The following is a 72,089-nucleotide window of genomic DNA, read 5'->3' as shown; positions in this document are numbered from 1 at the left end:
AGGTGAAAGGGATACGAACGGTGTTTGGAAAATCAGAAAAAACTGTGGTCTCAGCTGCTCTGTTTAAGAAAGAATCAATCTTTTGGAAGCTTCCGTGCTGGAGAGAACATGACGTTAGGCATTGTCTTGATTTGATGCATATAGAGAAGAATGTGTGTGATGCTCTTTTGGGGACGCTTATGAATATCCCAGGCAAAATAAAGGACGGAAAGGGTGCACGGTTAAATTTGAAAGAGATGGGGATTCGTCCAGAATTGTGGCCTCAAGAAAAGGTTAGAAAGGGGAAGGAGCCGAGAATAGAAGATGAAAATGTTTCGAAAAAAGGGAACGAGAAGAGCAAGGGAAAGGGAAAGGCCAAAGATGCGTCAAAGAAGAAAGTTAAGGGTAAAGGGAAGGATGAAAAGAATTATTTACCCCCGGCTTGCTATACATTGTCAAGGGTAGAGAAACGTATGTTTTGTGCATGTCTGTACGGCATTAAGGTTCCATCAGGGTACTCATCTAACATGAAAAGATTTGTAACCTTAAATGGAGAATTGAAGCTGACAAGTATGAAATCCCATGATTGTCACATTATGATGCAAGTATTCCTACCGATTGCAATCCGTGGTATTCTACCGAAACACGTGAGGGAAGCGATTACAAGCCTTTGTTCGTTTTTCAATACAATTTGTAGCAAAGTTCTTGATCCTTGTACACTAGATGCTTTGCAAGCAGATGTGGTTGTGACTTTGTGCAAATTTGAGATGTATTTCCCACCCTCATTTTTTGACATAATGGTTCATCTGGTTCTTCATTTGGTGCGTGAGATTAAGTTGTGCGGTCCAGTGTTCATGAGGTGGTGCTACCCTTTTAAAAGACACATGACTTGGGTGAGCCAGAGGATCAGGCTCAAGATGAGTTCGAGCGTAGGCTTGACGATTTTGAAATTTCAGCTGAACGTGCACCGGCCATTGTAAATACAGCATGTGAGATTGTTGGTGAGAACCCGACTCTTGAAAGTCAAGGCCAAGGACAAGATGAAAACAACACAGGTGGTGGAGGGGGGGAAAAGGCACCAGCTCAAAGAAAAAGAAGGGCTCCGACGAGAAGCTTTAAGAAACCGGACGATCCCATGGTCTTGGAGTATGACAACAAAGGCCAACCCGGGCCCAAATGGCGTCGAAAATATGCTAATCAAGTTGGCATATATTCGCGGAAAATCCCCATTACACTTGTAATGCGGCAAGTACATCCGGGTTTAATTCAAGCATTTTGGGATGATACAAGGGTAAGTGTGTTTTTGGCACATTTAGACAATTTAAGATACCTTAACCTTATGGTTGTTACTAAATAGAAACTAATAATCTGTTTTAATTTGTGCTTGCAGAGGCTGTTTTCTATTCCTAATGATCCCGAGAAGAGAAGGGTGTTTGAATCTTTATTAGCGGAAAGATTCAGAGGCTTTAAGACCAAGTTGACTAATCGGTGGATCTACAAGAAGAAGAAGGTGCAAACAAAGAAGAAGAATGCTGAAGAGGATGACCGTCTCCCGTGGAAAATATGGTCGACCGTGTCAAAAGATGATTGGGAAGAGTTCGTTATAATGAAGACTCAAAAGAAAGCCATTGTAAGTTTGTGTAAACCTGATCTCAATTGAATAATAGCTTGACACTTTTTGTAGCAATGAGACTAACATTTTTTGTTTTGTAGGAACTTCGAGAGAAAAATAAAGCGAATGCAGAAAAGAAGGAATACGTCCATCGTATGGGTCCTAAGACTTTTGGTGAAAAGAGACCTGAGTGGGTCGGTTCGGGTTTATACCCTAAAGAGCTTCTAGTGGCATCGAAGGAACCCTCTAGTTCCACTATCACTACATTGGTGAGTCGTGCCGGTGATTTCTTTTGTTCTCTCCATACGTTTGATAAGGAAATCGGAAAATGGGTCATCAAGGGTCCGGAAGCCAAAAAACTGGCGGATAAGCTTGTAAGTTACCTATGAATTGTTGAAATTAAGTCACTTTTGCATCTAAATCACTGTACAAACCATTAACTGTTTTACTGACCTCATTTTTCCTTATGCTATAGCTTGAGCACACTAAAGAGATGGTGCAGGCAAATTTGAACCAAGTGTGGAGAATGACCCTTTCACCATGGCTTTGGGAAGGCCATACCATCCAAGACGAGTAGTAGGTTCGGGAGGGTCATTGCTTGGATGGAATAAGGTGATGGGTACCGAATACACAAAATTGGGTAGATCTCGAGCCAGTGTTAACTCACCGGGGGAGTTGGATGCCAAGGTGGCATCAATTAAGGAACAAGTATGCAACGAGTTAGTTGGTGAATTGAATGCTTGGGCGAAGCTGATGAACTTACCGACTTTGTCGTTCCTCACGAGTACCCCGGTCGACTCATGTTCTGAACCAAAAGGACAAGGAGAAGGTTATAGACATGGAGGAGATGAGATACGTGGTGAAGATGTGCCACCTGAGGTAAAATCAATTGGGTTATTAAAAGTTTTAAAATACTGAGTTAATTGAGATTTGAGGTGTAATGATTGATGTACTGTTGCAGGTTCCTACTCCTACACATGCGGACTCGAGGGAGCTTGAAAATCCAACACTGCATGAATTTCCAGAGTTACAGGTGATTTGTAACCCTCTACCTTAATGAAATTTGTTATATTATCTATGCTGTTGTAAAAGTCTTATTTAACTATCTTCTTTTTAAATATATACTTGTGTAGGAAGACACCCGGTGTGCACTTCTAGCCCCGGGGCATGCAAATAGTACGGTGTTGAGTTGGGTGGCGTATGGTAGTGCCCAACCGACGACGGGTGCTACGGCGGGGCCACATCATTACTCGGTTGGGATCGATTCAGTGGTTGCGGGGTTCGAAGACATCCCACTACCCGTACCAATAGAGGAGGTTGAGATAACAACGCTTTGGCAAGCTGTAGGTAGCTTCATTGATTGGCCACGTGCATGGGTGAAGTTGATTAATAAGGAGGTAAATTATTTAGTTCTCAATTTTTGTAAGTGTTAAACCGTTAGACACTCTTAAAATAAAACCGCCAAATATTTTTTTTTTTTTTTTTACAATATGCAAGGTCCGCCAAGTTGATTTAAAATGGCTCAAAATTTATTTTTTTTTTTAAAAAATGCAAGTTCCGCCGCCCCGGGACACCCGAAGGAACCGCCCCCGCTACCGGAACAGCGAAGGCAGCCCGCGCCGAGGCCACAACAGCCCCGACAGGTGGCTGCCAGACTGCTGCAGCCTTGGCAACCACCTACCAGGGCTGCTGTGGCCTCGGCGCGGGCTGCCTTCGCTGTTCCGGCAGCGGGGGCGACTCCTTCGGGTGTCCCGGTGCGGCGGAAGTTGCATATTTTTAAAAAATAAAAAAATTTAAGCAATTTTCTTCATTTCATCAAAAGCTAGGTCATTTGAGCCAAAATGGCTACTCACTTGCCTATTTTCTTCATTTCTCAACTAATAAACTTATACATTCTAAAACCATATCATAATTACATATGTATAAGTGATTGTGAGTTGAAATTTCATAAAAGAAGCAAAGTTCTAATTTTTTTGGTGCATTTTATCAAAATAAAGCCACTTCGAGCCAAAATGGCTACTCACTTGCCTATTTTCTTCATTTATCAACTTATAAACTCCTTGCATCTCAAAACAACTCATAATCACATATTTATAAGTGTTTGTCATTTTAAATTACATAAAAATCGCCAAGTTCTAAGTTTTTGGGTCCAATTCATCAAAATAAAGCCATTTTGAGCCGAAATGGCTACCCACTTGCCTATTTTCTTCATTTCTCAACTAATAAACTTATACATTCTCAAACCATATCATAATTACATATGTATAAGTGATTGTGAGTTGAAATTTTATAAAAGAAGCAAAGTTCTAATTTTTTTGCCGCATTTCATCAAAATAAAGCCACTTCGAGCCAAAATGGCTACTCATTTGCCTATTTTCTTCATTTATCAACTTGTAAACTCCTTGCATCTCAAAACAACTCATAATCACATATTTATAAGTGTTTGTCATTTTAAATTACATAAAAATCGCCAAGTTCTAAGTTTTTGGGTCCAATTCATCAAAATAAAGCCATTTTGAGCCGAAATGGCTACTCACTTGCCTATTTTCTTCATTTCTTAACTAATAAACTTATACATTCTCAAACCATATAATAATTACATATGTATAAGTGATTGTGAGTTGAAACTTATTATTTCTCAAACTATTTCAGATTTCGAATGGAAGCAAAACTTCAAAGAGAAAGAGGGTGGAGAAGCCTAAAAGAATTGATCAACCTAAGAAGAAGCTAAGTGAACAACGGTCCAAGAGTGAACAAGCGTCGAAGTTTCACTCTTCGATAGGTTCACCCATGCCACCTACTCCACTTGTTGAAGACATTGTTCTTCAATCGCTCTCTGCTGACATGACCTTTCTTCACAACTGTGCTTGTCATTTGGTCGATCCCATGGAAGTTGCACTTCCTAAGGCAATGTTCCACTATGATGAGGATGCAATTGCATGGATCAGCAAAGAAGATGTGAAGGAATTTCTACGTGGTGCAAAGCTTAACATTTCCCTCATTCAAACATTCATGAGGTACTTCAATGCCCACATAATCTATACTTTTTTCAAGTTATTCAAATTGATGGTGATTATCCTACATCTGATAAATTATTCAATGTTCATGCACGCAGAGCACTACAGGAGCACTTAACTGACACTGATTCTCCTTGTAAAGTTGGGTGGTTATTCCCCGAGCAGTTATCCACTACTAGAATCATAGGCAACCCCCATGACGTGTTGTACTATGTTGAACAGAGTATTAGGGAATCAGCGCGTGCGGGAGACAAGTTCATATTCGCACCATGTTATAGAGAGTAAGTCTAACCATGTCAAATTCAATCGATTTGGCCTCATTATATGTTGACTCCTAAATATTAATTACCTTTTCTATTGTGAACTTATGTAGGGAGCATTGGAGCCTCATGGTGATTTGTAATTCCACTAACACAATTTATCACCTTGATTCAGCTCGATCATCGAAGAAGTGGCTCGTGAAGTCTATATTGCAAAAGTAAATATATATAGCAACCTAGTGATGATTATTGCTAATAATAACTAATTTAGTAATCATACGACTAATCAAATTTGAATGTACTTTTTTTACTACAGTGTTATGAAGAAGCTACATTGTCGTGCTCCAAAGGGTCCAACATGGAAGTCACCGTTGGTAATTTACATGATATTGTGATTATCTTGAAAATCTATGTTAGTAAATATTTGCTCATTTCCTTTTCATGTTTCACTGATGTGATTTGTTTGTCATATGCTAGTGCGCACAACAAGAGAATGGACTTGATTGTGCTTTGTATGTGATGAGATTCATGCTTGACATTGTGACTCATTGTACGGACACTCAACAGCTTGATGAGGTAAGTCCTAAAACTTATTGAAATGCTATATTGATGTGATTTCTAGCCTTAGACATCTAATATTACCCAACAATGGCATGTTATGAGAAACAAAAAGGCTATTTCACAAGAAAGGTAGAAAATGGGCTGAATAGAAGTCATATGGGCTATATTAGGGCCATTTTGTGTTAATATGCTCTTTTGATGTGATTTCTTTCCTTATACACCTATAACTAGTTAATATTGACATGTTATGAGATAAATAAAGTTCATTTAATAAGAAATGTAGGATATGGGCAAACTAAAGTCATATAGGCCATATTCGGGCCATTTTGAGTAAAAAGCGTCATAAACCTTAATAAAATGCCCTCCTATACAATTTTAGGGCTTATACACATACAACTACCCAACATTGACATGATATGAGAAAGAAATAGTTCATTTGATAAGTAATGTAGGAAATGGGCTACGTAGAAGTCATATAGGTAATATTTGATAAAATACATATTGTTTTGCCTAATTAATTAATTTTAACATAATGTTTTTGTATTTCAAGTTTTGCAAGGTCGAAAAGGATGGTCCGTTGACAATCAAGGAGTTTAATGAAGTTCGTGACATGTTGCCGTCTTTTATCATCTTCCACATGTAAATAATGGCATTGTAATTGTAAATTATTTATGTTAACTTTTGAATTATATAACTTATTATTCATTATATATGTACTTACTATTATTTGTATATGTAAGCAACTTTTTTTTTGTATTGCGTTTGGGAATATTTATATCTATATATATAACTGCATTCTTGTTTTTAGTATTATTTTTGTATCTAATTAATAATAATAATATTATTATTAGTTATTATAATAATAATATTATTAATTATTATATTTAATATAATTGCTGGAATTACAGGTTATTATTATTGCTGGAAATAGGTTTTTTTTAAAAATATTATTGCACAAAAATTGGAAAAAAAAATAAATAAAAAATAAAAAATTGGTGAATAGGCACCGGTTAGGCAGCAACCGGTGCCTAAAATAGCTACCACCAAAAACAAAATTGGCGGGAGAGCAGTTTAAGGCACCGGTTAACCGGTGCCTAAGTGGGCATATAGCACCGGTTAACCGTTGCCTATTTCACCCTATGGCACCGGTTTTGAACCGGTGCTAAATATATGGTTTTTGGTACCCCTCACATAGGCAGCGGTTCAAACCGGTGCCTTAGACCGGGTTTGAACCGCTGCCAAAGGCCTTTTTTCACCTAGTGCTTGTAACGGGAAAAAGGGTTTGAGTGTTTTGGATTTTGGGGTGAGATTGTGAATTCTCTTAAATTCACATTTGAGTGTATGAGTTTGAAATCTCTAAAATTCAAGTGGTAGATGTGAGTGCACAGAGAGTGAAAGGAACATGAGAGGTGTCTTGGGTCAAGTGAAAGGAACCTGAGAGGTGTCTTGGGTCACCTAGGAAGTGTCCTGGGTAAAGGGAGAAAAGGGTCCTAGGAAGTGTCTTAGGTCTGGTAGGAGGTGTCCTATCACATAGTCAAGTGTCCGTGGTGGAACTTGCGAAGCAAAGGTCTGTGTAATAGGTTGTACTAGGAGAGTTGCCTATTATAATGGAATTTGTTTATAAGACCCAATAGGGCCGAGGTTTTACTTCCAGCTAGGCACTGGATGGTTCCTCGTAAAACTTGTTGTGTTCTTTAAGTTCCTTTTATGTTTTGTTTTTAATTTCCGCATAAGTTTCACGATTGGAACATACTACTATTCACCCCCCCTCTCGTATTAGTTCATCTAAACTAACACTAGCTTATCAAGCTATCAGTACAATAATCTTCAATTGGAAAATTAAATAAAACTTGTTAATAATTTTGGATAATGAATTTTAAATTTCGAAAATTATTTTGGTGTTTAGGTGTATTATTTCTTGAGTTAAAAAGAAAAAACAAAATCAAATTTGATGAGATTATGGTGACGTAATATATATATATATATATATATATATATATATATATATATATATATATATATATATATATATATATATATATATATTTATTTATTGTGGTCTAATTTTCAGCTTCATGGTTAATATAATTAAATATAAACCATCATCTTCATGCCTTGTACTGATCCACGTGTGGCTGCTGACAAAAAAGAAGAGAAATTATGACATGATCAATTGCATCTTAATTACTCCGTAATAGTTATATTTGTTGGTGCTGGCTTTAATTTGTAATAATAATTGAATTTTCATTTTTTTTTTAATTTGAGGGCAATTTTCATGTTAATTAATATATTTATCTATTTAATATTTGGAAGCAGCTGCCAAGAAAATGATTGTTTTTCATTTATAAAAAATGGAAAAAAAAAAATGATTGTCTTGGTTTTTTCTAATAGAACAAATTAAACATATCTTAAGGTTATTATCGTATAAACCTTATCTAAATCTACTTTTGATTTCATGACTTGTGCAAACTTTAAAAATAACAAAAATAGATCAAAGAAAAGACAAAACCAGGGAGTATAATTTGCGTATAAAATTCATGGACCAATCAGGACAAATATATTGATTATTCTCGATGAAATCTAGTTTTATATTAAACTTACTGTTATACACCTTACATTATTGTCTTTTCTCTCCCCTTATATATTAATACTACCTCTTTTAATTTTTATGTGTTATTTTAGGGTATTGTTTGTGAGATATAAAATATTTCAAAGTTGCACATAAAAATTAACGGAGGTAGTATAAGTTTCAACAAAAAGAATTTAAGTTTAATAAAAATGTAAACTTTAGTGTTATCACAAATTAAAATGAAAAAACAAATGTTATCTTAAGTAAATTAAATTCATAAAAAACATTGAAGTGAAAAAAAAAAACCCCTTAATCATTCCCAAATTACATGATACGGAGATATATAGAGATACACGTTTAATGTGGAAAATGAATTTGGCACACCATAAGTTGATTTTGGCACACCCTATGTGAGAGCACAGTTTTTACACTCTCCTCACATGAAGGTGTGACAATATCTATTAAGGGTGTGTCAAAATCAATTCCCGTTTAATGTTTATGGGCTCAAGTGCTTTAAAATTATTAGAATATGATTTGATTATACGCGTACAAGACCCCCCCCCCCCCACACACACACAGCACATACACACAAAATTAGTACTACGAATTAAGTTAAAGTGGTCCCTCCTTTCAACTAGATTCACACGAGCACACCATAATAATCCTTTATTATTGATAAAGAATGATTTCTACCATAGGAACGAATTCATGAGTGGTGCAATTATGGTGTATATAATCTAATTATGATTATTTTATATGGTACGGGCTTGTTCTCTTCAGCTTAATTTCAGTTCAGTTTAATTCTGTTCAGCTCCAATCAGTTTAATTCAGCTCCAATCATTTCAGTTAGCTCATACTTTCCTTTTCTTGTAAACAATTCAGTCCAATTCAACTCAGTAGATCAGGACAAGCCCTACGTATTGTCTAATTGGAGTAGTCTGTTGTTAACACTAAATTTATTGATATTTTTTAGCTGATTATGTCTGAACCTTTTTTTTTCGGAAAATATGGATTTATCTAGACCCAAGTGAATTGGTTTCGAAAGTATTTGGCCATTTCTTGGCCACTTTCACTTTCCTATATAACTTGTCCACTGATGGAAACCTCTTGGTGCAATGGCACAAGAGGTTGTCTCGTATCCTCAAGGTTGTTCGATCCTCATTAGCAACAAATCCCACCTCCAATTAATCTAGGACACTGCTAGCTAGGCTTTCTATGATAGAAGCCTTTAGCTCGGGCTCAATTGACCTTACCGTGTTAATAAATAAAAAATATATACAAAGTATATATACCTTATCCATTGATCGACAATTCATCTTCAAGCATTTAAACCGTGATTGCACTCAGGACCAATTCTCTGCCACTCAATTTCAGTCTAGTTCCTAATTTCCTTCTCTAAATTCAATTCACCTCAGTTCCATTCATTTCAGCTCAATTCCGTATTTCCTTCTCTCATAAACAATTTAGTTCAGCTTACTTCTATTTAGTTCGTTCAGTTCAGCTCAATAAATCAGAATAGACCCTCACAATGCCCAGGCTTTTGTGATTTCCAAGTGAGCTTATTTTTGTTAGCTGTTATGGTTGTATCGACTTGCATTTGTTTGAGCAATCAATTTGGATACTATACCACTCGTGCTTGGCAAGTTGGTATAGTGTCTCATCCAAAATGCTAATATACTGAACACCTTGAAAAGAAACTCGAGTGAACTCAAATGACACGCAATTCGAGATGTTTTATGACAAGCAAAACGAGTCATTTACGTTATATTTTTTTTCTTTTTTTGAGCTCAATTACCACTCTTAAGAGCCAAAATGACTCCTAAACCCTATCGGCACATTTTCAGCATGTATAATGAAAAATAAAAATTTAATTATATTAAAAAAATGGAAGGTTTGTTGGCTTCGCCCGAGAATGGTTTGCCGGAAAGTTCACAAAAGTCATGCTTTGGACCCAAATCATTAGTTTGTTGTATTTGGCTACTATATAATTAAAGTACATGATGCTGAGTGAACCTAAGCCATAGTTCAAAATGCATTATTTTATTTAAGTGGAAGAGAACATGTCTTAAGCTTGGGTATACTCAATTGAATGTCTAAGCACTTTAATTTCAAAAGTATTATAAGAATATGTAACTATATATTTAGATATAAAGATCAAATTGGTAATTAAGAAATGTGGGTTAATTCATAAACTTGGAAGAAAATCACATTCATATTTAATTAGATCATGAGAGATTTACAAGAAATAAGTAACTATCTAGATACAAAGACCAAATTGGTAATTAAGAAATCAATTCTGATTTAAATTATTGATCCTCACTTGTTAAAGATCCAAAATGATATTGCATATTTAATTAGATAATGAGAGACATACTAGTATCTAGTAAGTAGTATAAGTAGCCAATAGCTTAAACAATTTGCTCACAACTCCATCTATCATTTGATAAATAAATTCTCCATCTTCTCAATTTCTAATTATAATTATAAAAAAGTATCCAAACAATGGCCGGAAAGATATCATTTATCCCTCTCATGTTAATGTTACTAGTCATTCTGTTTTGTGGTAAGTGTTTTATTCTTTCTTAACGTAAGAATATCATTTGTAATCACTCAAAATTTCAAGTCTATTACATGTAAATTTAATATTTTTTTTTAAAAAAAAAAACAATTTACATTTTTCTTTATTTGCATGTAAACATAAATGCACACTCTTATAGTGCAGAATTTATTACTTATTTATATGTTAATTAAATAATTTCGTGCTGTATTTGATTACAAATAATCAGTACTTTTACCTGCAGGAATTAGTGTAAGTGCTAGTGCTAGTGCTATTGCTGAAAGCCCAAGTGATGATCCTCAGCATATTGGAGCAAAATGCCTACTATTGGAAGGTTGTACCCATGTTAAATGTTCGTCAAAGTGTGGGGGAATCATCTCACATTGCTTTGTCCATTCACTTTGTTGCTGTATATAATATACTTTATACTATACCTTTGTTGTACCAAACACATACCCCGTACTACATTTGAATAAAGAACTAGTATTTGGCTGGGTTCGGGAATTGTCCCGAGTCATTACATTTGACATATAACTCAATCTTCTTATAACTTTTTTTTTTTTAATTACTTTCTATGTTTGTTTTAGATGACACAATCAATTTAGGCACAAACTTAAAGGAGAGAAAAAAATTTGCTAAAACAAGCAGATAGACCATGTGTTTAGCATATTTAATGAAGTTTGTAGTCAAGTCAATTTAAAATAAACTTTTCAAAAAGGAATACGTCAACAATAAAAATAGGTAGTATCATTCATCACATACTTAAAAAAAAAAAGGATTTGATAACCTTTCAACAATTGGATTTACTCAAGGGAGAAAAGCAGCAAAACGAAGAAAAAGGCCCAACTTGATCGCCCTAGAACAGCCCATTCATTGAAAATATCAACTTGGGCCCATATAATTCAATTCAAAGTTTCAACCCTATTTACTTACAAATTATTTCATACACACTATTTGCACCCCCCCAACCCTCCACACGTGTCCTGCCCCCCCCCCCCAACCCTCCGCGCTTGTCCTGCCCCCACCCCCCAACCCTCCGCGCGTGTCCTGCCCCCACCCCTTTTCATTAATGAATTTCCTGCAAATTTTTATAACTTCATTTTTGTATTGGTAAATGTTCATTTATGTATCATTTAGATGTTCATTTTTATGACAAGGTATTTTTGTTCAAATTAATATATTTTCTGAATGAATTTTAAGAATTTTCTATAAATAAAAATGAGAGAAAAATTATTTATAAGAATTATTGTATTCAAATTATTTTTATTATAAGAAGTATTGCATCATCTAATGTTCATTTTTAACAACCGAGAGTAAATCAGAATTGCAAATGTCCCTCGCCTAGGGTTTCGTGGTCCCTCGTATAGGGATAGTGGTTTTTTTTTTTCTCTTGTAGTATTGCTTTTTCGATCGAATTTCCTGTTAATTAGATTGCTCTGTGTGCTCATAAGACATTAAAGACACCATGAAAGCAGATTTGATTAGAGACTGGGAAAAATTTAAACTGACAGATGATGAGAATGCTGTTATTGGGGGAACCGGAGAAATCGAAGAGGAGGAGGCATCGAAGGATCAACTCCGACTGGTGTTAGTAGGTAAATTATGGACTGTTCGAACCTTCAATGTTGAAGCCATGAAACGGACCTTGACGAATGTATGGCGCCTTAATGACAATATTGCAATTCGAATGGTGGAGACAAATTTGTTTGTCTTTCAATTCTTTAATGACGCTGACAAGGAAAGAATATTGGAGGGGAGTCCATGGTTCTTTGATGGCAAATTGCTTGTGCTAAAGGCGGTTCAAGGTGAGGAGCAGCCTTCGGAGGTAGTTTTTGATAAATCACCAATTTGGATTCGATTATTTGACGTGCCTTTTAATAGAAGAAATCACTCGACAATGTTTAACATTGGCGAAGCTCTTGGTGGTTTTATCGATTTTGATGACTCGGATCCGCTTGGATGGGGCGAATTCATGAGACTGAAGATTATGATTGATATCAGGAAGCCTTTGAGAAGGGGTGTTTTCATTGCTACGGGAGGGTCGACATCAAAATGGGTGGATATTAAATATGAAAGGCTTGGGGACTTTTGCTTTTACTGTGAAGGATCGATCATACGGACAAGGAGTGTGAAACCAAGGAGCTGGAGAGGGAGGCTACGAGCACAGTTGTGTATCAGTATGGCTCTTGGATGAGGGCTTCTCCACTCAAGTAAACTGAGAAGAATTATGCAGCTCGTGAAAAAGAAAGAGTTTGGGGGGAGAAGTTGGATGTGATTCGAAGGGGTGGCTGCATTGCACCTGCTAAGCAAACTGTGAGGCTTGGTCCGGTGAGTGTGGCTCGTAAGCTTCACTTTTCTAAACATAATGATAGCAGCCCTGTTACTCAACCTAAAAGGCGAGAGGCTAGCCTGGCATTGGTTCTTGATGTTCAGAAAAACAAACAGGTCTTGCGACCACAAAAATATGTGAATGATGCTGATGAAGGAGTTGAGCAGGAGGGGGTGTGTTGCATGTTGGGGACAGTGTAGTAGGTGAGGGTAAGAGGAATGGGGAGGGAGGGGATATGGGAAGTGCTGTACAGGGGGGGAGTGAAGAGGTGCTAGGAGGTGGGGAACTCATGGGGTGGGAGGGTCGAGATAAGGGGATGGGGGTGGTGAAGGAGGGAGTAAATGTAAAGGGGAAGGCATCTAAGGGGTGGAAAAGAATAGAAAGAATGGAAGAAGGGTATGCAGGGGAGGGTAGTGGGATAGGTGGGATGTTGGCAGGGGAGGGGGGATCAAAAAAGAGGGCCTCATCTATTATGGAGAATGAAGGGAGTGGAAAGTCAATGATGGTGGACGAAAAAAAGAGGAAAAAAAATGTTCTAGCTCAAACTAGGGACAGTGTTATCCAAGTAGAGGGTTTTGGTCATAACCAGACCCTCGAACAGAATTGAAAATCTTGAGTTGGAACGTCTATGGGATTGGCAACCCATGGACGCGCGGAAAGGACTCTCCGAGATTTATGTTGGAGAGAGAGGCCGAATGTAGTCTTTCTAATGGAGACTATAATAGATAGTAGTGTTATGGAGAGAATTAAAAGACGATGTGGTTTTGAGAATGGGATTTGTCTTAGTAGTACGGGTCGGTCGGGTGGTATGTGTTTTTGGTGGAGGGAGTTGAATGTCACCATGTTATCTTTCTCCACTAACCATTTTGCAGCCAATGTGTGTAGTAGTGATGGTATTCCGCTGTGGTGTGCTATGGGTATTTACGGTTGGCCTAAGGCGGAAAATAAACATAAGACTTGGGATTTAATGCGAAACCTCAAAAATTCGGGGAATATCCCTCTTGTTATGTTCGGTGATTTTAATGAGATAGTTAGTATGTCGGAAAAAGATGGAGGTGCAATCCGCAGAGAGAGTTTGATGGATAGTTTTCGCAATGCAATTGATGATTGTGGTCTACGAGATCTTGGCTATAAGGGGTGCATCTTCACATGACAACGTGGGAAGTATCTTGATACGGTGGTAAGAGAACGCTTGGATAGGTTTTTGGGTAATGATGGGTGGTGTAATCTTTTTCCGGATTTTTCAGTGCAACACTTGGCAAGAGTAGCTTCGGACCACACTCCCATTTTGCTTGACACTATCAATTATTATGAGAGGGGGAGAAAAAGGAGATTATTCCGTTTCGAGGCTATGTGGCTATCAAAAGAAGAGTGCACGGAAACTGTCTCGAAGGCGTGGAAAGAGGGGGAGGGGTGTGCGCCACATCAACGTATTGCTTTGTGTGCTAAGCAGCTAACTAAGTGGGCTACAAAATCTTTCGGAGAGTTAAAGAAAAAAATCAGCAAGTGTGAGGCTGCTCTACAGGAGGCTCAAGGTGCTCAAATTGACGCAAGGATGCTGGATACTTGTGAAAAATTGGCGGAGGAAATTAATGAGCTTCGAAGAATGGAGGAGTCATACTGGTACACAAGGTCTCGGGCAAACGAAATGCGGGATGGAGATAAAAATACGGCTTATTTTCACAGGAAAGCAAGTCAACGGAAAAAGAAAAACCGCATAGATGGTTTGTTCGATTTGAGTGGGGAGTGGCGCACTGATGAGGGGCAGATTAGGAGCATTATCTCAGAGTACTTTGGGTCGCTCTTTTCTACAGACAACCCTACTGATTTTGCAACAGCTCTGGAGGGCGTGGAACGGGTCGTATCTGATGATATGAACAATGTGATGTGTTCGGTGCCAAGTTCGGAGGAAATAAAAAATGCTCTTTTTCAAATGCACCCTAACAAAGCCCCAGGAACAGATGGTATGCATGCTCTATTTTTTCAAAAATTTTGGCATATTATAGGCCCCGATATTGTTACTTTGGTGAAAAATTGGTGGAAGGGTTTAGTTGATATTTCAGATATTAATAAGACTTGCATTGTGTTAATTCCTAAATGTAATGACCCGAAGTATATGACTGAATTTAGACCGATTAGCTGATGTAATGTGATATATAAGATAATACCAAAGACTTTGGCCAACAAACTTAAGCCATTTCTTAATGATATTATTTCTGTGAACCAAAGTGCTTTTATTCCGAGAAGGTTGATAACTGACAATGCCATGATTGTTTTTGAGATTTTTCACTCAATGAAGCGGGGAGGTGAAGGGAGAGATGGAACTGTGGCCCTAAAATTGGACATGAGCAAGGCGTACGATAGAGTGGAGTGGAGTTTTCTAAAGATGGTTATGTGTAAGATGGGTTTTTCGGAGTTGTGGATCCGTCGGGTTATGGAGTGTATTTCCAGTGTGTCTTTCCCTTTTAAGGTGAATGATGAGATTTTTGGTTCGGTGGCTCCATCTCGAGGTCTTCGACAAGGGGATCCGATTTCTCCTTATTTATTTCTATTATGTGCGGATGCTTTTTCTTGTCTACTTTCAAAGGCCGCTCATGAGAAGAAATTGAGAGGGGCGAGAATATGCAAAGCTGCTCCTAGGGTGTCTCACTTGTTTTTCGCCGATGATAGTATTTTGTTTGCAAAAGCTACTCTGCAGGAATGCTCGAAAATTGCTGATATAACCAGGGTGTATGAAAGAGCATCTGGCCAGAAAGTCAATTTAGACAAAACAGAAGTTGCTTTTAGTAAGTGTGTTTCCATCGAAAGAAGACAAGAGATTGTTGATACTTTAGGGGTTCGCGAAGTAGACAGACATGAGAAGTACTTGGGGTTGCCGACGATCATAGGGAAGTCCAAAAAGGCCATCTTTGCTTTCTTGAAAGAGAGGAATTGGAAGAAATTAAGCAGTTGGAAGGAAAAATTGTTGTCAAGACAGGGTAAGGAGGTGTTGATCAAAGCGGTAGCTCAAGCAATTCCGACTTACATTATGAGTATGTTCAAGATCCCGGAGGGCCTTATTGATGAAATTCACAAGTTATTGTGTAGATTTTGGTGGGGGTCGACGGTGGACCAGAGGAAAATGCATTGGAAAAGTTGGGAGAGATTATGCTTACCGAAGGCAAAAGGGGGATTGGGATTTCGGGATCTAAAATGTTTCAATCAAGCTTTGTTAGCTAAACAGGTTTGGAGACTACACTCGAATCAAAATTCTCTAATTTTTAAAATACTTAAGGCTAGGTATTTTAAAAATTCATCGGTGATGGATGCCTTGAGGGGTCATGACCCAAGTTATTCGTAGAGAAGCATTTGGGGTGCTAAGGGTCTGCTAAGGGATGACATGGTGTGGAGGGTGGGTAACGGAATAGACATTAAAGTTTGGTCGGATGCATGGCTAGTTAAGGATGGGCGACCTTCTGTTCTACTTCGACCTGCTGGGGTTGATGATGGTATGCTGGTTAGGGATCTTATGGTTGATGGGGCTTTATGTTGGGATGCTGCTAAGGTGCGTGAACTGCTTGATGATGAGAGTGCAGCTGCTGTTCTTTCTACCCCATTACCCCAGCATAATAAGGCAAACTGTAGGTACTGGAGCTACACAAAGAATGGGATTTTCTCGGTAAAGACAACATATTGGTTAGCAAGGAGTGTGGGCAATGAGGTTGTTGTTAGCAGCCACGCAGAGGAGCTATGGTCTTCAGTGTGGAAAATGAGCGGGCCACCAAAGCTTAAGCACTTTATATGGAGTGCTGTGAAGGGTAACTTAGCAGTTATGGACAGGTTGGTGGGGCGTCACGTGCGCGAGGATGCCTCCTGCCAGGTCTGTGGTGATCAGAGGGAAACAATAATCCATTCCCTTTTTCATTGCACTGCTGCGTCGGAAATTTGGTCTCACAGTGGCTTGGCTGATCAACTCGTGGATGCTCCAACTGATTCTTTCTTGGCACGTTGGAGCTGGCTGCAGGGTAAGGTGGATGGGCAGGCTTTGAAATGCATGGCAACCCTCATGTGGGCAGCATGGAGGTGTAGGAACCTGATCGTTTTCGAGAATGAAACACCTAATTTTGTTCTTCTAGCTGCTGGGTTTTGCAAGTTGGTGAGTGATTATGATGAATATGCAAAGAAAGTGTTCTTGCCTATACCTCAGCCAAGTGTTGGTAGCAGCATGAGATGGTTATGCCCCCCCCCCCCCCCCCCCCACAAGGCTGCATCAAGGCAAATATTGATGCCCATGTACCTGCCAGTGGCTATGCTGGTCTTGGAGTAGTGTTCCGAGATGAAAATGGTGGCCTCCTTTTGACAACAACAAAAAGAACTGAACTCTCTTCCCCGGAATGCATTGAAGCTCAGGCTGTGAGGTATGCTCTTACCCTTGCTCGAAGGTTTGGTCACAGAAATGTATGGGTGGAATCTGATGCAATAAATGTGATCAAGGCAATTGTTTCAAGAGCTTCGGGATTTTCCCCAATACACATCGTCTATGATGATATTATGTTAGATAGAGCTTGGTTTAATGTTTGTTTGTTTTCTCATGCGAAGAGAAGTTGTAATACCGTAGCCCACTTGGTTGCAAGGGGTGATACGGGTGACAGTTTGGAGGTTGTTCGTTTTAGTGCTTTTCCCCAAAGCATTATTACTCTGGCGGAATTGGACCTCTCTTCGTAATTAATATATGCTCTATCTTTCTTTCAAAAAAAAAAATCTAATGTTCATTTTTGTGTATTCGTGTTTCAACAAATATTCATTTTTGTATTGTCAAATGTTCATTTCAAGAGCTATATGTAAGTATCATAGTAAAATGTATGCAAATACATACATCTTAGAATTCTACTTATTTAAATAAAACGTTGTTAAAAAATAATTTTCAATATAAAATAAATTTAATTTGATTACAATAATAACGCATTTCTATATAACTATACTATTACATGTAATAATTGTTTCATAAACATGAAAGTGAACCAAATGTACATATGTGTCTTGTTAAATGAACATTATTTGTTACATTTGGTATAATAAAGTGTATATATGTATATCCTCCTTGTTGCACCTCTAATATATATATATGTGTGTGTGTGTGTGTGTGTGTTTTCCATGAAATATATAATATGAGCACAAGATATTTGTCGCCATCAACTTCTTTACTTGATTATCCTATATAGTAAGAGATCGATCAAGTTTTTTTAAAAAAAAATTATATCAACACATTCCAAACAAAAGTACATTAAATCTAAGGATTCAAAATTGAACATTTGCGCATTAATAATAATTACAAATTCAGAAATGCACAAACTATAAATATATTAAAATATTTCAATATGAAAATGAAAACGTATAAAATTTAAATGAAAATTTATTGAATGATAAATGAACATGTATTAACTTTTAAATGAACATTAATTAATATGAAAAAGAAAATACATAAAAAAAAATCAAATGAATATCTATAAATGTAAATGACCATTAATAATAATAATTCAATATGTCAAAATACCATAAGATTAAATTATATTTTAAAATAGAATCATCAGAGGTTTATGATGAATGAATAATATGTGATTTATTTTTGAACATCTTTTAACATGTGAATGAACATACATTAATATATGTGTGAATATACACATATCCAAATGAACATCTATATATCAAGTTCGAATAAACATCTATCGATATTAGAGTTAAAATGTATGTAATATAATATTCAAATGACGCTCATGAGCATATAATAATATGAAGTTAAGCATGTATTATTATAGTCTATGTGCATATTTTCAATACGAGATTGAACATGTACGCATTTACATTCAAATAAATATTTGTTTAAATACCAGTAAACATTCATCAATATGTAAAGATCATAAACAAAACTTTGGTAATCTTTTCTTAATTAAGAATGAGCCATAGTAGATCTAAAGTAAGAATGTAAATGAACATATACTAAAATCATAATGAACATTTACCGAAAAGTCATTTTCAAAATGAAATAATTTAAATCTTATTAGTAATTCTACGAAACTCAACTAATTCAGAAAATTAACATAATTATACTCTATAATCATTTTCAATGGCAAACAATTTCATAATTCCTTATGATTTTTACATATGTAACGCAAAATTTGTAAACTAAAAATTGAAAATTTGGAATATAGCACAAAATATAGTAGCTTTTATCTGTTTTTGCATAAAAATAAGTGTAATCATAGCAGCTTATGTTTAAGAACATATAATCGCAAATTAAAATTGAAAAACTAGGGTTTATATATACACAAAAATTGTTACTTTTCTCAAAATATTGTTGTAATTGAAAATTTTCTTCACGAATGTTAGACATTTGTAGTATTTTGGAGTAAGGGCCTATTCTCATTGACTGAACTCAGCTGAACTGAACTCAACTGACTGAACTGAAATGAATATTTTATAAGAGAAGGAAATTAGGAGCTGAACTGAACTGAATTTCAACGTATGAAAACAGGCCCTAAATTCAGAGTGATATTGTTCAAATTTTTTTGGTTTTGATGAGAGATAAAATCTAGAGAAATTAATGAAGAAGGTTGTAGAGAGAGAAAAAATTTTAAATGTTTTTTTTTAAAAAAAATGTACTGTGCAATTAGTGGGGAGGGGTTGTAGTGTGTCTTTTAGTGGGGAGGGTAAGGGCTATATAGTAATTTAGTGAGGGGGGTTTAGGTAGTTTTACCTAGAGGGGGGTGTAGTCATTAGCAACTACTATTTACTAGTATTTACTTAAATATATCATCTACTACCTCCGTTAAATATTAGTTACAACTTTGGAATAGTTAATATCCAAAGTTCAAATAATGCCCTAAAATTGCAACTAATATTTAACGGAAGTAGTACAAGAATTTCTGAACACGTCTTAATAAGGTTAATCCAATTTTTGTTTGTAGTGTAGTATTGCCATTTTAACTGAACTTTAGTAAAGAACAAAAAGTGAACAATTTTTCTAATCATGAATTAGGAAATAAATAAATCAAGTAAAAGTAGTACATAATACTCATATAGTCATATTCACTTAATCAGGTTAACAGTGTCTTGATTGCAGCAAATAAAATTAGTGTTTCAAACTCTCAGATTTCAATACTTCACATTTTCTAGCCATTTATTTATTTTCAGGACAACTAGAATATACATTCTTGTATAAAAGACAATCACTGATCATTGTATATAGTCATGACCTTTTAAGATGATTTCTTATGTTTCTTCTCTTGCCATTCTTTAATTTCAGCATCCACCATAACTTTCACCTCATCAAAAAATCCTGGATATGGTTCATACCCGAAGAAATGATGAAGGGCCTGTGAAATAAATATAATATTCTTAGTTCTCTGTATGCAGATCTTTTACAAGGTAAATCAACTTATCCACTAGTGCTACAAAGAAAATCCACATCATGTGAGCTAAAAGTTGGTTCACAGTTAATGGAGGCGAGGAAGTGAGAGGATAAAGTAACGTAAGGAGAAAGGAGGTAAGGGGAGGGGAGGGGAGTTAATGGAGGTTAGGAAAAGTGACGCAGGGAGAAAGGAGGTAAGGGGAGGGGAGGGGAGTTAATGGAGGTTAGGAAAAGTGACGCAAGGAGAAAGGAGCGGATGAGCTATCGTTTTCTTTCCTAATTAATATTTCGAAACACAAATTAAAAGGGATTTTATGAATGCTCACCTCAAGTAACACAAAGAAAGGAGCCATCAAGAAGGCTTGTACGAGATTATCCAGAAGAGCAGGTGCTCGTTTCTGTCAAAAATGAAAACACGATTGTTAAGTAGCAATAGTTTGATCAGAATCTAATCAGGATATCCGAGATGATCACCTCAAAGACTCCATGACCAAGGAACTGTGCAGTCCAACAAACCAATTGAGCTACCAAAACAACCTGCCAAGGTGAACAAAGGACGCTAAAATGCTAAATCCCGAGCAAGAAACATTAATTTAAGCTAACCCCTTTTAATGAAAATGGTTTTAGATGGGAATCAGAACATGGACATTGTTTGTGCTATCAAAATAAAAGAAACACCGGTGCTCAGGTCATGTGTAACAGTATTTTCAGTGTACCTGCGACACTAACAATGTACAGAAAAACTTATAAGGAAGCATAGGTCTGTTGACGCTTGACATACTTCAAAAAAATACAGTACATACAAAGTGACAATGCAGCTATGCAGATGGATGCAAAGGAGTAAAAGATACATCAGCGGCAAGGAAAAATATGTGTTATACAATAGTGCAATTCCAGAAGACGACGTGCAAGTTTGGTGTAAATAGGATCACGGCCATTTAGAGTATAGACGTACATCAAACGTCTATGACTCTAATCTTGCCTTAATATATTCATTTGAGGAGAAAAAATTAAGATAAGTTCAAACGAGTTTAAACAAGTTTCGCGAAGTTGAGATAAGCTCAAATAAGTTCCAATATAGGCTACTCAAATCCTATTCACTAGTCACTACTACAAAATGCTCAGGTTAGTTCCAATAAGTTCAGAAGAGTGAACTTAGGTGGCAAGAACACACCCTAACAATAGGAAGATAATTTGTGATGGCAGTGATGGCACAACTAGGTCAATATGCAACTTCACTGGTATGTGGTTATACATTGATCTCTTTCATACAAATCAAAATAAGTCACAAAATGTTGAGATTAGTTCCATTTAGAACAGATAAGTGAAATTAGAAATAATAAAACCCCCTAATAATAACAAGAAAACATGTGACAGCACAAGTTGTAGGTCAATATAAAGCTATTCATTGATCATAGGAAGAGTAAGATTAACGAAAGTTACAATATTCAAAGTTGTATGCCACCAAAAGTTCAAAGGTCATCTTACTAGCATTCTAAAATTATGTTATATATTCATTAAGATATTCAAAACTAGCGGCATTAACTTGAATACTATCATCAAATAGAAACAAAAAAATAATTTGTTTGCTGACTCTGCTCCCTTACACTGAAAACTTTTTTTTCCCCCTGCATTTTTGGGTCTACACTAATAATTCACAAGTCGATGACAAACAATCAAGAAGCCAGGAATGCCACTAGGCAAAGTAAAAATGTCCATAGGAACAAACTTATTCCACTCTGCAAGACTACAACCATCACATGAGATATCCTCTGTTTTGCAACTATCACAATTCACAAAGGGATTATAATTTATGCAAAGGAAAAGAAAATTGGTAATAAAAAACAAAAAAACATTAATACTGTTTAGTCAAAACACGTCTGTGTTGCCTAAGAAAGCTTTAACACATGGGATGCTTTATATAACCTACCTCGAGTACTAAATAGGACAAATAGTAAGGGATGTGCACCATCAAACAAACCCAACCAAGATTACAAAAATATCTAAAAGATTGTATCTTTATAATTTTGGCATTGAGGGTTACTAGAACTATGTAAAATAATGGATGGGACCTATAAATTTGTTTTTCTCCAACATGGATCAATCACATAAATTTACTGATGTGATGCAATACATGAAAGACATTGCCCTTTTCATAGAGTTGAGGACTTCAAGGATCTACGTTAAGAAATAAGCTGGTTCTTTCAGATTAGGTGTTCAGTGGTTGAATAGCTCATTCATTTGCATCTACTTCTACAAGATTCTTTGTTGTTCCCAAGTTATATGTCTTTTGATATATACAATTGCTTTTCAACTCTCAGGGAAAAAACAATAATCAGGATTCATGCAAAAGCTACTACAACCACAATGGTGCTTTTTGTCCCAATAAAAAGATGAGGATGGAGGTTATGTTTTATGGATTTGGTATTCAGTGTGGGTTAATGGCTAATTATTTCTCCAAAAGCTCAGTGTATAACACATTAAGTTCTCCATAATGATTCAATATTTTCAGCATTACAAGTTTCAATAATGTTGGGAATGCAACTATGTACGTGAACCCCCTCAAATTAGCCTACAGAAGACATGCCAAAAATGCAAGGAAATAATAACTTGGGGATGTTGATCCTTAACCAAATAGATAAGCATGAGATTGACACATCTAAAGAAGAGAAAACCACCCTTAATTATAGTGTGTTTCAATTGAAGAAAATGGAGAGAAAGGGAGTGAAGAGAAATAGAGAAATGGGGTATCTTTCATTCGGATAACAAATGAGGAAGAAAGGGAATTGAAGAGGAGAGAAATGGAGGGATTAAATTGTAATGAAAGTGATCCCTCCAACAATGAAGAGGTTTGGAAGGAAAACTCATCATTCTTCTCTCCCCTCTCTTTCCCTTCCCTCCTCTTCTCCTCCCTCCCCTTTTTTCCTTCCCCTTTCTTTATCTAAACACATTGTTAGTGTGCTTTTGCATTAATAAGAAGAGTTCTAATTATCTATAAACCTTTTCAAGACATTGCCCTCAAAATGGATCCTTCCATTCCCCCCCCCCCCCTTCCCTCCTTGCATTAGATATCCAAACAAAGGATGATACATCTCTCCTTTTCTCTTCTCTTCCTTTGCCTCCATTTCTCTCTATCCAAAGTTCCAAACATAGTGCTACAGAGCCTAGTCCCGTCAATAGAATACACAAGTAGCCTACAAACCATAGTTACAGATTTGAGAGGTCAAAATATGCACAAACCTATTCCCACCAATAGAAAACACTAGTCTTAAAACCATAGTATATCAATGAAACCCTAATTTGATTTCAGCCTTAAACCACAATAAACATAAAACCCTAGGTTCACAATCCAAAGGCGATAGATCATTACAGTACCAGCACTAACAATCTATGTTATAGAAGTACTCATGTCAGATTCTCGACACTCATGAGTCATGATATGGGTATACATATTTCACATTTCATTTAGGGCCAAACCTAGGGAAAATATTCACAAAATAAATGTACCCATGTTTGACACGAGTACCCAAGTCGGAGTAGCTTACAGTAACAGAAGCCCATCAACAATCATCATTTACCAGAAAAACACAGAAAAATCAACCCAATGTAAACCATCATGTCCATCAATTAGCAATAATAACTCACAAATCACTACCTAAACCAAGATTACTGTGAATAGCCTCAACAAATTCAACCAACATTAATAAAAAGAAGAATTAATCTGAAAGATTACCTTCCAAGTCAAAGAAAACCCTAGCTGAGTAGAACAAGCAGAAGCTCCAATCCAACAGAGGAAACAGAGAATAGCAGCCAAAAACCCTGCTTTTTTTTTCCATACCCACATAAAATACAGCATATATTATAGTGAAAAATAGTGCAAAATTAGGGAAAAACAACATGGGTACAAAGTATAGTAGCATAAGCCCAGTACAAAAAATTGGCCAAACAAATAGCATATGAATAAAGATATTAACTGGGTTGCTATGATATGCAGCATAAAATGCAAAGTTCTTTTCTAAATCAAATAAATCCATTTTCTTTGCAACAATTTTCTTCAAAAATGGAAACTTTCACTTCAAAAATCGAAGCTTTGGATTAAAAATCGAAACTATTTCTTCAAATATTGAAGCTTTATAATGAAATATTGAAAGGAATGGAGTTTATTAGAAAAAATTGGTTTTACAGGAAAATTAAATTACTAAATTAGGTGAATTTTGGTAGTTGGAAATTCTTTGTGATGGCGTGAACTTTGCGGTTAACGGAACCATTACAATTTACAAGTCTTCTGCTAAAATACGCCACTATTTCTGGGAAACTTGGTTTTTTTCTTTTTTTTTTTTTTTTTAATTGCCAAAAATATCAAAAATTTTGGCCCATGCAGGGATCGAACCTGCGACCTTCGCGTTATTAGCACGACGCTCTAACCAGCTGAGCTAATGGGCCATTTGTTAATATCACTGTGTTTTTTATTTTTATTACAATCTTTAAGTTTCTCAAAAAATATATCCTGCTTTCTTGTTTCTAATTTTGGGGGAAGTTGTATTAGTAATGTTGGAGCCAATTTTCCAAAACATCCTTTTGCCCAAAAAAAAAAAAAAAAAAAAAAAGTAACCTTAAAATCCCTTCATACTTCGTACTCCCTATAAATTATTGCAAATGCTCTTAGAATCATGTATCGTGTATAAACTAAATAGCCTTGTATGTTGATTTAATGGTTAGTGGAATTCATTGACTTTTATAACTAGCTAACCTTATTATCCCATTAAAGAATAAAGAGAGAAAACGTTGTAAATCTGATACACATTATGACCATTTATTAATTTGTCTTGTAAACGTGTCTTTCATAAGAGTCAACCAAACATGTACATAGAAAATGATGAACATTTAAATGTACATGTATATTACATGCCTTGACATTTTCTACTCATCTTCCCATTTAAGGGCAAAAAAATAGTCTTACTTTTAGTATAACTAAAATTATATAATTTCTTATGTGAAAAATAATTTGGATCGTTTAGGATGAATTAGGGTATGTTCTCTTCAGATTATTTTCAGTTCAGTTAAGCTCCAATAAGTTCATCAGTTCAGTTCAATTCAGTTCAGTTCTTAATTTTCTTCTTTCATAAAATATTTAGTTCATTTCACTTCAGCTCTAATAAGTTCAGTTCAGTTCAGCTCAATTTAATCAATAAGAACAAACCCTTAAGATCATTAGAGAAAATTCATATAAATAAAATAAAAAATTAAAAATAAAAATATTTTTTTTTTAAAAAAAAGCTAGGGTCTTAACATAATCTTTTATTTTAACTTAAATTACCCTCCAAGAAGAAGAGAGACAATGAAACATGAGTGGAAGAGGTTGCCTTATCCAATTCCATCCCATGAAAAAAAAAAAAAAAAGTGTTACACATTTCAACACCAAAGTAATAAACATCTTAATTATTTCTGAAAAAAATGGTAGAGGCTGTCATGAGTTTCACCTTATCCAAGCCCATATCTCTTAACTGTTCTTCACCCCACCCACTAAATTCAAACACAATTAACAATAATTCTTCTAGATTGCTGGTAATTTAATCATATCATCACCCTCTTTGTAAAATAACTCTTAATTACCATCATTAACACCTATTTATGTTTAATTTGCAGCTTAAACAATGTTCAATCTCCAAATTTGGCAATGGGCTATGTCACCAGGTAATTATAGATATCAATTTATGTATAGTTGTATAAAGATTTGAACTTTAATTTTATATTTTGATAATAAATTAATCTAATTATTTGCATATTAATTAAATGTCAATTTGAATTAATAAGGTTGAAAAAAGTGGAAGAGGCTATGTTGGTAAAGTAAATGCTTTGCCAGACTTGCCTTTAATGGCAGTTTTAGTTCAGCATGCTGAAGGACAAAGAGAACTCATAACTCACAAATCAATTTGGCACTTAAGTGATAATGCCATTAAAAATGTTTGTAAGTAATTTAGGTTATATTAATTCACTTGCTCGTTTTTTATTTATTTTTTTGATATTCTCAAATAATCTAATTTTTCTAATTTCTAAACATAATGTTTGAATTTTGTTTTGGATGCTAGACACTTTTTATGTCATGTTCACTTGTTGGGGATGTTGTTTCTTTGGAGCTACTAAAGTAAGTACTTTCTATATTTCTTTATTCCATAGGCAATTTTACTTTAATGGTTAGGACTTAGGAGTTATTATGATACTAAATAATATCAAGGGTAGATATATTACGGGAAATGATTTTGGCACACCTCTATGTGAGACCACGATTTTCTATGCTCTTCTCAGATAAAGGAGTGTTAAAATCAATTTCCATATATTAATCGTAACATTTAAAGCTTAGGACATATTCTATTCCACATGTGAAAATGGGGATCGATCTAGCATAGACACGTATTTACACCACTTATTGTTTGTCAATAATGATCATATGGAATTGTGGACTGACGTGTTGTGCAGGATCCATACTATGATTCAGAGCAATACAGGGGTGATGGAGGCGATGGAACGGGGCATTGGGTCTATGAGAAGGTAACATAGTATATTCTCATTTTGATTTTTTAAAAATTATTATTATCCATTACCATGTTTTAGCTAGGTTCTTGGAATAACTTAGTAATTGACTATACAGTACAGCATACACATTGAAAGAATAACTTAGAACGGAGTACTTCATTAGTCTGATTTATTTTCTCAGGCTAACTGGCTTTCTATTTAAGGGGCGGCTCATACTTCTAATCTTCTAATCCTTCGGAGCTTCGTAGGATTCTTAGCGAGGATGCTCAAGGTGTTGCTTTTCCACGCCTTGTGCCTCTTTGATAGGCTAGTTGAGTTTATTTTTAAAATCAGTAAGGGTCTGTTCTCATTGACTGAACTGAACTGAACTGAATTGAACTGAACTTATTAGAGCTGAGCTGAGCTGAACTGAACTGAACTGAACTAAAGTGAAATGAATATTTTATAAGAAAAGGAAATTAGAAGCTGAACTTAATTGAACTGAACTAATTAGAGCCGAACTGAACTGAACTGAACTTATTAGAGTTGAACTTAACTGAAAATAATCGTATGAGAACAGGCCCTAAGTCTTGTATGTGGTTAGCTACACGGTGTGGCCGCATTGGCTTATAAAAAATAATTTTTATTTATATACTACCTCCGTTTCTTTTTAATTGACACGTATTCCTTTTTAGGAAGTTTTTTTAGTTAACATGTTTTCTTTAGGGGTAATTTTTTTTACCTTTTATTTAAAAACTACCCCACTTGCTTTTCATTCTCTCTCACTCTCTCTCCTCTCCTTAATATGTGTGCCTAAATCAAATGCGTCAATTAAATAAAAACGGAGGAAGTATAAAGTACCCTATTTATTCACAAGAGTAACCTTATTTTGTCCATCTAAATAACTCCTATTCATTATAAGAGTAATATCAACCAGTTTAGAAACAAGTAAACCCTATTTTATTTTATTTTTTTGAATAATGAAATAATTATTCCACTTATGTGGGAGAGTAACCCTTTTTTCTTATTTAAGTAATCCATATATGTCAAGGTAACCCCATTTGCTCATCATTACGACCTCCTATTACTTAATTAATTATCTTATATGTAAAGTGACCATACCATGTGACTTGCCACATATAAGAATTTGTGTTCTGCAATTTGTTTTCTTTTTGCCTTCTACCCTCAATTGGGGAAAAAAAAAAAAAAAACTCAATTCATATTATTATTACTTCGTATTAAATTATTTGGTCCAATACTCCAACGACATCAAATTGCAAGTTGAACCCTTTTTAATGATTTGGTGCAATTTGCAAATTGTGAATTGAAAATTGTGGTATAGTTTAAATTTTGGCGAAATAGAATTTTGCAACGATAAGGTGCGACAAATAAATAGAAATTATAAAGGATAAAGATGATTATATCATCATTATCATTATTTAGAATATGTAAATTCCTTGATTTACTCCTTAATTTTGATAGTCAAAGTATATCCCTTATAATTAGCTAACGTAGCTAGTCACATATTGTATCTAGTCATAGTTTGGTATGTTCAATGTTCTAATCTTGTACTATATATACTCGTCTATATTCATCAATATAATCAAGCTTTCCAACATTCTCTTTCTCATAACTCTATCAGAAATCATACTTTGCCAAAAAAAATTGCATTGAATGTGGTTTAAGCCTTTAAGCCTCAACTATAAACCGTATTAGACCATAAATTATATTTTTTTTAAAATAACACGTTGAAAATGATTGTAGGATTAAACCACGTAAAATCTATCATGTAACAACCACAAACCACATCTATCATGTAATGAATTGTTGGCATGCATGTTAATAACACAAATTCATATGTGGTTGGACACATCGTGTGACCAACTATTATAAGGGTTACTTTGTTAGTGTATTAAGGGATTACTCGTTTAATTTTACAGGGGTTACTTTATCAGTGTTATAGGGATTACCGGATCAATTTTATAGGGGTTATTTTGTTCTTTTACAAGTATTCACGTGGTGTGACTAGCGGCACACAAAACCCACTGTGTTAATAATGTTTGAAAACATGATAATGCAGCAAGAAGACATAGAAGAATCTGCAAGAGCGGCTTTATGGCGCGAGGAGCTAATCGAAGAAATTGAACAAAAAGTTGGTGGCTTGCGAGAGTTGGAGGATGCTGGTCGCAAAGAAGAGCTTCTTAAATGATATAATCATTGATTTATACAGTACTCGTTAATAATTTTTGTGTGCATAATATGTCCTTTTATTTCCATATATAAATAAAATCATGTTACATACGTATATAAAATTACATATGGCATCAAAGTGCTTATTCATTTATGTTCGCTTCAATTTGATTTATTATTATATGGGCTAGTAGGAGGGAAAGCGAACATAAAATTATATTACATGCGTATATAAAATTACATACGTAGTATACAATACTCGTTTATTGGTACTCGTACTATCTAACATGTGTACCAAAGAAGGACAATGTAGTATCAAACTATCAACTAAGTTAATTTTACTAGACATCATGAAATTAAAAAAAAAAAAAAGTTAATTTTACTAGCAAGCTAGAGGCACATTAATTAATTGAGGCTAGACATCATGAAATAACGTAGTATTAATGTATTATGGTACTGATTATATGTTCTTGCTTGTATGAATTGTGCAACGTTTGATAACAATACTAGGTTAGGCGTTGATTGGTGTTGACTTGAACCGCATACCTATTAATCAATGACATATTTGCTTGAACATATAACATTGTACTAAATGAGTCGAGCTTGAACATATTTTTTTAGCTCAACAAGATCGTGTACTGAACGCGCTCAAGTTAAATAAACTTGAACATGAACAAGATAGTATTCGGCTTGGCTCGACTCATTTACACCCCTACAATAGTTCAATCACCATGTTTTTTACAACCTATCTATCACATAAGATATGACATAACGACATGAACCAAACACAAACACAAAATATTGTCAAGGGTTTACGACCTATACTTGTTTTTTAAGCACGAACAATTCGAGTTAGTGTTGAGAACCCAATACGAGTCAGCTCACTAGTGTTAAGAAAAATGATGACCAATTTTATGTATCAATAATGATTACTCCCTCCGTCCCCTTTTGATAGTCACTTTTAGTAGAAAATCACGGGAATTAATAAACATAAATAAAATGTAGCAAAAGTATATTGAAAAAGTAAATTTACATTGGGTATGCAAAAAAAAGTGGAGAAAAAAAGTAATTAAAGTACGTGGGAAAGTAAAATTTGCACAAATATTTTTTCAAATGGGAGAGAATTTTGGTAAAAAAAAATATATTAATGGTACTTGAAAAAAAACAAATGTGACTAACATTTTGGGTCACCAAAAATGACATAAATGATTATCAAAAGGGGACGAAGGGACTATATTTTTTGAAGGAGGCTAAATTTATTTATAAAATTTTAATATAACAAAATAACATGACATGTCACAACATATCTAGTCTAACGAGTGTCACAATATATCTAGTCTAACAAAAAATGGCATAAATGACTATCAAAAGTGGGCTAGTGTCAAGGGGTCTCCGTAGATATATTTGATTAAATGAGTCAATCGACACGACACAACATATCTAGCAGGGGCGGAACTATGTAGGTGCATGGTGAGTCACGTGACTCACCAACAAAAAAATTGATTTTTTTTTTTTAAAAAAAAAAATATCAAAGAGACCTCCTATTATAGATAGGCGGTCTCTTTTCTGCTATTGCTGCCTAACACTGTCAGATTTTTTTAAATAACAAAGAGACCGGTTATTTAGATAACATGTCTCTTTTCTGCTAACATTGTATATGAATATTTGTTGCGCTGCTTTTTTCATTAAAGAGACCTGTTATATTTAATAACAGGTCTCTTAAGTTATCTCACTATTTTTTTTTTTTTTTTGTGTACTCCGTATAATTTTTTAATAATTCTTGTACAATAAAGTTAATTTAATGTAATAATTTTATAGTACTATTTGTTTGTAACATGTTATTTATTTGGAGTACGTACTTTCGACTTGTAAGATTGAATTTTTAAGTACTATTGTAGTATGGATTTTTATGTCCTATTTTTGGATTGAAATCATTTTGGTGAAATATATTTTTTATATATACATATATATAATTTTTGGATTGAAACAAGTGATCAGTTATTGATGGTGACTCACGAGTTCGAAAATCCTGGATCCGCCACTGATATCTAGTCTAACGAGTGTTATATCTCCTACAAACATTTCGTTTATATCTATATCTATACTTTATATCTATACTTTATATCTATCTATACTTAGTATATAAAAATACAAACACAAGTTACTCATATGCCACATCTCACACGCAAATCACTACAAATTACTCATATGCCACATGTTACCTCTCTTAATATTAAGATGTTCAAGTCTTTATGCATTCAACAACTTACAAATTAAAGTAAAAAAAAATAAAGTGTTTCATTTTCCACTATAATGAAGTAAAGTTTCAGTCTTTTCATCTCCCAAACTTAAAATAAAGTATGTAGTACATATTCATTCTCATATTCGGTCTTTAATTAGTGCATATTACATAAACATATAAAATATAATTATTTTTTTTAAGGACGGGGTGAGAATTTATCCCAAAATCTCCTTGAATCGGGAGGGAAGCTCTAACTACTTGAACTATCCCTCACTCTGATATAAAGTACAATAAAATAATCTAATCAAAATTTTAACCAACTGTGCCTCTCTTGTTACAATGCTTAGAAGCAGACAGACCTTGGATATCCACATCTACTGGATTTGGAAGGATATTATTAAAATTGGAAGCTCCTTCCAACATTGCATCATCCTCAAGGTTGACAGAGTAGACGTTGACCACCCCCACCGTATAACTAACCAGTATCGGGCTATCTTAAACAACTTTTCTAATTCTATTGGCTTTGATGTATTTTAGCTTGGTTTTACTTTCTTTTTTCTTTCTTTCTGTTGTTGTCAAAAAAAAAAAAAAAAAAATCTAAGTATAACCCGTGTATCATATGGGTCAAAAGGCTAGTTAAAATATAAATAAAAACACCATACTACACATTAACACTGAATCATTGATAACAACATGATTAAATATTTAAATGCACATATATAGTACCCCTCAATAATTAAAAATAGAAAAGAACGATCCAGGCCAAATTATAAATGTATACAGTAAAACTGGAGGTATGGATCGAAGTATCCTCAAGCTCCAATAATGTCATAATGGTTTATCTAATGTCATAAATTCGTTCCGTTAGGCAAAGATATTAGTGAGTTGTTATTGTCATTAATGGCGTGGGTAAGTAGGTTTGAAAAAAAAAAAAAAATAGTTGGGTTAAGGATTTTTTTTTTTTTTTTTTTTTTTGTTTGTTTAATTTGTGCATGGCTTCGATCTCTATCGATTCTCTTCTAACCCAAAATTCTATTATAAGAGTTTGGTAGAAAATAGAATAACTTTTATCAATGCTTGCCAGAAATTCGATAACACCAACCGAACATGAAAATAACATATTAATGTTAAGGGTTTTGCGTCATCTTAACGAAAAGATTAAGGGCATGTTCTTTTACGTTGAAATTCAGTTCAGTTCAGTTCAGTTCAGCTCATTTCAGTTCAGCTCTTAATTTCCTTCTCTTATAAAATAATCATTTCAGATCAATTCAGTTCAGCTCAGCTCAGTTCAGTTCAATTCAATTCAGTTCAGCTCAGCTCAGCTCAGTTCAGTTCAGCTCAATTCAGTTCAGTTCAGTTCAGCTGAGTTCAGCCAATGAGAACAGGCCCTAAGTTGATGGTTGAACTGTTGAAGCCTATAATTGGTTTATATACTCTAGCTATCAGACACATCTATACTATATATTAAAATGCGTTCCTAAAGAAGTTAATATGTCACGTGGCGCTCTCCTCAAGGCGTTTCAAATGAAGTTTAGGTGCCACGTGGCATGGTTCTTACAAGATTTGAACTCACAACCTCAAGTTTAAATTTACAACGTGTTAGCCGCTAAATTAAGCTATTACCATATTACATGTCATTCAATAAAAATAAAATATTAATAAAGATTTTTGTCATGGAAATAATGCAATAACTCTGGGCATCGCCCAGGCCTAACACTAGTTTATTTAATTAAATTGGTCGACACAACATGACACACACAATCATTAAATGGGTTGTGTTAGTGTTAAGGTTTTCCAACTTGTTTAACTTCTATCACGTAAACGTACCCAACATGACACACTTGCCAACTCTTGTTAAACTAATTTATTGCCATGTATATTAAGTTTGACTGTATCAATTATTTTTAATCATAAAATGATTGAATCACCCATGACACCAAGTCCCCTTATACATACATGGCTATAAGATTTCCACTATATATATGGGCTTACAAATAGAGATACCATATCAATATACGTTTTTCATATATTTTTTTTTAAAAAAAAAAGAAAAAAGTTAAATCCTTTTTGTTTTTCATTCAAATATGGAAAATATGAGTTTGGTGCCATTAGAGTTACCCCAAAAGCTCACCGATGGAGAAGGGGGAAGCTACTACGCATGGAACGACGTCGTATTCCCCTTTCTAGGTGCAGGGCAGGTTAGTGGTGGCTTGCTTATGAATTATGATGAAGCCTCGTGGGTTTGCTTTCCCTCATTATTCTGATTGTAGTAAGATTGGTTATGTTCTTCAAGGTAACAATTTTATTTAATCACTCTCTTCATTCTTTTACCTACTTCTATATTATATTTTTATGATTATATTCTATATTTTTTTTTCATTTGAATGTATCATTCTTTTTTTTTTCTTTTTTTTTTTTTTGAGTAAGAATGTATCATTCTATTAACTACTTCTATATTTTGTTTTTCTTTTTTCTATTATTATTATTATTATTATTATTATTATTATTATTATTTTGTTAAATTAATGCCTCGCTCATTTAATTTAGAAAATATTATATATTAAAGTTTATACATATTATTATTAATAAATTCATATAAGATAATTTTAAGAAAAATAAATTCAAATAATGGCAATATAGAGTTGTAGAACTAAAGATTTGCATTTCCAACTATATTGAATAAGATAAGTTCATATAAGTAAAAATTTGGTAAAAAAATTATAGCCTAATAACTCTTTTTTTACACATCAAATTATAATTGTATATCAGAAGTTTTTCAGTGCAGCAGATCACATGGTACGATAGGGGTTACTTGTAGGGTGTTATTTGTATTCTGAGCTTATTTGTATGGGTTACTTATAGGGTGTTACTTGTATTCTGCCATATAGATTACTTGTATATTAGGGTTACTTGTATGGGTTATTTGTAGGTGTTATTTGTATTCTGAGTAACTTTTACAAGTAACCCAAGACCAAAATCCCATACCAAATCAGTAACACCCTATAAGTAACCCCTGACCAAAACCAGTAACACTCATACAAGTAACCCCAGAAATGCCAGAATACAAGTAACACCTATAAGTAACCCCAGAAATGTCAGAATACAAGTAATACCTATAAGTAACCCCTGATAAAACCGGTAACACCCTAACCCTTGCCGCATACAAAAATTTGTGATTGTATATACGTTTTAGCCAAATTATCACCGCTAATATAATTGTATATAATTGTAAAAAAAATAACAAATAAATAAATAAAATTATCACCGCTAGCAAAGTCATAGCAACATTAATTTAGCGGTCTAGTATACCACCCAATGCACATGCTAAATCCAAATGGTCGGATCATCCTGTTCCGATTTTGTTGAGACGTTTATTTTTTATTATTATTATTATTTTTTATTTTTTATTTTTTATTTTTTTATTTTATTTTGACGGGGATTTTGTTGAGACGTTATTGAAGAGGATTCATGCATTAAATTAAAAGCGTAGTGTAAAAATTAAACCATCCAATCTTACGGAGTATTAATTAGTTTGGGGTACTAATTAAGAAAGTGGTACCAGAATTTAAATCCGTACTACTCCGTAATTAAGAAAGTGGTGCCAGAATTCTAAAAATTTAAGGAACATTTTTCTTGGTTGGTAAAGAGAAAGACTCTATTGGGTTACTCTGTAGAACATCTCATAAATTAACCTGATAATTACATCAATTGTCCCCACAATAAAGGTCTGTACAAATTTAAGGAATGGACTTACGAATAACATTATAAGTCATTTGCCTCGTTTAATTAGGTTTTATTATTGAAAAAAAATTACTTTAATAATCTCAAGTTTGAGATATTCACTTTAAATAATCCAAACTTTTGATTACAATCTGAATTACTTAATAGGGTTCGTTTGACATCGCTGTGGTTTTCTGTTTTTTGGTATTTTTTTTCCAAAATCATATGATATATGTAATATAATGAATAAAAAATTAGTCAAATTTATTAAGAACATGATAATTTTGAAAACTGACAACAGAAAAGTGGAAACACCTTTTTTCTTGTTTCCTGTTTTTGTTTTTTTTTTCCCGTTTTTTGTTTTTTTTTTCCTGTTTTTGGTTTTTTGTTTTCAAAAAAATCTAAAAACTGAAAATAAAAAACGATGCCAAACAAGCCCTTAGATATACTTTTTCCTCCCATAGTCTCAATCGGTTATCGAGGGGTCAATGACCTGTTGTAACAAGTAGCCATAACACATAATTGGTAATTAATAATTGCGACATCACAGTGATCATCACACGTAGAATTGGAAGAAAATTTTTTTAATGTGAGAATGATTATGAAAAGTAGTAGGATGAGAAAAGTAGATTTCTTTTACAAAAATAAATCACAAAAATTTTAAAAATTAGGGTTTCAGTACATTTTTGTTTTCCGGTTAGAATGAAACTCCAATCGGAGAGCCCACATTTATACTATTAGAGGAATAAAATCAACATTTCCCGAACAATCATGGAAACATGAGACAGTCTCATCTAGTGTACTCTATTTTAGATAGTACTCTAGAAAATATATTGATCGATGTGATCCATTATGTTGCACAGGTTCAAATGGGGTAGCTGGTATAATGTACCCCGAATCTAAGGAAGAGAAGGTAGTCAAGCTCGAAAAAGGAGACACAATAGTCGTCCCAAAAGGTGTTGTTTCGTGGTGGTTCAACGCCGGAAATGATGAACTCAACATCATATACTTAGGTGAAACACATAACGCTATCAACCCGGGTAACTTCACTTACGGCCTACTAGCCGGAGCCATCGGAATTTTAAAGGGCTTCTCGAACAAAACTATAGCCAAAGCTTATGACATTAACGACGAACAAGTGAATGAACTAGTTGGTTCCCAAAAAGAAGCTTTGATCTTGAAGCTTGAACAAGGGTTAACCATGCCTAAACCATCCAACTATGATTTGACTATTGAATTCGACGAGGTTAAACCCGATTTTCAAGTTAAAAATGGGGGATCGATAAGATTTTTGACAAGTGAAAAGCAATCTACACTTGAAGGAATTAAGATTTGTGGTAGGCTTTTGAAGCTTGATCCAAATGCAATGTTTGGACCGATTTACTATGCACAAGAATCAGGGGTTGAGCTAAGTTATGTTACTAAAGGAAGTGGTTGGGTTCAAATTGTGGGATTAAATGGACAAATTGCATTGGACACCAAATTAGAGGTTGGTCAGTTGTTTGCTGTCCCAAAGTTTCATGTGATCGCAGTTGGTGCTGGTGATGAAGGAATCGAATGTTTCTCTATTGTGACAACTTCCAAGTAAGATAAACAGAACTTATTTGTGAATTGAACTTATTTTTGAATTGGACTTATTTTTCTTGAACTGAACTTATCAAAACTAATTTTAACTTTATTGAACTTATCTTAACATATTAGACCTGAAATAAGTGAAAATAAGGTGAACATATCACTGCGTAACTATATATTTGTGGTTGTTGATGATGCAGGCCTAGACTCGCTCAAATAGCCGGAAACATGTCATTTTGGAAAACCATGTCTCCTCAAGTACTACAAGCTTCTCTCAATGTTACTCCCAAGTTTTGCGAATTGTTCATGGACAAGATTGAGAACACAACCATCATTATGCCACCAAATTGAGAGTTTTATTGAGGATGAACCCTCCATGAGTAATTGATTATGTTATGAATATGACTTGTATGAGAATTATCTAAATAAACTATCAATATAATTAGTATGATATATGGGGCTATGGGCTTGCTTCTCCTAATAAGGTTCTTAATTAATTAGGAATGATGCAGCAGGATATAATCTAATAAATAATATCATCATCATCATTTGTTTTTTGTTAATGTTGAAGGAATAAGCTACATGATCAATTTTATTTATGTTATGTTTTAATTTTTCTATTCAATTGTTTAATGGAGTACTAATATTATTAACTTGACCTAGTAAAAGAGAGAAAAGAAGAGATAATGCAATTGATTGATGACTTATTTCTTAAAAGTTAGGTTCATGTAATGATTAAATTTCCAAGAACATGGGAAGTTGCTTTTTATGTATATAGGCAATTTGCCAATTTGGTATTTACAAGGGTATAATTTAGGGCATAAGTTTTGCGTTTTTGTGATAGTTAAATAAATAAACAAGGGAGGTTAAATCAAAATACTACTAATAGGGTATTTTGAAGCTAAGGATGGTAAATCCTATCAGTAATTCACACTAAATTTTACCATCATCGATACGTGATATATTCAAAACAACATTTCTTATCGACTGTTAAAGGAAAAATATATGTAAACCATTAGAGAAAACATACATAGGAAAAGTTATATTTAACAGAAAACAAAAGAAAAACAACTTGTAACAACAATAGATCAAAATCCTATCATTAAAATATGAAAAAGTTACATATCCAACAATTTCATCATTTACTTAACTAAATCAATTGTTCAATAAATAGATCTATATTTTTGCTTGAAGATCCCTCATCTTCTAATGCATTTCCTAATATTTTCCTTACAACATCAATATTTTCCCTCAATTCATCTCCATTTTCTTTACTCATAAATCTCTTAATTTGTGATGCAATCTCCATCCTTTTCAATGGTTGTCCATTGCCAAAATTAATCCCAACTTTCCAATCATCAACCACTAATTTTCGATTAGTAAATTGATCAGTAAATATTGGAAAACACAACATCGGAATTTTATACCATACACTTTCCAACACAGAATTCCAACCACAATGTGTTAGGAACCCACCAATGGCCGGATGGGATAAAACCGCGATTTGATTGGTCCAAGGAACAACAATCCCACGGCCACGAACAACTTCCTCGAATCCAACGGGCAATAGATGATCAGCCTCGTGAAGCACCGTACGTGGGCGAAGCACCCAAACAAAATCAACATTGCTTTCAATAAGACCATAAGCAATTTCCGTAACATCATCTTTTGAGAAATTAGCTAGGCTACCAAATGACACGTACAAAATTGAACCATTAGGCATAGACCCTAGCCATTCTAAGCAACTGGACTCGGTCCAGAGACTTGTTGGCACGGCTTTATCCGGTGACACGGGTGGAAAAATTGGGCCAATCGCGTAAAAAGGCATGAGAGCTTGTAGGGCTGAGATAGTGTCCGACTCGAGCTCTTGCACGGTGTTACATAGCACATAATCCGCTTTTCTAACATCTTGGTATGCCTGAAAAATTAGCTTATGCATGTTTGTTGAGACGTCTTTGTCTTGAAGATATGACATTAGGTCATGTTGTTTAATTGATTGTACACCTGGTATGTAATCAATTGGATCTTTCCGAGTATCTAGTTGTCATTAATAGCAAGGAAAAATTGAAATATCAGTATATGTGGTAGTAGTAGTAGTTAGTCCTATTCTCAATTTTTGGTAACATTTGAAATTAGAAGAATATGTCATTGTTACAATGGCCATTCTAGAGAGTAGAAACCACATAGGCACATGGTAAGGGCGTATGCTAGTTTAAGACGAGTAATACTTCTCATGACTGCTTTATAGTAAAGAATTTGACAAAGTAATCACACTAATACGGAGTAGGAAACAATGTTCTTTTACAAAACGCACGCTAATAAAATACTTGATTGTTAAGCATGTTTAGCTAGGAGTAGTCTTATAGTGCAATGTGTGCACATGAGTGGGGACACAATGCATCGAAAAAGCTTATATAATATGAGGACAGTTATTGGTTCTTGATGCATATTTCGTGATAATATATTCCACCTAATTTGGGTTTGGATTGTTAAATAATCCGAAAAATTATCCTTAAAAAAACAATCATGTAAAAATTGCATAAAAATTAAGCAATGGATCTATATAATTAGATAGAGATAGAAAGGATTACCAGAGCAATCAAGGTGGCCATGCAGCTTAAGTAGATGAACATGATGATAAAGATTGAAAACCAAAGCAGGCTCAGTCCAAAACGAAGCCAACCGAAGCCCAAACTTCTTAGCAATCTTAGAGGCCCAAGGATAAAATGTATCAATAATTAACACATCAACTTTAGGGTTTGACTTTAACACTACCTCCTCAATTTCCTTCTCTACTTGGTCAAACATGCCACCACTCATGTACCACTCTAGGTACTCGTCCAACTTGCCCGTCCTATCAAACTTCAAGGGCAGCCCATCGGAAAACACCCGATATCGAATGTCAACCCCATTGGGCCCTTGTTTTTCTTGAGAAAATATATCGATATGGGTGTCTATATAGGGATGGGCTCGAGTTAAATCTTGGTGAAGGAACTCAAAGGTTAAGAAAGTGATGGTGAAGTTTTTTGATGAAGCAAGTTTGAGTGACAAATTGACTGCTGGATTTATGTGACCTTGTAGTGGTTGTTATGGGACATTTTGTACAACTGTTGACCGATATTGACATTCAAGACCAAGATATACAAGACCATGTCAAGATATTTAGTAGTGGTCCCTAAAGTCAAGGAGAAATAATAGGTCAACAAGAATAAGTACTCAAGGTTGTTACGATGTATGTACTCCCTAATGAAGTCCAGTTCTTCGAAAGACCAAGTAAAGATGTCAACCGCCACCTCCTACTTTCAAGGAGTTCACCCCTACTATCCTCCAACCACCTTTCAAATGCCTTATAAATAGAGAAGTCTTACTCTCATTAAACCCACTCCATTTCCACGTACAATACTTCCACTATGCAATCCCATTTCTCCATAATTTGCCCCACTTATCTACGATTAACCTCAAATACTTCTACTTCAGGCATCCTTAGCCTTCCTCACAATGCCACAAATCAACCGTAGCCATTATGATGAACAAAACAAGTTATTCACCTTCTGCCACATAGATATTCCACAATGTATAATAAGCTTAAGCCTCCCCATGACAACCCATTGCTTTCCTCACAGCAAGTATGCCACCTAGACCTTCCACCACCAAAAGTATAGCAAAGCTACTATATTTAAATCCTCAAAGCACGACTACAATACAAGCTAGTTTCTACAAATGTGTCAGTTACCCTTTTGCTATGCTATTAAAGCAATGTGTTTCGTATATTTATATTTATCTACGTCGTAGTTTGTACACATAAAATACATCTTGTATTTGTAATCATTGGCTATATGCCCGTATTATAGTGGATTGGTGGCCTCATTGCCACCCGCGGTTTTTACCCACCTTCATTGGGGTTTTCCGCGTCACCATATCGTGCCTCCCCTCTCTTTCTTTATTTCTTCCGTCATTTATTTTCCGCATCCAACATTCCTTATTTTAATTTAGTTGATCCGTAGCCCGTATCCCACATCAAATCCTACTTGACGAAATTTAGCATAAACAATTTGGCGCCCACCGTGGGGCTACAACTAGATTGAAATATCAACCCTACAAAAGTTCCTTTCCAAACACATTCAAACACATTCCCATCATCAAGATTTATCTAATCCCGTAAAGTGACTTTATAAGAACTATGTTCGTGGTCCCGACGACGAGAAGTGGTGATCGACGCCAACTTAACTCAATATGCTGCGACAAGGACGATTATCTTTGATAGCCTTAAAAGTTTTGGTAATATTCCTCCTTGTGGTTTAATTTAACTAACTATTTTTGCGTCATCTTTAAGCTATGACAGACTATATCATCACCATCAAAGTAAACGTCACACCCTAAAGGGAAGGACGTCGTGGAAACCATTGCTTTAAGTCATGGGTCTCATGATGCCATAAAAATTCAGGATTTGTCGTCATTCACAATATTATTTTTTGTTTAACTAACATTATTTTTAGGCTATGTTGTCGCTAAATAAAACAGTATTAAAGTTTCGACGGACTTCAATTCCGACGACATCAGTCAGCTTCGACGACAACAGTTAGTTCCGACGACGACAGTCAGCTTCGACGACGACAACCAGTGTCGACGACGACGTCAATTAGTCTCGACGGCGCCAGTTAGTAACGTCGTCAACAACCTAATATCATCAGTAAGTGACGACAACATTAAGACAAATGTAGCTTTAAACGACGATGCAAGTAAGCTTTTGCCTAAATGCAAAATTCAGATTTATTACTAAAGACTATTCGATTCTAAAAATAATTTCATTGACTTTTATTTATAACTCATGACATTAGCTTATGTAGCGCTTAGATTTTTATATTTTATCATGACTAATTTATGTCGTACCAAGCGTATTTTTAGATAAAGTAAGGTTACAGGTGGAGATTTATAACGTTAATTGATTGTAACATCGGAGTATTGTCGTCGACAACAACAAGTTGACGGTAACATTATATTTTGTGGCTAACTTCATTCCATATTGTTTGCATTTTTTTCATGAATTTGCCACTAGGGGGCAAGATAATATGGTCTGATTATCAATATAATGCTTTGATTAAATTTTGTTATTTGATCCCTGATGCTTCGATACATCACGCTTTGGCTATTATGATTATTTTTCCTTAGTTTTTGACGCTTTGATCATTATACTTTGATTAACTGTCGATGCTTTGATAATGGTTCATTCTTAATGTAATTATGAATGTTTAACGCTTTATCGAATACATATGGTGGATAATGTTATTTGTTATCATTTCATGAATAATTAACAAACGAGTTGGTATGTATGAGAATGCTCTTGTAGATAATTCACCAATCTAGAATATGACATTGGGGGCTAAGCCTGACTTAATCTTCCCGAGTGATCCAACATTGGGGGCTTGATTTAAATGACATCAATTCTTATCAAGGTAACTTTCTATAATTTAAAATGTATGTCGACTTCCATCAATCTTGTAACAAACCATGGTAATCACCAACACTATTGAGGTACACCACATTATCGCTTTTAGTTTTTACATTTACATTGTCATGATCATGCTCTTTAATTTGTTGCCTAGCTTGAAGTATTTATTTATGTTTCCATTGATCATCTTCATTAACGTATTATTAATTTGATTCCCTAATTAGCATTGTCATTGACATGATTCTACCGCCTTAAAGTTTTACTTGTTATGTCTATCATCTTTGTTGACGTAGTAATACACATAGTTAATTTATGTTTTCGTTATTTAACCTATTTCTTATTCGTCATTGATTATTAGTAATCCTTGTGATGAAACATGTAGTTACATCTTGGTTTATGAATCAACGTCATGTGCAATATCTAAGTCTTTTTATGCATCATTTACAATTCATATTTTCAATTTATTTTTGACTTAATGCAAAAATCCGACATTAGTGTTTAGAGTGATGACGAACAGGTTACTTGACGCCAAGATTAAGCTTAACGATTTCAAAATTATGTATGAAAACATCATACACCTCGACGCCATGAAGATCATGACGTAAATAAAGATCATGACGACATGTGTGAATAGGGAACTTCAATGTCATGGAGATGATAACCAAGGGTCACACCAGCAAGTTGTAGCGACATTGACAAAGGATCGAAACATCAGATAATTATGATCAATGGTCATGACGACATGAAAGTAAACTCTAACCCACTTAAACACATTTAATTTGATCATCTTGTATGTTCTTTATCACTATTTTTTTATGTTTTCGACATATCTATGATATATGCTATTCTTAGAAATAGCGATTATTTTAACAAAATATTTTAAATGCGATAGCTCACAAACTAAGCCGTCAAAAGAATATGCATTGCTTTATCCTATATTTTGCAGAATTCAATGAACAACGGAATCAAAGGAAAAAAGTTCATGACCAAAGCTCCAAACAACGGTTACTCACAAAGGCGTCAGTTACACTGACATCCCCAAAAGGGATGAGGAAAACTGTCGCTCAAAAGAACATCGTAGCAAACGAATCCCGGGAAAAATAGACCTTAGCGTCAGACGCCAAACGCCCGGTACCTGAACTACCAGTTTAATCCTCAGTGTTCAGTGTCAGACGCCAGGGCGCAAGGGGTATTGGCGCGCAATGCAATGATGGCCATACAACGATAGTATAACTTTTTTAAAGTTATTCCTCAAAAGTACATCGAAAGGATTGGTCGTAACGATTGATCATATTGACAAACGAAACACTGCAATATGAGCAAGTCCTAAAGTACATATAGTGTCTTAAGTCTACAAAGTGTCATAAGCATGTAGAGTATCGTCAGTGTCGATAAAAAATCGTTTTAGAAAAACATTCTTTTATTTATTTGCATATCTTCAATATTTCATCTATGAAACATTTATTTTTTGTTCTCTAATTTAAATTGGTTTTGTCATGCATCGGTAACATAGACACATAATGTCCAATGTCGGTAGCTCTGGAACTACGTTAGAATTTACCCTCCGATACAAAGTCATGCAATGATTGTATTTGCTCACAAGTCTTTGTTCTCAACGATGTTACAAAAGTTATCACATACGATAAATATTTTGTACTTAAAACCTTTAAAGTGCAAGACAAAGTGATCGAACGTTATCTCCGTACAAAGAAAACGTTTGAAATGTTAATGGCCTTGACGCCTGAATTTATTATGACGAAAGCGCCACTTGGTTGTGACACCAAGTGTGAACACTAAATACATTCAACAAACTTAGTGTCGGACATCACAACAATGTTTTCCGATTGGCTTTAATGCCATAAAATGAGTTAACACATTAAGAAATCCCTTATTTATTGGATTCAAATTATATATATGGCCTCGTCGCCAGACACCATGTTGAAAAGAGTTTTTGTCGCCTAAATGGGCCGAGTTCGACACCGTAGGTCATAACAAAGAGCTAACGTATCATCGTGGTTATTGCTACAATGACAACGATTCAATTGCTCTACCCTCGGATTGAGCGACCCTAAAGCAACATCACTATCATCAACAGGTTTGGTTTAATTTAATGTCTTTTATATTAATGAATTATTATATTATCCTCTAACGACATGTTAATGCAGGATCAAAAGTAAGTATATTTATTGTCTTTCTATAATCATTATTCATATTTAAAGTAATTCTATCATCTAATTGTCCAAGTACTCAATCTATGTTACAACATTCGAGATTTGGCTTTATCGCCAGTGTACACAGACATCGTCTCTTTCTTCAACGGTCTTAGCACCCGAATCACCTATTTTGGCCTTGTCGCCAGTTCATTATTTGTTGATAATCTCCGACTAACGTCGCGACCATTATCACAACCAACGTTCAACATCGACAGAGTCATTCTGACGTCGACGACATCAAATTCTGTCCGTCGACGATCAACTTTCGTCCGCCGACGATATTAGCCTCCGTCCGTCGACGATATATATTACCCTCCGTCCATCGACGACATCAGCTTCCGTCCGTCGACGACATCGGCTTCCGTCCGTCGACGACACCGGCTTTCGTCCGTCGACGACCGCCTTCCGTCCGTTGACAACATCAACTTCCTTCCGTGGACGACCATCATTCATTCGTCGACGACCATCTTTCATCCGTCATCGACGACACTTGTTTCCAAAGTTGACACTAGCTTTCGACTCGACGAACAACGTCCAATTACATCATTGACATTGATATGGCAGCAACTTAAGCTTACATATGAACAAATTATGACCTCCAAAAAGACCAACGATGAAGGCATCAAGGGTCAAGACACAAAGGCAATGACACTAATATCGAAATGAAGACGGAGTCGAAATTAAAGTATGTATAATTTTCCTAGTTTCGCCGTGCTCCAACTAAGAAAATGGGGGCTATTGTTATAGGACATTTTGTACAACTGTTGACCGACATTGACATTCAAGACCAAGATATACAAGACCATGTCAAGATAGTTAGTAGTGGTCCCTAAAGTCAAGGAGAAATAATAGGTCAACAAGAATAAGTACTCAAGGTTGTTACGATGTATGTACTCCTTAATGAAGTCCAAGTTCTTCGAAAGACCAAGTAAAGATGTCAGCCGCCACCTCCTACTTTCAAGGAGTTCACCCCTACTATCCTCCAACCACCTTTCAAATGCCTTATAAATAGAGAAGCCTTACTCTCATTAAACCCACTCCATTTCCACGTACAATACTTCCACTATGCAATCCCATTTCTCCATAATTTGCCCCACTTATCTACGATTAACCTCAAATACTTCTACTTCAGGCATCCTTAGCCTTCCTCACAATGCCACAAATCAACCGTAGCCATTATGATGAACAAAACAAGTTATTCACCTTCTGCCACATAGATATTCCACAATGTATAATAAGCTTAAGCCTCCCCATGACAACCCATTGCTTTCCTCACAGCAAGTATGCCACCTAGACCTTCCACCACCAAAAGTATAGCAAAGCTACTATATTTAAATCCTCAAAGCACGACTACAATACAAGCTAGTTTCTACAAATGTGTCAGTTACCCTTTTGCTATGCTATTAAAGCAATGTGTTTCGTATATTTATATTTATATATATCTACGTCGTAGTTTGTACACATAAAATACATCTTGTATTTGTAATCATTGGCTATATGCCCGTATTATAGTGGATTGGTGGCCTCATTGCCACCCGCGGTTTTTACCCACCTTCATTGGGGTTTTCCGCGTCACCATATCGTGCCTCCCCTCTCTTTCTTTATTTCTTCCGTCATTTATTTTCCGCATCCAACATTCCTTATTTTAATTTAGTTGATCCGTAGCCCGTATCCACATCAAATCCTACTTGACGAAATTTAGCATAAACAGTGGTAAAGGGAGGATTATTGCATGATGTTTTTTAACATTAGAGTTTTTTTTCTTCCATAATTTTTTTTTTTGGAGTATTTTTGTGGCTGAAATTACAAGTGATGGAAGATATAAGATATGTTAGCAAATTTGAAGATATAGAAAGGATATTAGCCGTTCTATATTTTTTTTTTTTACTGTTTACTTTTTTTAGGGGAAAAGCTAAAAGTATCTTAATCATTGGCAATATAATATTATGATGAAAACATTAAAAAAAAGCTTAATTGTATTTGTTGCATTGCACTGTACTTGGGAAATGTCACTAACAGAGTAACAGTTAAGTAAGGTTCACGTGATCTCAGTTCTCAATACGTTTGGTTTGTTTGTCTTTTCTTACTCCTTCCTTCTTCACATAGATGTTTCATTCATCTTTTGCCATTGTTTTAGAACAATCAAAATACTACCTCCATTACATATTTTTTGCAACTTTAAGATATTATTTGTAAGATATAAAATATTCCAAAGTTACAAAATATATGAAGTAAAGGTATTAATACTTTTACGCAAAAAGAGGAGTAGCAAATAGAGTCCAAAGAGGGTATCTATATTATAATTGTAGAGTGGTTTTTCCAACTTTTAACCACAACACTCCAAAACCCAATCTCTCAATTCTCATTTACTCTTTTTTTTTTTTTTTTTTGCCCTATAAATAACTTCCACCTGTCTTTTTTTTTTTTAAAAAAAAACCCTCCAAAAAAAATTCCACTATTATTTTAAAAAACAATATCGCCACCATCAGTTCCACTATTATTTTAAAAAACAATATCGCCACCATAAGTTCCACTATTTTCCTTTTTAAAAATTCTTCTAATTGTTTATTTATATTTTTTTAAATCAGCTAACTACCTTATTATTAATTCAATAATCATCTTAAAAAATATATACATAATGTTTTTTGTGCGAAAACACTTTTTTTTTCCGACAAGCCAGCAGTGGCACTGGAATAACCCATTATAATATTGACGGAGTAACCCCCTATAACACAAAACGCACAACCCTTATAACACTGGCGAGATAACAACTATAACGTTGAACGAGTAACCCTTAAAATATTGACTGAATAATCCCTATAACATTGACAAAATAACTTCCATAATAGCTAGCTACACGATGTATTCAGCCCCATAAAAGAGCAAGTTACTATATCACAAACAACTTAACGTATTTAAAATATATTTTTGTTATAAGATCTTTGTAATATCTTTCTATAAAATATATATCCCGTGCATTTTGCACGAGTGATGGAGGAAATATTATCTAAACTGGTTGTCTAAACATATCTATTAATTAATCCCTTATCTAAACTTATTTTCTAATTTTGAGGGGAAAAAAAAGGGTGGAGGGTCAATTGACAAGGGCCATAGTCCAAAAAGAAGCCAATCAAGCCCAAACTTCTTAGCATTTTTATTGGCCCATGGGTAAAGAGTACTTTGTAGTTTGTATGACAATTAACATGCCAGTATGCCACAATAGGGATTTTACAAATTTTTGCCTACATCCTTTGGTAGGTAGCTATGTACACCCCTCTTTTCTTCATAATGACGTCATCTTATATTTTACGAATTCGAATCACATATAAAATATTCATTTTTGTATTATTAAATATCCAATCTCATTAATATGACCTACTTTATCCAAATTATATAATTTTGTTTTTAAACAATTTTTATTAAATTGCCTTATTGTTTAGTTGAGTTAATAGGCTTTGTTTGATATTATATCTTTCAATATAGAACACTAGTATTTCAAATTACATTATAATAAATTAATACACAATCACTGTACTTGTCCACCTTAAGAGTTAGGACTTGTTCTGATTTACTGAACTGAATTGAATTGTTTATGAGAGAAGAAAAACAGAAAATGAACTGAATTGAAGTGAAGTGAAGTGAACTGAAATTAAGCTGAAGAGTTTGATCAAACTCCAAAAGCAGTCCAGCAGATAACACATGATACAGGATGTCAAGCCCATTGGACCCATCATGGGCTAGAGGAAAGATTTTATCATGTGACTGATGACTCTATGCTCTTGTGATATGAACTCAAAGGTACCTAAGCTATACATCAAATTGGAGGGTTGAATCAAAAACAATTGGCGTATAAAACCATCTGGACTTAAAATCAAGGGGCGTTCACCATGCACGCATTTTAATACTGCTTTAGCAATTATGTACTTGCATCTTATCTTGCCAAATTCAAAGACTGATTTTATTACTTCATTATTTCATCTGTTCCTTCCAATTTCTATTCCTACTTCCTAGTGTGTTATATTCGTTGTATACTTCACTAATTTGTTGCTTATAAATGTCATACAGATAAGATAAGAAATGTAAAATTCCGATATTTCTTAGTCTAAGCAGTCTAATTATTAAGCTGGAGTACTAATTTTGCTATGTAATTCACTTACTTTGAAGTTGCCCATGATCACTTAATAGCAACTTCAATTAGCTTGTCATGCCTTGTAAGTTTTTAAACTAATTATCTTTCTAGTTATTTTGAGTCTAAATGGCTAGCTATTGGCTTAGTTTTTAAATTATTAATTTATAATTATCGTCTTAATTACTTTACTTTATCACTTTCTTTATGACAAGTTTTTTTCTAGCAAAATAACTTAATCAAACTAATTACATATTCTAGCTCCAATGGCCAAGCTAGTTTTTAACTATAACCGTTGGTCTAATAATTAGGCTCACTTAAATTAAGATGGGAATTTTACTCATAAATTATGAAATTGCTCACTTAACCCTAATTGTTTTATCTTTATTAATTTTGTATACCTCCCCCGGCCCAATAAATATTTCTTGAAAAGTCAATAACACATCGGCTAAAGATACAATAGTTTTTTTTTTTATTATTAAATTTTTTTTTTAATGAAAGTTAAAGATAGTATCTTTAGAATTAAAATTAACTAACATTGTAATTCATTTTTCATTTCATATGAACTTAGCCAACCAAAATGTTTGGAAAATGATTTAGACATACCAAAAAATTGATATTGGCACTTTCCACGCGAGAAAGACATTGAAATTTGTGCTTTCACAGTGAGGGTGCCAAAATTAATTTTGATGTGCTCATTTTCTAAATAAGTGACAAATCGATTTTATTATATTCTCAACCATACAAATACTAAAACGTATTTAGTGAAACGAGAGTGACAATCAAACCCTAAAGCACACATTAGTAGTTTAATACTTACCGGGTGATCACTACTTATGAGAGCCTCCACAAGAGGCCAGGATAGAATATTGTGATGTCGATTTAATTACTTAAATTCTTGCAAAATAGCCATATAATGTTTTATGGGGTGAAATAGGACACGTAAGTACATTATCAAGCAATCACCTTGCACTCTAGATTGTGATCGACACTAAAGTATAATTAGCCATCAAAGCTCTGTATCCTCATCTTATTTTAGTTCAAATCTTATTTTCACTTATTTTTTCAGAAAATAATTTGGGAATTTCTCAATAAGTCCCATTAAAATCTCTAAAAATTTATTAATAAGGGGTCAAGGTTCAATAGTCTAATAAAACTTGACTCACCTTACACTATTATATGTGGTTGAAAACAAATTTGAGTACTCTATAATAATCTTTTTTACCGATATTTTTGATAATCTCTAAAAGAATAAAAAATATAAATATTCGAAAACCGAAATAATAATACAAAATGATCCAAAAAAACCAAATCATTGGTGTACAATTTTTCTCAAGACACAAAAATTTGCATGATACACGAAATCTACATTCAACAGTACCTTAAAAAGAGGATCAGATAAAAAAGAAATGGATAGAATTAATCTACTCGTGTCCATTTTATCCAAACCCATTTTTATTTTTCGAAACTGACATCTATCCAAGTCAGCCACACGCACTTTTAGTCTTTCTATGCCATCAACTTTCTCATATAATTGCCAAAAACTCCTCAAATTAATAAAAACATCAACCTTATTTTAAAAAAAAAAAAAAATTATTTTTCCACATAATTTCTTACTCATAAATTAGTTGTCATCATTTATTATCATCATTCATATCCTCAATTATTATTTTTGAAATATTTTTTACCAAAAAAAAAAACTTGGATAAACCTATACTTATACCCACCAACTTTTGGACCCCTTCTTCATTCATCTTCACCCTCAAAGTTTCTCTCTTTTGCTTACTTTTACACTTTCTACCACAAAATTTGAATTCAATTTTTTTTTGCTACCTAATATCTTCTTATTTTTTCTGATCCTTGAAATTTGAAGGTTGAAAAAAAAGTCAAAAAATATTAAGAGAACTTTAATTTGTTCGATTCTAGCACTTTTTGATCCAAAAATTGAAGTGGGTGTAACTTTAAGAGACCACAAAACCCCATACAAAAATACCCATCTTTTGAATTTTCTTACTTTCTTCAAAAAAAAAAATGGCATCTTCTTCTTGTTCTTTGAAACCTGGAATCTCTGTTTCTGGGTTTATTGAAAAAACCATTGTTAAACCCAAAACCACTAAACAATTTCCTCAAAATTATGACTTTAAAACCACCCAACAACAATTTCCAGATTTGATCTGCCAATTTCTGGGACAATCCCTTGTTGTCTCAGATCAGAAGAATTTACCAATCTCAACTACCAAATTCTCTGTTAAGGTATTCATATTCCCCTGTTTTATTTTTATTTTTTTTATTTTTTATTTTTTGAAAGGATCCCCTGTTTTACATGAAGTTGTGAAATTTTTGTAATTTAAGATAATGGGTTTTTATTAATTTGAAATTAGGATTAATGGGTATTTTTTTTTTTAATTTCTGTGAATTAATTTTCAGGCACAAACATCATATTGTGTGAGCAAAGCAATGAGATGGTGGGAAAAGACATTGAAGCCTAATATGATAGAGATCCATTCAGCTCAACACCTTGTTGATGAACTTAAGAATGCTGCTGATAATCTTGTTATTGTTGATTTTTATTCTCCTGGTTGTGGTGGTTGCAAATCTCTTCACCCCAAGGTACTTTATTCATTTATACTCGTCAGACTACCTCCGTTTCTAAATGTTCTTTACATGACTGCTACTTTATGAACGGATAATTTATTTGCTTGATCTTGATTAAAAAATGTTAATTGTGTTTTGTTGATATTGTTACAGATTTGTCAGTTGGCTGAGTCAAACCCAGATGCAATTTTCCTGAAGGTCAATTATGAGGAGCTGAAACCAATGTGCCATGCTTTGAATATTCATGTTTTGCCCTTTTTTAGGTTTTACCGTGGGGCAGAAGGCCGTGTTTGTAGTTTCAGTTGTACAATATCAACAGTAAGTAATTTATTCAACCCTTATTAAATTGAATTAATTTAATTAATTGAGAGGTTGTTATTTTAATTGTTTTATGTTACTTTACTAATTAATTGCAAATGTTATTAATTTGCAGATTAAGAAGTTTAAAGATGCATTGGCAAAACACAATACAGAAAGAAGTTGTACCCTTGTAGAAGCAAAGGGGCTAGAGGAATCTGAGATGACTAAATTGGCATCAATGGGTCAATTATCTCTCGATTCGCGTGTACCGACTTTGATTAAGGATGGATTATTAGAAGAATTGATGTTAGAGAAGATGGATTTCTCTAATGCAAAGAATGTGACTGCAAATAATGCAATGTTGGTTAGCTGATTAGGGTTAACATGAAATGTTGTTAGCCTAAAGTTAATTTTCTTTAGGTTTAGATGTAAATATTTAATTTGGTGGGTTTAATACAAGGTTAAGGGGGGTTCTGGGTTTTTAAATTAATCCCTGTTAATTTTTAGATTGATTGAAATTATGTCATTTTAAAAAAAAATGTAATATGTGATCTGGATGAAATGGAAGAAAAAAAGAAAATCAGATCCAGAAGATCATACAGTATTTCAGATACCAGACTGTCTTTATCCCTAACCAACTCTTGGTTGATGATTGCTGCCATTTTATGATTTTTGGATAATGCATTTTCCATGCTTTTTTCCTTATCCCTTTTCAATGATGTACATCAGTTGAAGGGTCATCTAAAGCATGCAAAAGTTGGTGAAATAATAATAATAATAATAATAATAATAATAATAATAATAATAATGCGGAGTAATAAAAATTGGATATAAAACGTAACTACGTAATTTAAGTGAAGAAAGCACACCAAGATGACCAGAACTCCACGGCAAATGTCTTAAGAGAATAACAATGCCATTAAGATGATTTAGTCGCTCAAATTTGAATAATGCAAGGGTTAACAAGCTCAAGTCTGACTTAACTAACAAGGATTAAAATGATATGCCGAAATAAGTACTTTTAAGTTGTTTTTTTTTTGGTGTTTACAGAGTAACAAGGGCGGAGGTGAGAATCGATCTCAAGATCTCCTGAAATCGGGAGGAAAACATTAATCACTTGAGTTATCCCTCACTTTCAGTACTTTTAAGTTGTAAGTATGGTAGTTGCTATCTTGCTGATTATATATGGCACATTGGCACATGATGTACTATTAATGTAGACATATAGTGGCTGTTGCCCAGTAGATACTAGTGGCGTTTTCTTGAAAATTAAGTGATTTTCTCTTACCTCTTTCGAAAATCTTTAGTATAGATTTGAATACAACTATACAATAGAATAACATCAGTGTCCAAAGTAAGAGAATAGTATCATTGAAGATTTGAAGCACCTTCACAAACAAGTCGCAGTAGTAGATGGACAAAACTATTCTTCTAGGGTCTTATGACAGATTTGAAACACCTTCACAAACAATTGGCAGAAGATTTGAAGCACCTTCACAAACAAGATTGAATACTCTTCAATATATTTATTTATTTATTTTAAAATCTACTTCGTATATTTGAATAATCGATTTTATATTAACTAAACTTTCATAACACGGATAATTAAGATCGATGAACAAGATATATTTTAATTTGAAGAATTGTGCAAAAAGGTTATAAATATTGTTCTGTACTATTTATCTATTATTTCAACGGATATTAAAACAAATTTCCAATAAGTCATACTCGTATATTTTTCATTATCGTAGTAATGTTATTACATATCAAAATATATCTTTTTATTAAAGCAGTCACAAAACAAGCCTTAAAATTAAAGTCTATTTTTAGATATCGAGTTGTTGTTAATTGACCGCATGCATAGAAATAAAAGTGTGTAATTAATTGTTTATATCATCTTATGATGAACCCTTTACAAAAACTCTAAAATAGCCACCATTGTTGATAAGTATGCATCATAGGGTTTTAGAAAAGTAGGCACACTCATGGCTCAGGTAAGGACCCTCATGGTTCATAGTTCATACTATCCCTTTTCATATTATTTACATCGATTTAATATAAATTGTGAGTAAAAGTTGTTTAATCGTTGAAAATAATATGAAACGGAGCTAGTATATACAACTATACAAGTAACTCATCATTAGATTCAAACATTAAACTAGTTTTTGACCTTGAGTAATATCTCATTTTTTTACATGAACCATAATTATTGTGACTTTATATGTATTACATGGAATTGATGAATACATCTTTTTTTTTTATTACTTTTTTTCTATTAATTATTCTTTACTACATAATTAGTATTATAATTTGTTTTAAAAGGAAAATATATTGTACTATTCAACGTTATAATAACAAGTATGTTCAAGGCCTGTTCACATTTACTGAACTGAATTGATTGGAGCTGAACTGAATTGAAATGAATATTTTATGAGAGAGGGAAATTAGGAGCTGAACTGATCGAACTGATTGGAGCTGAACTGAACTAAAAGAACATGCCCTCAAGACTTATGGTCATCATATATGTATAAATAGGTATATTATATACGTAGTACAATATAAGTATAAATAGGTTTTAAATTCTGTGTTGGAGCCTTTTTTATGAAGGAATTAAGAAACATGGAGTTAAGAAGTACAGCAATGTGAATAGATTTTAATTAATTAATATTTCCAAATACTTTTATGAAGCATATGATGAAATGACACTCTTAGATGTTTAGACTTTGATTATGGCTAACAGTGTATGTAGATCAAATTAACACATAAAAGAACAATTTATAGAATGTATAAATCAAATTAACACAAAAAAAGAACAATTTATAGAATGTATAAATCAAATTAACACAAAAAAAGAACAATTTATAGAACGTTTAAAATGAGATATAATAAATCAATTAAGCATGCAATGCATTATGTAAAAAGAAAATTATATACAATATACTTGTAGTGAAGAATAATGCAACAAGTAGTCCAAATATGAGGCTGCCTGAAACTCTGAAAGATCACCGACTACCTAACACTATACGTCAATGTTCCAAATATGGATTGCGTTGGCCGTTACGTTGAGGGAATCAAAGCTTGGTCGACATGAATGATATAATTAAGATGAATAAAATGGAAAGATGCATTGTATGCGATGGACCACCTTTTTCTTTCAATCATTCTTTTATAATTGAAAAAACATGATCAATATGTATGAATTTCTTTCATTTATTATGAGATGTTAGGATAAGATCATAAGAATTTAATCTTCTAAATTTTTATTTATTTATTTATTTATTTTTAATTTATAAAGTAATTCGATGTAATCATTAAAAAATAAACAAATAAATATTTTTAAATAAATATAGATACAAGTAGATTTTGTCCCTTTGGATGCCGAGCAAGTGTATACACCCTACCCAAATTTGAAAAATAACATAAGACAAGTGGGATCATGTAAAAAAGGAAATACACCCTACCCAAATTTGAAAAATAAGACAAGTGGGATCATGTAAAAAAGGAAGTAACGTAAATTTTTGGTGTAGAAATTAAAAAGCCATAAAAATATGAGCAAAATATTGATGTAAATAGGATTTGATCTCAAGTTATTCACTCTCAAAATTTAGCTAATAACTAAGCTAATTGATCTCTACAAAATGGAGCATGTTAATGTATCATTTATATTATGTGGATAATTTAATACCAATGAAATCGAATGTCATCTATTCATCTACGATGCGTGATTATGAAGGACAAAGTTAAGCAAAAACAAAAACAAAAACAAAAAGAAGTTAAAAATATCATCAATCATGTAACCCCAAGCCCATGTGCTTTGAGCATTTTAATGAAAGAGAGTGAGTGATGACAAAGTTATTGTAGCAGAGAGATGCGGCGGTTTGCTAGGGTTGTTCTTAGATAAATCCAATAGAACATAGATTATTTTGGGGTTCTAATTATGGATATATTTTATCCTTTAACTAGGTCATCTCATTATTCTTATTCGTTTAAAGGCAATGAAACCACTTAATCACATGATTATGATTTGGCTTTCGAATCATTCCGATAGATAAGGAAATCAAGAATCCCAAATCAATCCAATGCATGTCGCCACACTCTCCACTTGGTTTATATCATTTCTTCTATATTTTGTATTTTTTAAGGAAATCAAAATTCACTAATTTATACGTGGTTGGTCACAAGGCCACAATCATAGGCTTACAAGTTACTTCATAAGTGTTATAGGGTTGTTCGGTCAATATTAAAGGGGTTACTCGATCAATGTTACAAGGGTTACTCGATTAATATTATAAGGGTTATTTTGTCAGTATTATAGGTGTTGCTTTGTTTATTTACAAGTGACCACATAGTGTGATCCCCCGCACACAAGACGCGCTGGAAAGAAATTTATTGGACCTTGTTTGAAATACATATGGTTGCCGCAAGCTAATTAAGGTACACTCGGTGGTATTTTTTGCTTTTGTATGTGTGTGTGTTTTGTATCAAATGAGCAAAAACACACTCTTGGCCCTTGGATATACCTACCTCTATGTGCAATCAAGTGTATAAGATTTTGGACGTTGTTGGTTTAACTAAATAAATTAATTAAGCCGGATTGGTTGCTAAATGCTTATAGAGTATTAACCTAATACTTTCCTTGTTTATCAATGTGACAATGCATGTATTATTTTGACTTTTTATATAAGGTATATTGTATACAATTGCTAAAATATGGAAAACTTATTTTAATTATTGTCCAGCTAGTATGTGATAAAATTTATTTTGTAAAGTATTATTATTTAAAATTGTGAAAGTAGAAACCACGACAATTTTTTTTTTTATTATTACTAGGTTAATCCCGTGCGATGCACGTTTTTAAAATAAGAATTAAATTAGAGACTTTTAACATATACTGAAAGAAAATAACTACTTCTTCAGTTTTCCTAACTAATTTCTAATTAAATATGAATTTACAAATTTCAAAAGTACAAAATTTTTATATTTAATTAGGAAATTACAATTAAATTATGTTATTAACTATTGTTAACAACTCGTAAATAAATAGCATAATATGTGTAGAAAACCCAAAATTTACAATTTAAATAAAAATTCAAATAGAATATAATTTTCAAAGAAATGTTAAATAGGGTAGTTTAAAAAGGAAAAAAATATGATATCATCCTTGCATTTTGAAGAGAAAAAATTAAATAAAAAAGTGACATATAGGCAATGATGACATCAGTGGTTGTTATTTTAGTATATATATGATTATTTTGGTGGAGAAGAGGGGCAAGCCCCTAAAAAAGAACAAAACAGCAAAATCAGAAGAAAAACAAAACGAAAAGCATAGGGCTTGTTTGGCATTGTTTTTTGTTTTCAGTTTTCTGTTTTTTTTTTTAAACAAAAAACTAAAAACAGGAAATAAGAAAAAGGTGTTTCTACTTTTCTGTTGTCAGTTTCTAATATTATCATGATTTTAATGGGTTTGTCTAATTTTTGATTTATTATATGACATATATCATTTGAGTTTGACAACCAAAAAACCAAAAAACAGAAAACCACAACGATGCCAAACAAACTTGTTTTGGGTGTTTTAGTCCCTCGGGAGAGTTACAACACGAAGACTGATCCGGCGTGAGCTGTACCTGCAAAATAAACGGAGACACCGGTTGGGTGGTGCTCCGCCTCCGACGCACAAGTTAGTAACTTGTAGAGAAAGGAAAAGATGCGGAAATTTAGGTGGGTATCTGCTCGGGTTCCAAGCTCAGATGTCTTTATCACAGAGACTGTTTGCAATAAATGGTAAAACGTGCCCTCAAAAAGAGGGACATCTCCCTATTAATAGGGTCTTTTGGAATTGTGCCCCTGATTAGGTCACTGAACCCTAATCATTGGTGGGCTGCGCCGTTTTGCGGCTTTCTCGGGATTTGGGCCTGAAGGCCGCCCTTTTTTCCCTTAATTTCTGGAATGACACGTGTCAGGCATTGATTGGTCCACTTTGGGCCAACCTGAAGCTGACACGTGTCGTCCTCTGGTTGGACCACGTGGCGGGGTAAAATTACCCTAAACATTTGCCCCTCACAGATGTGACGTGGCACGCCACGTGGCATCTGTGACATGTGTCACTCTCCGATTGACGGTAATTTTACCATAAAGAAATAACCGTTCACCTTCCGAGTAAATTACGGAACTGCCCCCGTATTTACCCTCTATATATAGCCGTTTACCCTCATAATTTTGTACGTTTACAAAAATTTTCTAGAGAGAAAACTTTGAGAGAGCAGAAGTCATCCGTTTGAGTCAGGCGCAAGCAAGGAAGCTCGTACTCCATCAACCTAGCCGGACCCGTCTGTTTTCAGATATCAAATCCAAAGGTACCGTCTCTGCCTCTCTCATCTCTTTTTCTTGTTTCACCGCTTGCACATATTTCTTGCAATAAATGGATGCATCACCAACACACACGGCACAGCCTAGGTTAGAGTCCAGCCGGTCACCTGGGATGGCTGAGTCTAGGACTGGGAGTGCCGTCTCGGGGTGTTGGGACCACCCTTTGCCTTGGATTCCGACCATTTATGTGACTGTGCAGGACACAATGGCTCGGACTATGTAGACGGCAACTGATCCAAATTACAGAAGCGAAGGCTCAGGCGGCCAAACGCCTGAGGGAGAAACGTCTAGTCAGGGAGACCAGACGGCTCTGGAGAGATCCCTTCCGCGCGCCCCTTCAACTCCTGCTGATTCCTTTTTGGAAGAGTGCGACCAAGGTGGCGATGAGGCCGTCTTAGCCCCTTTGACTCAATATGAGGAGGAGACGGAGAACGACAGCTCCGCCTCTACCTCTGGGAGAAGCGATGATTTACCCCCGCTTGAGGATAGCGAGGAGGAAGAAAGGAAGAAGTGGAACGAGAAGGACGATCCCTTCAACATCCACGTCTCCTCCAAGGACCGGATCCAAATGGAGGAGAACTTAAAGAACTTTACGCAAATGCACCCGTTAGGAGACGGGTATAAAATCCGGGTGCCGCCTGAGGATGGCACCATCGCCTGGGAGGATGATCAAGAGAACGCCAACAGCTATTTCGGCTGTTACGAGGCGGCGTTAAAGGCTGGTCTTCGCTTCCCCCTTCACCAGGCGGTGAAGGCAATATTGAGAGGCTACGGCCTCGGAGTCTGGCAACTTACCCCCAACTCTTGGACAAACATTCTGGGGTATGTTGCCGCCTGCGAGTTCCAGGGTCTTAACCCCGGCTGGGAGGCTTTTGCTAGTATGCATTATCTTAGCAGAAGCCCAGGCGGCTAGAGGGCGTGGTACACTCTAACCACGCATCCCCAATATATGATGACCTTGGACAAGGTCTCGAAATTCGACGGCTGGAAGCACAGGTTCTACCTGATGTCAGCTCCCAGCAGACGGGAGAATTATGAATTCCGTCAGTACAATAGGAAGCCCGACTTGATGGGCCGAAAGTGCGCTCTTCCCCGGATCCCAGAGGAAGATATTGACAAGATCATTGAGGCAGACTTTTTCGGCCTCACAGGCGCGAGCTTGTCAACCGGGGAAACAATAAAAGTCTTCAAGAACTGGATCCCCAAGAGCGCCTGGCTCAGGGACGAGTGTTTCCTAGCCGCCTGCGGGCTAGGACACATGTTTACCAAACGTATGCGCCTGAGCTTATATTCGCCTGTAGTGCTTTCGTATCGGAATTAATTTATGATACTAACCAATTTCTCTTTTTTGCAGAAGAAGCTCTAAACATGCTTCAGACGGAAAAGACACCCAGGCGGTCCTCTGTAGCCATCCGCAAGGATCTTGCAGAAAAAGCGGCGGCCGCGCTCAAGGCCAAGGTAAAAAACGCCTGACCCTTTCTTAGATTGTCCACAAAAATTATTTTCTCCGGATGCTAACTTTTACTTGTTTATTTTTGCAGGGAGGAGAGGTTGGAAAGACGTTTGAGAAAAATATCAAACGGGCTAGGGAGGAAACCCCCACCGTTCTTAACAAAACTAAAAAATCTACCTCCGCTTCAACTCCTGGCGCCTTAGCCGGGCATCAACAGATGCGGATAGCGGGGCGAAACGAGAGGGTAGGCGGCAGCCTGTGCCTTGATCTCGTCAACCCCTTATCAGCAGTCGGGGGGTTCACCACGCCTGCAAGCGGTTCCCGCTTGGCCGGCTCTGAAGGTAAGAACCCTTTTGAATCCCCGCTTGAGCTGGGGTGGCCTTTGCGGGTGAAATCCTACTCTCAACAGACGTCATCTTCAGACGGTCGGCAATAAATAGGTGTTGCCTTAGTTTCACACTCATCACGTATTGATTATGGTGCATATCAATCTCCCCGCTGGCCAGACGTCCAGAAGCATGCCAAGGCCATGCTTGACGCCGTCCGGAAGAGGGATAAGGACAACATCCCTGGGATAGAGACGTTCAATCTGGAACGTATTCTATCCCTTCTGGCTGAGGTAAGAGACTTGACAATTTTATTTTTTCCAAGTGCTTTACCCCGCCTGCAATACTCATACCGTTTGCTTTTTTGCAGGCTATGCTGCGGGTAGACGGGCTCAAGCGTCCTTTTATCTGCAAACGGGAAGAGGCAAAAAGGGCCAAGAAGTCCGCCACAGATGCTGATAATGTTGCTTTATACTCAACTATCGTAAATGAACTTGAAACTAAAGCAATCATAATGACACAGGCGTAAAAAATCCAGCAGCTGGAGGCGGATCTGAAGACGGACAACCAACGGGTGGGCGATGCTGAGACGGCCCAGAAGAAGGCGGATGAGAGCCTCAAGAAGGCTAATGAGGAGCTCAAGAAGGCCCAGGCGGACCTTGGCACACTTCAAGGTGTTTCTGAAGAGAACACCAAAATGAAGACCAAGGTTGAGAGGCTGGAGAAGGAGGCTGCTCAGGCTCAGACAAACTTTGCAGCAACCCTGGAGGCGGAGCAAAACCGCGTGGTTGCTGAGAGTGATGCTGACAATGACACCCGTATGAAGATCGCCTGGGCTGCCTTGTACCTAGACGCGGATTACAGCATCTGGGCACTGGCTCACAGCTATGCCGAGTACGTGGTGTACTTGAGAGACAGAGGTGTGCCAGAGCCTGCGTCCTTTGATGCCTGGGTCAACTCCAACAATGAGCTCCCCGCGCCTGAGCAACCTGGTCCAGGTGTAGCACAAGAGATTCCCTCAGATGATGAGGAAGAGGACCAGGAGGCACCGCCTGCAGGCCAGAAGTGATCTTTCAGCGGCAGTATGCCAATCTCTTTTTATTTTTTCTTTGATTCTGCGGCAGTATGCCAAAACTTAATTTTTCGGCCTGCGTGCCGAGTATCGTTGTATTTACCGGCTGTGGAGCCGGGTTAATTAACAATTCTCTTTTCTCCCGGACGGGGTCCGGTTAACTTTAGTCCACTACCACCATTTGGTTGGGTGGAATTTTAATGAATGCACCGACTGAGTCGGTTTTGATCATTTTGCGTTTGCGTTTGAATCTCAATTTCAATTTTTTCATTTTTGCCTAACTCATCAAAAGCATGCGGCGATTTTTTGCCTAGCTTATCAAAAGCCTGGTTGTCCTTGCCCCTGGACGGCTGTGTGATTGGTTTCCAATGGAGTTGGTTGATTGACTTAGAAACGTCTGATGCTGCAAAGAGCATGATACGTTTGTAAGTCAATCAATCATAGTAGTGGTTGCCCCAAACCAAGTGCACAGCCGTACACCAAAAGGCGTTCCAGTCACTACCCAGACGGAGTTTGTCTGCCTTGGTAGAGATTCCATAGCTATTGAACAACTCTTTTGCCCCAATTGGGATAGAAAGTGCAATTTTGGAATAAATAACCTGTGAGAACTTCATTCAGTGACCGACTGATGCCCCAGGGCATCCGGTATTTGGTAACTTGACCATTCTTCACGGATCATTCTGGTCAGATGGCTATGAGTTGACCAATTCGGTCTTTCAAATTTTGCCGTCTGCATGGGTACGTAGAACCGACAAAATAGTCTGTTCTCTGCGACGATTTCACCCGGAGGGGTGTCGCCGGACGCCTTTGTCCATGTTGGGACAGGCGATTTTATAAAATGAGCAACCATCCGGCCATTTTAGCCTTTGGTCTTGTTTGAGACCGGTTGTATAGCCACTAAATGTTTTTGTGCTTATTTTTTAGTCGGAGTATTGAATTACACTAAGTATCGAACTTATTTAGTTACACAAAAAGCATGTCTGGGTCTTACCCCAAGCGAACTGACAATTATTAAGTCAAACTTACTAAGTGTCAAACTTAGTTAGTTAAATGAAGAATCCATCTGAGTATTACCCAGGCGGAAAAACAAGCGTAACCTTTACTAAGTATCAAACTTAGTTAGGTAAATGAAGGATCCGTCTGAGTATTACCCAGGCGGATAATTAGAAAACAACAAATCAATTTTGCAAACAAAGTCTGAATCTTCATTAATTGACTCACTGTTTACAAAAAACTTACATTCTCAAAAGTAGTACTTTTTCAGATTGTTTACATTCCAAGTTCTAGGCAGGCGCCTTCCGTCTAGAGTTTCCAGGCGGTAGGTGCCGTCCCTTACTTCTTCATAGATCCGGTAGGGGCCTTCCCAATTTGGAGTTAGCTTCCCCAGCTCATTGGCCCTACCGGTTGCCTCCATTCTTTGTAACACTAAGTCGTCAACTTTCAAGGGACGCTTGTGTACTTTTTTTATGTAGGCTCTAGTCATTCTCAGATGGTAAATCTCATGACGCAAGGCGGCATTGCCCCTGCGTTCTGGGAGTGAATCCAATGTCAGGCGCATTGCTTCCCAGTTTGCCTCTTCATCATATAGCATGACTCTGAAAGTCGGCTCGTAATGTTCAATGGGCAAGACGGCTTCAGCACCGTAAACCATGAGAAATGGGGTTTCACCGGTTGCCCCCTTCGCTGTTGTCCGGATGGCCCATAGGACATGGATTAACTCTTCTGCCCATAAGCCACCGGCTCTTTCTATTTTCTTCTTAATGCCGTCTGAGATGAGTTTGTTGAAGGCTTCAACTTGGCCGTTTCCTTGGGGTCGGCCGACAGATGCAAAATAGCTTGAGATCCCCTGATCTCCCAACCAAGTTTTTAGCTGAGGCGTCTCAAACTGAGGACCATTATCAAACACCATAGACATAGGTACCCCATACCGGGTGATAATGTTTTTCCAGATGAAGGAAATCACGTCTGAGGTCTTGATGTTTTTAACCGCCTCAGCCTCCACCCACTTGGTGAAATAATCCACAGCCACCAAGATGTAGTGCTTTCCGCCTGGAGAAGGCGTGTAAGGACCTAGAATGTCCATGCCCCATTTTGAAAACGGGATAGGGTTGTGGATGGCCGTCAGATCAGTAGCCGGACGGTGAATAAGTCTGCCAAATTTTTGGCACTTGTCACATTTCTTCACCAACTCCTTGGCGTCTGCCTCAAGAGTAGGCCAAAAATAATGTCGTCTGGCTCTGACGGCTAGGGACCTGCCGCCTATGTGGGAGGCGCATAATTCTGAGTGCAGGTCTTCGAGAACTTCCTTCCCCTTTTCTGGGGTGACACACTTCATCAGGGGATTAAGAAACCCCGCCTTGAAGAGTTCTCCAATTTTCAACTCGAAGCTTGCAGCTCGCTTCTTTAGGACGTCCGCCTCCTGTGGCGAATCAGGAAGTGTACCGTCTGAGAGGTAGGCCCGGATGCCATCCATCCAGGTAGAGCTTCGGTCCAGAATTCCAATGGGATCTTCATAGATGCTTCTCTTTTCAAGAACTTCCCAAAAGACTGACAGAGGCGTATCATGGCAGGCGGAAGACGCCAGTTTTGACAAAGCATCCGCCTGGTTGTTCTCCGACCTAGGCACTTGATTGAGCCGGAATTCCTCAAGTGCCCCAGCCTCTTCTTTGACTGCCTGAAGATATTTGATCATAGTCGGATGAGTAGCCTCATAGCTTCCCTCATACTGGCTAACAACCAATTGGGAATCAGAGTAGGCGTCAATTTTCATGGCCCCTGTCGCCTTACACATGCGAATGCCGGCTAGCAGGGCTTCATATTCCGCCTCATTGTTAGAGGCCTGAAACTTGAAGCGTAGTGCATACTCAATTATGTCTCCTTTAGGAGACTCGTAGATTACGCCTGCACCACAGCCGTTCTTTGTAGAGCTCCCGTATACGTATACTTTCCAAACCTGATCAAGATTATCTGGAGCCACCGGACGGGTCATTTCAACAATGAAGTCAGCAAACGCCTGACCTTTCACTGCCTTTCTTGGTTCGTAAGTGATTTCAAGGCTTTGCATTTCAATAGCCCATTTCAACATTCTCCCGGATGACTTCAAGGTAGACATTGGCCGCTTGAGTGGCTGGTCGGTGTAAATCACCACCGGATGTGCCAAAAAGTAAGGCTTCAGTTTTTTGAATGCCATATACAAAGCAAGGCCAAAATTTTCAACCATGGGGTACCGGAGTTCAGCATTTTTAAGAACATGGCTAATGAAGTAAACCGGGAGCTGCACGCTGCCTCGCTCAACAAGGAGAATGGCACTGAGGGCATGATCTGAGACGGCTAAATACATGTACAACGTCTCCCTAGGCAAAGGACTGACCAACCTAGCTAGAGAATGTAAATGCTCTTTCAACATCTGGAATGCCGCCTCAGCATCATCCTCCCATTCAAATCTAGTCTTCTTCCTGATTGCTTGGAAGAAGTAGAGGCATTTGTCGCCTGACCGGCTGAGGAACCTCCCCAAGGCGGCCAAACAACCGGTGAGTCTCTGCACTTCCTTGACAGAACGGGGTTAGCCTCTATCCCCATTTGATCAATCAGGAATCCGAGAAACTTCCCAGACTCAACACCAAAGACGCATTTCTTTGGATTTAACATGACCTTATGCCGCCTGAGGGTGGTGAATGTTTCTCGGAGATCAGCAAGGTGATCCGTCTGTAGCTTGGATTTAACTATCATGTCATCAATGTACGCCTCCATATTCCTCCCAATTTGATTAATGAATACCGTATTAATCATCCGTTAGAAAGTGGCAGGCGCATTTTTCAAGCCAAACGGCATCACAGTATAACAGAATAACCCCTGATCAGTGACGAAGGCCGTCTTCTCTTGATCTTTTTTTCTACAAGGGTATCTGATGGAAGCCGGAGTAGGCATCCATAAAGCTCATCAGGGCATGACCGGCTGTAGAATCGACCAGACTGTCGATCTTCGGAAGCGGGTAACTGTCCTTTGGACACGCCTTGTTGAGGTCTGTGTAATCAACACACATGCGCCAGGTCCCATTCGGTTTCTTAACAAGAACCACATTGGCCACCCAGTCGGGGAAGTTACAAGGCCGAATGAACCTGGCGTCTAGCAGCTTTTTGACTTCGGCAGCTGCCGCCTGACTTCTTTCCTCACCGTGGTTTCTTTTCTTTTGCCGGATGGGATTCTTTTTGGGGTCCACGGCGAGTTTGTGGACAGCGAGATCCGGGCTAATGCCTAACATCTCTTCCACTTCAAAGGCAAAAATGTCTTTGAATTCCTTCAGCAGAAGGTGCAAGTTTACACCCAAGGTAGCATGGGCAACCGTCCCCACCTTTACAGTACGTTCTGGACGGCTGTCATCCAGAATGAGATCAATGTTTTCTCCAGCCGGTTGGGGACGGAGCTCATCTGACCGTTCACCGGTCAGTGATTGCTATTTTTTCTCTTTCTTCACCTCCACCAGCAGAGGTGCCTTTCTTTTCTTCCCGGTTGCTGGTGGGGCAGGTGCTGGGTCGGCATCCTTGACATTGTCAAGGTCTATTGGTTCCTGGCCGCCTGGGGCCACAGTGTCTCTGACGGCTGAGAGATAGCATTCTCGGGCCGTCTTCTGATCCCCATTCAGGGAACCAACAGTGCCGTCATCCCTCTCATACTTGATGAGCATGAGAGACGGGATGATTACTGCCTTGGCTACATTGAAGGTTGGCCGACCAAGGATAATGTTGTAGGCGGTAAACTCCTCAACGACCAAGAATCTGACGACAATATGTCATCCTTGACCCTTCTCTCCCAGCCGGATAGGTAAATCAATTCTTCCGGTTGGGTAGACCATCCCACCCCCAAAACCAACCAAGGGGTGGGTGACCGGATGCATGATGCTGACGTTGTATTTCAGCTTTTGCAAGCACCGGAGGCTGATGATGTCTGATGAGCTGCCGGTTTCAATAAGGATTCTTTCAACCAGCTGGTTGGCAACCTTACATTCAATGACGACCGGGTCATCATGCGGACGGCGGACGCTGCCCCTGTCCTTCTTAGTGATCAAGACGTCTGGGAAGGAGGTGCTTGCAGACGCCTGCTCATCATCATCCTTGTCCATCTTTCGAAGATGGCTCTTGGTGCCCCGGATGGTAGGGCCACCACAAGAGAACCCGCCTGCTATTGTGTAGACCGGCTCCTTGTCGGTATCCGAGCTACTAGCAGGCTGGGGGGTAGTCTTGGAGGACCGACCCTTATTCTTCTTCTTTGGCCCGGCTGTGGACTTGGAAATGTAGGATTTCAGCATTCCCTTGTCAGTCAGACGGTCCAATGCCCGTTGAAGGCTGAAGCAGTCGTTGGTGTCATGGCCAACTTCCTCATGGTATTGGCAGAATTTATTTTTGTTCCTTGATTGAATGGAACTTTTCATTGGATTCGGCTTCTCTAGGGACAGCCGGTCCTTAATTTCCATGAGGATGGAATTGCAGTCCTTGTTAAACTCGTACTTGGGGACGTACGGTTTAAACTCTTTCTTCTTCTTCTGGGACGGCTGGTCAGAATCACTAACCGCCCAGATTTCTTTTCTCTTCTTGCTCTCTTCTTTCCTTTTGCCCGGCTGGGCAGGGCGGCTGTCTTTTTGCTTGTCGGACTTCTTGGAGTTCGACTGGTTACCAGGCGAGCAGAGGTTGGTAGCTTGAATGTAGTTTTTCGCCTCCCTCAGGGCCGCTTGTAAGGTGAAAGCCCCTTTTCTGACTAGGTCGAACTTAAAAGTCGACTCGTCTCTCAGACCCTTGAAAAAGTCTGTAAAAGCCACCTCATCAGACAGTTCTTGAATCTGAATTCTAATCAGATTGAACCGCCTGACATAGGAGCGCAACCCTTCTCTCTCCCCCTGCTTAACAGTGCTCAAGTCAAGGCTTGTTTTCTTAGCAGGGATGTTCATTGAGAAGTTGGAAGCAAACAGGATGGCGAGCTTCCTGAAACTATCGATGGACCCGGCTGGCAGATTACCAAACCATTTTTGGGCAATGCCCTTCAATGTAGTCGGGAAGCACCGACACCAAGTGGCATCATCCAACCCCTGAAGATACATGAGGTTGGTGTAAGCTATGAGGTGATCTTCTGGATTGGTGGTACCATCATAAGTACCAACCAATACATTCTTAACCTTGGCCGGCTGGGCCGCCTTGGTTATTTCCCGGGTGAACGCAGAAGGTTGTTCACCCAGGCGCAGCAGACGGAGCTGCCAGTCCAATGGCTGGACATTTGGATATGCCGCCTGACCTCCAAAGAGAGTCGGCTGCATGAAGTGAGGGGGATACTGTCCGTAAACCTGAGTAGGCACGTACGGTACAGCTCCAATCATATGAGGGCCATAATGGACGGTATTACCGCCTGTCTGGCTCTCATACAGGGAGGATGAATTCCCTGCAGAAATGTTGTTGAAGTTGTCTGGAAAGTTCGACGTTGAAGCCGACTCAGACAGCGATTGGTTTCTCTTCCGGTTGATGATCTCCCGGGCATCAAGAGATGATTTTTTACTTCCCACCGGTTGTTGAGTCCGGCGGGTGTTATTGGTATTCCTCTTAGGAAGAAGAATCTTGGACCAATCAATGGTCCCGGCTGCCTTCTCCTTTGGATGAGGAGCTGGCTGCCGGTCTTTGACTGACTTCCCCTTGTCCAGAGGAACCTTCTTGGCCGACTGACCTCTACTCGGGCCAGCCCGGCTCTGGGTGACCAGCTCTTTAATTTCACCCTTGAAACTTGTCATGAACCTCATGAGTTCGTCTCGGGTGACAGGTGCTGATCCTGTGGCCGTATGGGTTTCCCCTTCCGGCTGCCCAGGGGGTCGACTTGCACCCGCCTGGGTGGCACCCCGCTCCAGAGTCTCTCTGGGCCGGATGCGTTTGATTCTGAGAGAGTCATCATCGGCTGTAAAGGTTTCGACCTGGGGATCTTCATCCTTCTGGTCTGTAAAGACTTCTGGGTCATCGCCCAGACGGTTAGGGGGTGGTACAGACTCTTGAACCATCTTCGAGGTACCCTCCCCACAGACGGCGCCAAATGTTTTGGGTGTTTTAGTCCCTCGAGAGAGTTACAACACGAAGACTGATCCGGCGTGAGCTGTACCTGCAAAATAAACGGAGACACCGGTTGGGTGGTGCTCCGCCTCCGACGCACAAGTTATTAACTTGTAGAGAAAGGAAAAGATGCGGAAATTTAGGTGGGTATCTGCTCGGGTTCCAAGCTCAGATGTCTCTATCACAGAGACTGTTTGCAATAAATGGTAAAACGTGCCCTCAAAAAGAGGGACATCTCCCTATTTATAGGGTCTTTTGGAATTGTGCCCCTGATTAGGTCACTGAACCCTAATCATTGGTGGGCTGCGCCGTTTTGCGGCTTTCTCGGGATTTGGGCCTGAAGGCCGCCCTTTTTTCCCTTAATTTCTGGAATGACACGTGTCAGGCATTGATTGGTCCACTTTGGGCCAACCTGAAGCTGACACGTGTCGTCCTCTGGTTGGACCACGTGGCGGGGTAAAATTACCCTAAACAAAACTCATAACAGTTTGTTTGGATAATGTTAAGGGAAGGAAATGAAGAGGAAGGAAGGGAAAGGAAGATTGAAGAGTTTTTCTTCCAAATCTCTCTATTGTTGGAGGGATCATTTTTGTAGAATTTAATCCCTCCATTTCTCTCTTCTCCAATTCCTTTCATCCTCAATTTGTTATCCAAATAAAGGTTACCCTCTTTTTTTTATATTTTATTTCCCTTCCCTTCCTTTCCCTTTATTTCCTTCAATCTAAACACACTGTAAAAGAAAAAATAAAGCAGCTCCTAGTATAACAACTGCTGCTCTTAGCCATTGTTATCCCGTCGACTCCTCGACACCACTCTCGGCCACGCAACCCCGCTAAGATCCTCCGATAAGGCAGCTTGAAGGTCCTTTGGAACCGCTTCAAAAATCACCAACTTCTCACTTTGAGTTCACCCCACAATAATGCATCTATTTAGAAACTAAAGATTTATTTTATTTTTTATTTTTTAAATATGCCCTGTTAAACAAGTTGTAGGTTAAAAGGCTTGTTTTAAGCAGATGGGGGTCAAAGATGGGATTGTTTTGGGAATTCGAAAAGGTAGGATTGTTTTGAACAAAAAAGTTGAGACGATATTCTAACATGATATATGAGGTAACGTAATAAAAAGGTTACGAGTTCAAATCCCATACCTTTCTTTTTAAGTGGAATATTTTTTATAAATTCTCTTTAATTAAGAGACGGTGTTTAATGAAAAAATGGAAATTAAAATCACAGAAAATTAGGTGAAGTTTACTTTGTACTACATGCCTTGATTATTTGTATGACAAACGATAGACTATATGAGTAAATATTGACGTGAGATGTTATGTAGGGTTGATAAAGTTCCTAAAATAAGTGATAGTTGGAGTCATATATCGTGGCAGTGACGAGGATGCCAATATGCCATACATATTAATAATCCATAGTATAGTCCATATGACAACATTACCCCCATAATTATTGGTGTATCAAAATTCATTACTGTCCTACTCATGCAATGCAAAATTTTTAATCTCATTATTATTTCATGATTTCATTTATTTCATACCTAGTGTGTAAAAGAACAGATGCACTAGTTTCATTGCACGAGCATATATATAGTCTCATACGAGTAAGAAATTCAAGTTATGGGGGCCTGAATTATAATATGGTCACTATATTTTCTTAAAATAATACTTCCTAACACTTAAGTGCTCTTTCAATAATAATAATAATAATAATAATAATAATAATAATAATAATAATAAAAAAAAAAAAGGAAAAATTAGAAAATAACACCCAAAAATTGTCACGATTTTGATAATAACACCACAAAAAAAAAAAAAAAAAAAAAAAAAAAAAAAAAAAAAAACCCTTAGATTATAACACCACCAAAAAACCAAAGATTCTGATTTCAACACCACTTAACTTTTTCATCCAAAAAACCGTTAGTGGGTCCGACATATATAGTACACGTGTCAATGGTGCATTGGATTAAAATAAATAAAAAAACAAAAAAAAAATTTAAAAAAAAAAGGAAAACCCTTAAAATACCCAGCCACCATTGGCGCCGCCATTCCTACCGCCGTTCTCCAACCCAGCCTCCACCGCCGTCACCCAATCCCAACCGACCACCCTCGACCCACAAAACCAGTCAGCCGACCACCCCTTGACCGTCGAAACCAGCCCAAACGTACCCACGAAAGAACCCGAACCCCGATTTGGTTCAAGGTGAGGGTGAGAGGAGTAGGGCGGTTAGTGGGTTTGGGTATGGGTGGGTCGGGGTTTCGGCGACGACTTTTGGTTGGGTTTGGTAGAGGAGTACGGTGACTGGGCTGGTTAGGGTTGGATTTGGGTGGTTTGGCGATGGATTCGGGTCGGGGAGACGATAATGGGGGGGGGCTGGGCTGGTTTGGGTTGGGGTCTGGGTGGTTCAGCGACGGCGGGGAGACGATGATGGGGGCTGGGCTGGTTTGGGTTGGGGTATGGGTGGTTCGGCGATGGCGGGGAGACAATGATGGGGGCTGGGCTGGTTTGGGTTAGGGTCTGGATGGTTCGGCGAAGTCTGGGAGACAGTGATAGGGGCTAGGTTGGGGTGCCGGCCATGGTAGGGTTGATTTAGGGGCTGGGTTGGGGTGCCGGCCATGGGCGCCGGTGGTGGCGGCTGGGTTAGGATTATAGGGTTTTTTTTTTATATTTTTTTTTTTGAATTTTTTATCCAATAGTTGATTGACACGTGTATTGTGTGGGGCCCACTAAACGGTTTTTTTTGGATGGCAAATTTAAGTGGTGGTGAAAGCAAATTTTTGGTTTTTTTTTTTTATGGTGTTATAATAAAAACTTTTTTTTTGGTGGTGGTATTATCAAAATTGTGACAATTTTTGGGTGTTATTTTCTATTTTTCCTAAAAAAAAACACTAATAATTGATTTTCCATTGAAAAAAGGTTGGATACATTGAAGAACTCATGATCATGACTTAGGGCCTGTTCTCATTGACTGAATTCAGCTGAAGTGAACTGAACTGAGCCGAACTGAAATGAACTGAACTGAGCTGAACTGAGCTGAACTGAAATGAATATTTTATAAGAGAAGAAAATTAAGAGCTGAGCTGAAATGAAGTGAACTGAACTGAACTGAGCTGAACTGAACTGAACTGAACTAAATTTCAACATAAGAGAACATACCCTTAATTTGTTTTTCAAAAAATAAATTAAAAAAATTAAACATAGCCAAAAGAAGCAATGTAGTCCCCTACTTAATTTCCTTCACAAAAAAACATGTTGAGAGTTGAGACTTAGCTTAAAGGAGGTAAAATCATTCTTAATCTTGTTCATGTTTTACAACAACATATGTAATTTACTTCCCTGACAGCAAAAATGGCCTTGCACAATATATATTGATATTAGTTAGATTATCCCCTTCTATATATGCGAGAGATATTATAGTTTCAATGTCAAAATAATAATAATAATAATAATAATAATAATAATAACAATAATAAAATATATATATATATATATATATATATATATATATATATATATATATATATATATATATATATATATATATATATATATATATATATATATATATATATATACAGGAGGGATCCGGTGAGAATAGGTTCATATGTGAGAATTCATACTTATATGAGAACTGATTTTAAATTTAGAACATGTGTCTGAAATTAAAATTTTAAACATCTGAGTAATAATTTAGAACATCTATGTGAGTAATTTGTTTAGAACATTTGATTTAAGAATTAGAACAAGTGATTAAAAATTTATAAAATCTGCTTTATAAAATTTTAAACATATGAGTAAAATTTTTAACATCTGATTTAAGATTATGAACATGTGAATAAAAATTTAAACAAACTGATATAGAATGTAGAAAGTGTGAGTAAAAAATTTAGAATATATGAGTTAAAAAATAGAACATACGCTTTAAAATCTGGAACATATAATTAAAAATCTTAGAACATACATTTTAAAATTTAGAACATATAAGTTAAAATTTTGGAACAAGTTATTTAAAATTTAAGATATTAAACTTAACTAATTTATAGTTTAGAACACCTAAGGAAAAGTTTAGAACATCATATTTAAAATTTAGAATATAAAGTGTTCTCACATAAGAAAAATTCTCATGAGAGCCTCCCCTATATATATATATATATATATATATATATATATATATATATATATATATATATATATATATAAATGGGATCATATGAGACCACATCCCTTATGTGAGAACCCTATTATATGTGAGGACTCATTATAACCATTGGATCAATTACATCCAACGACCACAATTAAATCCCGGTCAAACAAAACTCCTACGTTTTTTCTCTCTCCTCCTTCCTCTTTCACACGCTATTTTCTCTATCCTCACTCAATTTCTCTGTTTTCTACTCTCTTTCTCTCTACTATTCTCTCTGATTTTTCATCACTACTTCTTCAATCTTCATTAATTCTTTGTCAAGGTGAATTTATTGTTTATATTTTCGTGTTTTTCAATTAATTTTAGGTCACATTCAGTTACATTCATCGTTGATTTTCGTTTGATTTTCGCTGATTTCAGCTCACATTGTTTATCAATTTGTGTCGATAATGT

At 36.2% G+C, this 72,089-nt stretch overlaps 5 protein-coding genes, 1 non-coding gene and 1 pseudogene across 6 annotated transcripts; 4 read left to right on the top strand and 3 right to left on the bottom strand.

The window, feature by feature from the left end:
• The first annotated feature begins 14,235 nt into the window (after window positions 1-14,235).
• LOC110700740 lies at window positions 14,236-17,588 on the top strand. The gene is made up of 5 exons (XM_021878343.1): window positions 14,236-14,848; window positions 14,891-14,996; window positions 15,114-16,107; window positions 16,225-17,096; window positions 17,168-17,588. The coding sequence occupies exons 1-5, from the start codon at window positions 14,236-14,238 to the stop codon at window positions 17,586-17,588; spliced, it is 3,006 nt and encodes a 1,001-aa protein (XP_021734035.1).
• Window positions 17,589-19,907: 2,319 nt separating this feature from the next.
• Window positions 19,908-24,578, bottom strand: LOC110700617 (annotated as a pseudogene).
• Window positions 24,579-24,640: 62 nt separating this feature from the next.
• Window positions 24,641-24,714, bottom strand: TRNAI-AAU. Its single transcript has one exon. It is a non-coding gene; the product is annotated as a tRNA-Ile (tRNA).
• An 870-nt stretch (window positions 24,715-25,584) lies between these two features.
• On the top strand, window positions 25,585-29,128 carry LOC110700616 (photosynthetic NDH subunit of subcomplex B 4, chloroplastic-like). Its single transcript, XM_021878175.1, has 6 exons — window positions 25,585-25,836; window positions 25,918-25,965; window positions 26,086-26,239; window positions 26,361-26,416; window positions 26,749-26,820; window positions 28,865-29,128. The coding sequence occupies exons 1-6, from the start codon at window positions 25,726-25,728 to the stop codon at window positions 28,991-28,993; spliced, it is 570 nt and encodes a 189-aa protein (XP_021733867.1). The 5' UTR covers window positions 25,585-25,725; the 3' UTR covers window positions 28,994-29,128.
• Window positions 29,129-33,156: 4,028 nt separating this feature from the next.
• On the top strand, window positions 33,157-37,071 carry LOC110700615 (11S globulin seed storage protein 2-like). The gene is made up of 3 exons (XM_021878174.1): window positions 33,157-33,509; window positions 35,800-36,520; window positions 36,709-37,071. Exons 1-3 carry the CDS (start codon window positions 33,440-33,442, stop codon window positions 36,857-36,859), a joined length of 942 nt encoding a protein of 313 aa, XP_021733866.1. The 5' UTR covers window positions 33,157-33,439; the 3' UTR covers window positions 36,860-37,071.
• Window positions 37,072-37,658: 587 nt separating this feature from the next.
• Window positions 37,659-46,001, bottom strand: LOC110700739 (UDP-glycosyltransferase 86A1-like; the record flags this gene model as incomplete). Its single annotated transcript, XM_021878342.1, has 3 exons — window positions 37,659-38,545; window positions 39,100-39,593; window positions 45,886-46,001. Coding segments are annotated over 3 exons (1,497 nt in total), but the record flags the coding sequence as incomplete, so codon positions are not given.
• A 3,972-nt stretch (window positions 46,002-49,973) lies between these two features.
• On the top strand, window positions 49,974-51,818 carry LOC110700614 (thioredoxin-like 1-2, chloroplastic). The gene is made up of 4 exons (XM_021878173.1): window positions 49,974-50,549; window positions 50,724-50,906; window positions 51,045-51,209; window positions 51,325-51,818. The coding sequence occupies exons 1-4, from the start codon at window positions 50,328-50,330 to the stop codon at window positions 51,562-51,564; spliced, it is 810 nt and encodes a 269-aa protein (XP_021733865.1). The 5' UTR covers window positions 49,974-50,327; the 3' UTR covers window positions 51,565-51,818.
• Window positions 51,819-72,089: the final 20,271 nt, after the last annotated feature.

The sequence above is a fragment of the Chenopodium quinoa genome, unplaced genomic scaffold (assembly GCF_001683475.1).
Source record: "Chenopodium quinoa cultivar QQ74 unplaced genomic scaffold, ASM168347v1, whole genome shotgun sequence".
NCBI classification, from domain to species: Eukaryota; Viridiplantae; Streptophyta; class Magnoliopsida; order Caryophyllales; family Amaranthaceae; genus Chenopodium; species Chenopodium quinoa.
This window is presented reverse-complemented; position numbering and strand designations above follow the sequence as displayed.

What these genes read in the sequence shown, in the direction of transcription:
- LOC110700615 (XM_021878174.1), top strand. Translation starts at nt 33,440, where the DNA reads ATGATGAAGCCTCGTGGGTTTGCTTTCCCTCATTATTCTGATTGTAGT. An exon ending in GATTGGTTATGTTCTTCAAG is followed by an intron (nt 33,510 to 35,799) that starts GTAACAATTTTA and finishes TATGTTGCACAG; the next exon opens with GTTCAAATGGGGTAGCTGGT. An exon ending in TCTATTGTGACAACTTCCAA is followed by an intron (nt 36,521 to 36,708) that starts GTAAGATAAACA and finishes TTGATGATGCAG; the next exon opens with GCCTAGACTCGCTCAAATAG.
- LOC110700616 (XM_021878175.1), top strand. Translation starts at nt 25,726, where the DNA reads ATGGTAGAGGCTGTCATGAGTTTCACCTTATCCAAGCCCATATCTCTT. An exon ending in ATAATTCTTCTAGATTGCTG is followed by an intron (nt 25,837 to 25,917) that starts GTAATTTAATCA and finishes TTTAATTTGCAG; the next exon opens with CTTAAACAATGTTCAATCTC. An exon ending in GTTTCTTTGGAGCTACTAAA is followed by an intron (nt 26,417 to 26,748) that starts GTAAGTACTTTC and finishes CGTGTTGTGCAG; the next exon opens with GATCCATACTATGATTCAGA.
- LOC110700740 (XM_021878343.1), top strand. Translation starts at nt 14,236, where the DNA reads ATGTGGCTATCAAAAGAAGAGTGCACGGAAACTGTCTCGAAGGCGTGG. An exon ending in AAGCTTTGTTAGCTAAACAG is followed by an intron (nt 16,108 to 16,224) that starts GTTTGGAGACTA and finishes AGTTATTCGTAG; the next exon opens with AGAAGCATTTGGGGTGCTAA. An exon ending in GTTGGTAGCAGCATGAGATG is followed by an intron (nt 17,097 to 17,167) that starts GTTATGCCCCCC and finishes TGTACCTGCCAG; the next exon opens with TGGCTATGCTGGTCTTGGAG.
- LOC110700614 (XM_021878173.1), top strand. Translation starts at nt 50,328, where the DNA reads ATGGCATCTTCTTCTTGTTCTTTGAAACCTGGAATCTCTGTTTCTGGG. An exon ending in GCAAATCTCTTCACCCCAAG is followed by an intron (nt 50,907 to 51,044) that starts GTACTTTATTCA and finishes ATATTGTTACAG; the next exon opens with ATTTGTCAGTTGGCTGAGTC. An exon ending in TCAGTTGTACAATATCAACA is followed by an intron (nt 51,210 to 51,324) that starts GTAAGTAATTTA and finishes ATTAATTTGCAG; the next exon opens with ATTAAGAAGTTTAAAGATGC.